At 46.9% G+C, this 60,948-nt stretch overlaps 3 protein-coding genes and 1 long non-coding RNA gene across 4 annotated transcripts; 2 read left to right on the top strand and 2 right to left on the bottom strand.

Moving 5' to 3' along the window:
* Positions 1–730: 730 nt before the first annotated feature.
* On the bottom strand, positions 731–3,661 carry LOC149348258 (uncharacterized). Its single transcript, XR_016292239.1, has 2 exons — positions 3,587–3,661; positions 731–902 (listed from the first exon to the last, which is right to left on the bottom strand). It is a non-coding gene; the product is annotated as an uncharacterized LOC149348258 (long non-coding RNA).
* Positions 3,662–7,539: 3,878 nt separating this feature from the next.
* Positions 7,540–15,533, top strand: LOC149348257 (uncharacterized). The gene is made up of 4 exons (XM_089585779.1): positions 7,540–8,051; positions 10,018–10,223; positions 11,458–11,705; positions 15,399–15,533. Exons 1-4 carry the CDS (start codon positions 7,753–7,755, stop codon positions 15,507–15,509), a joined length of 864 nt encoding a protein of 287 aa, XP_089441905.1. The 5' UTR covers positions 7,540–7,752; the 3' UTR covers positions 15,510–15,533.
* A 2,736-nt stretch (positions 15,534–18,269) lies between these two features.
* LOC149348256 (uncharacterized) lies at positions 18,270–25,012 on the bottom strand. Its single transcript, XM_089585778.1, has 4 exons — positions 24,710–25,012; positions 23,978–24,182; positions 21,223–21,473; positions 18,270–18,422 (listed from the first exon to the last, which is right to left on the bottom strand). The coding sequence occupies exons 1-4, from the start codon at positions 25,010–25,012 to the stop codon at positions 18,312–18,314; spliced, it is 870 nt and encodes a 289-aa protein (XP_089441904.1). The 3' UTR covers positions 18,270–18,311.
* A 3,564-nt stretch (positions 25,013–28,576) lies between these two features.
* On the top strand, positions 28,577–37,517 carry LOC149348255 (uncharacterized). Its single transcript, XM_089541712.1, has 4 exons — positions 28,577–28,870; positions 31,145–31,352; positions 34,843–35,090; positions 37,416–37,517. Exons 1-4 carry the CDS (start codon positions 28,577–28,579, stop codon positions 37,515–37,517), a joined length of 852 nt encoding a protein of 283 aa, XP_089397838.1.
* Positions 37,518–60,948: the final 23,431 nt, after the last annotated feature.

Raw genomic sequence — 60,948 nt, 5'->3', positions numbered from 1 at the left:
TCTGCTCTGTGTCGCTATTCCATTCTGAATGTTTAGGCAAATCCATATAACAATGTGCTAAAAAACGGCATAAAGAAACACATATAAGCGGGACATCTTTCTTTGTGGAGTTTTTTAGAGCAATTTCTTATTGATGTACCCTTATAAAAATTTCTATAGAAATCCATAGACTGTCTATAGACTTTAGTCTATGAAGTCTATAGACTGTCTATAGACAAATCATTTAGACTGGTCTATAGACAGTCTATAGATTTATGGCCATACACTTTTAGTAGACTTTTGTCTATAGACAGTCTATAGACAAATGTCTACTGAAAGTCTAAAGGTCTATAGGAAGTCTATAGACACAGGTCTATAGACAGTCTATAGACGATCTATAGACTTATGGTCATACATTTCCTATAGAGTTGTCTATAGACCGTCTATAGACACTTGTCTATAGACGGACTATAGACGACCTATAGACTTATGGCCATAGACTTCCTGTAGATTACTCTCTATAGACAGTCTACAGACAAAAGTCTACTGGTCCAGTAGACATATGTCTATAGACTGTCTATAGACATTCCACAGGTGTGTGGCCTGGCAGTGCTATAGACCATTGTCTATAGACAGTCTATAGACCTCTGTCTACTAAACTATTAGTAGACCATTATCTATAAACTGCCTATAGACAGTCTACAACCGTTGAAAAAGGTCACCAGAGAGAGTTCACAAATGACACAATCAATATACTTACAAATTTAGTTTTATTTCCAAGCTATCCAGGCTGGGAATAGGCAATACATGGACCATAAGAATGCACCACAGTAACATAAATGTTGAGAGTAACAGTCCGGCTAGTTTCCTCAGAAGCATTCTTGCGGCCAGTTGTATGCAGTCAATCATCCGGGCATGTTCACCTGTACAGCACAAAGGAAAAAAATAACAGAGGAACTGAAAAAAAAAAATTCATATTCCATCTCTACACATGTGCTTTACAATGCAAGGCATATCCTGGCTATGCCATTCTAGAAAGGCAATCTTGATCTTTTGGTTTGGTTTAATGGGGTTCAAAGACCTAAGGCGACACAGGCTACGAGACGCTGAAGTGAAAGGCTGCGGAATAATATCGGCCACCTGTGCAGAGTACAGAGGCGTTTAGCATTTTGCCTCTATTAAAATGGTACCGCCTAGCCGGAATCGAACCTGCATCTTTCAGGTCGCCAGACGAACATGATAGCCACTGAGCTATTATGCCGGCGCATTCATTTCAGTAAATACACGACAGATAATAAGTGTCTTCATAAAACATTGTAACAAAGACCCATAATCCCTGGAGCACTCTACTCTGAATCCAGTACTGATACTGATTTCTGTATGGCAATCCTTTTACATTATTTGTAACAGAAGACTTCGAACAATTGTGCCACATATCTGCATTGACTCGCAAGGAGCTGTTAAGAATGCCACCTCCATAAAATACAGATTCAGTGCACCTTACACAGGGATCCAAAAAGGAGAATATTGCAGCATTTATTCTTATAACCGCTATAGAAGAAGCGCTTCAAAATACCCTGCGTGAAGCCTGGTATACCCGGCCAAATTTTTAACTGGCTCGGGTGTTGCATCGCTAAATGCACCTTGTAAAAAAGGTGCCTTTCGGCTACACTGATGGCATATTCATGCTGTAATTTGACGAGTGAAATGTCATTTCGTGGTTCCTTTTTGTTCATACAATGTTTTAATGCAGTACTTGCGTGTTTAGATCAACGTTATCAGAAATATTCGTCTGCCACTATGAACAGCTGAAACAAGCGGCAGACGCAGCAATTATAATCTGGTCCATATGGCCTCATCCTCTGGGTAAACTACCACTCCTTTCATGGCGGACAAGTCGTTTACCCAGAGTAAGTGCAAATGCGCCACCAGAACCATTGCTGCGTATTCCGCTTGTTTCGGCTGTTCGTAGCGGCAGACGATGAATATTTCTGATAACTTTGATCTAAACACGCAAGTACTCCACTCAAACGTTATATTAACAAAAAGAAACTATGAAATGCCATCTCACGTGTCAAATTACAACATGAATATGCCAGCAGTGTAGCCAAAAGGCACCTTTTTTACAAGGTGCATTTATCGATACAACCCCAGAGCCAGTTAAAGATTTGGCCGGGTGTACGTAAGCCGATACTCAGACGGGCACAAGCTATACAAAACCAGCAGGCAGAAGCAACCAGTTCATCACAGATTTGCGCCTACAACTTGAAGCACAGAGATGGAACAGCATACTCATACATCTGCGCGCTCTTAGAAACAAGCGGGTTGCAGCGCTTCCATGCCGCGCTCATTATTCAGAAAACTCATACAGCACACAGAGGCTGCAGCTACGCCGTTTCAAAAGCAGTCGCGAGTTTGAGACAACAAATTACTGTCACGATAAAATACCGTCTGAAATTCACTTAGTTTTTCCTTCAAGTGCAGACCCAACAGCGCAGTAGAGGTGTGTTTCTTGCATTGAGGTAGCCTAACCCAACGCTGCTAGAAAAATCAACTAAAGCATTGAACGCGCTCAAAGTAGGAAGTATTTCAATGAAACAATTAACGCCTTCAACAGGCGCAGCTATAATAAAACGAGAGCTTAATTTAATTTCAGGCGCAAATATGCGGCGAATTACATCGGCGCTTTCGTAACGTAGCAGTCTGAAATCAGAAACACATACTATGCCTCTCGCGCAAATGGTATTCTAGAAATCTGTGCAAGCGTGAGCGGAATTCATGAACGAACCACTCGGAACGAAATGTAAGCCACCTCTTGTCGAGCCGACCTTTATCCAGCTTTCAAAATGAAGTGCCCGCAGGCCAGCGGCGGCGGCCAACGGCTCTGATGACAGACATGGAGGAATCCGTACGTGTGCAACGAAGGGGAGACGGGATGGAGCTCGTGGGTTCCTCGCGGTGTTTGAGCACTCGCGCCGGCAATGAATTTTATACCATCACACTATAAACATTCCTCCAGCGCCGCTTGTCTACAACTTTGACAAACATCTCGCGCTCCAGTCTGTAGCGTTACAAGACACCTTTGCTGAAACGTCGGCGTCCACGACGCGCACCGAGCGAGCGTCCATACGTAGCAAGAAATGCACACCTCAAAAAGAACAGCACTCCAAGGTCCACACAGGCGATAACACAAAGATTAGGAAATAAATGTAATCCACCACAGAACGAGAGTGTATGTAAGTACGTTTTCGGAGGTGCAAAGTAAATTAAGCTCACACGGCGCTAACTAACGCACAGTTCCATTTCGGCCGTCATTCACAGGCAAAACAACATTTCTGGCCGCGCATCTACCTTGAAACACGAAAAATCTAGTAGACAGCTCGCGAGGAGCGGCTTATCATCAAGGGCATCGCACAGACTGCCTTTCCGCGCGTTAGTAAAGACAGCGGCACAGAGATAAGCGGCATTAGTCGAGAACCCGATGGCTTCCGCCTTAGAAACGAAGATAGGACGTTTCTCACTGCGCACATAATCTGTTATGCACACACAGCTCTGCTTAGAGTGGTTTAGGAGACCAAATGAATAAAATATAAACGTATAGACTTACCGTAAGCGGACGATGAAGCTGGATTTTGAAGAAAACGTAATCCGCGAAAAAACCGCCGACGCCACCGACGCAGCCACGCACAGGGTTGTTTGCAGCCTGAATGATTTTCCGCCGTCTCGCGGTAAAACGGTAAAACGTGAAATAGAAACCCATTTCACGGTCGTATCTTTATCGCTCGCACTCTTGCCGTGTGCAGCTTGATCTGATATCCAAGACCACAGAAGGCAATTGGTTTATAAGCGTAAATTCTTCGCTTACCCTCTAAAAACCTTATTATTTTCGTGAAAACAGAACCGAAATCTAACTGCTTGACCGTATACGCGCCTCATCTCCCACCGAATAGTATGTGGTACAATTATCAAATAATAATTATAATTTTGCATAGCATAACGTCTTTTTAGCGTGTGTTCGTGTTTAGAAAACTGATATGCTCGACATCAGCGTGTGATCGGCTCCGAAGCAACAGGTGCAAGGGTAGGAACGAAAAAATACTGGCTTTGTGATTGTTGCGTCGGTGCACTTGTGATTGTTGGGTCGGTGAATACAAACTGCAAAGGTATAAATGGGAGATGTTAATCGCACAGAGGACCAGGCTCTTTGAGACTATTCTGAGGTGTTTCTAAGGGATGGGCGCTTCCTTGAATTCTCACACCCGTCTTTCTCTCTTTATTTTCAGCACGTTTTAAAGAGAAATGTATAAGCGTTGATGAAATGTTTCTGATTTCAGCGCGTTGGACAGTAACGATCGAAAGATGGAATGGAATTGTGTCGAGCGATTCCTTTAAGGGACAGCGTATTCGTTTGATGTAGTACAGTTTGCGGGCGCCCTTACTTCAAGAACGGCTGCCTTTCCTCGGCTTACTTGTTAGCATTAAATATTTAATTGTATTGACAATATACGTCACGATATAACGAAAAGGAGCTTGCCAAGGCTCCTGAAAGCTATATACAGAAGGGTGTTGTAATGTCCTCACGCAATACTTTTTAAATTTCCGTAATAGTGAAGGAGGTGGAGGACACCCGACATAGTTGCGGTCACCAGATGCAGGTCCTCACAGCATACAGTGCAAAAATAAATTGACATTGTTCTATACTTAGTCGAAAGTCAGTGTATCGAACATTGTTAGATATAATTAGGATTGTTATAGACTGGTCTATAGACAGCAGACAATCTATAGTGTACAGTGTATAGACGAAAGGAAATTGAGGTAGTTGTAGACTGTAGTCTATAGGGAGTCTATAGACCGTCTATAGACAAAAGGAAATTGAAGCAGCTATAGACCGTAGTCTATAGACCGTCTACAGACGAAAGCAAATTGAGGCAGCTATAGACCTCAGTCAATAGACAGTCTATAGACCATCTATAGACGAAAGAAAATTGAGCCAGCTATAGACTGGCCTATAGAATGTCTATACACAAAAAGAAATTGAGGCAACTATAGACCTTGGTCTATAGAGAGTCTATAGACCGTCTATAGACAAAAGGAAATTGTGGCAGCTATAGACCTTAGTCTATATTGAGTCTATAGACCGTCTATAGACGAAAGGAAATTGAAGCAGTTATAGACTTTAGTCTATAGAGAGTCTATAGACAAAAGGAAATTGAGGCAGCTATAGACCTTAGTCTATAGCGAGTCTATAGACCGTCTATAGACGAAAGGAAATTGAAGCAGTTATAGACTTTCGTCTATAGAGAGTCTATAGACAAAAGGAAATTGAGGCAGCTATAGACCTTGGGCTATAGCGAACCTATAGACCGTCTATAGACGAAAGGAAATGAAGGTAGTTATAGACTTCAGTCTATAGGGAGTCTATAGACCGTCTATAGACGAACGGAAATTGAGACAGCTATAGACCTTAGTCTATAGATAGTCTATAGACCGTCTATAGACAAAAGGAAATTGAGCCAGCTATAGACTTTAGTCTACAGAGTGTCTATAGACCGTCTATAGACGAAAGGAAATTGAGGTAGTTATAGACTTAAGTCTATAGAGAATCTATAGACCGTCTATAGACTAAATGAAATTGAGGCAGCTATAGACTTTAGTCTATAGAGAGTCTATAGACAGTCTATAGACAAAAGGAAATTGAGACAGCTATAGACTTTTGTCTATAGATTTTCTATAGACTGCCTATAGACAAAAGTAAAAGTCTATAGGATGTCTATAGAGTCTATAAAAAGTCTATAGACAGTCTATAGACCATTTTTATAAGGGTATTTACGAGACAATAACCGACAAGACCGACAACAACATTTGCTGAAGTGAATGTCCTGGCATTGCCACATGAATGATGTCTCGAAATATCTCTAGGAGAAAATTGTGCTAAAGAATACATGCTCAAACACTGCTCCTTTGTGACATCGAAAGAAGTCCGGCTCCGGAAGGCGCTTTTATCTTCCTTTGGAATGGAATAAAGGCTGCAGGAGACTGTGATTGTGCCAAGCATTATTGACATCGAAATATATTGGAAATCAGGGAAACGCATTCATCTTCCATCATTCGCAGCAGACGGCGCTTGCTTCATCGAGTAGCGGTTATTTGTGAAGGAATGGTGCAGTCTGTGCATCTGCAACTAGTTGCTTCTTCGAAGAGCTTCGGAGATGAGCAAATGCTTTGAGTTTGAGCAAGAGCCAAAACCTTACAGTAATTAAATGACAGGTGGTCCTATGTAACGGGTTTAGGTGTTTACTTAGTGAAGTAAAAACTTGCGACAGTCTATGGCTGAGCATGTTGCTTTTATCCGGATACAATGATTAGGTCCAGTAGACCCCTCGCGTGCTACGACTGCAGCGTCAGATAGCTGGCGATCGGTCTTCCCTCAGTCTATTCGGTGATTGTTGTGCCGTAAGTCTGTTTCGTTCAGAGTTTGATGAATTCTCTTTTTACATGTCTGTTTATGTTGGGTGAAGTGTGAGATTTTGTGGGTGGACCAAGAGCAAAATGTTTTGCAGGACAATGAAATGTCAAATATGGGCCTCCTCCCGAATTTCAAGTTTGAAAGTGTTGTCTACCGAGTGCCAAATTTTGGGAGTATTTCAGAATTTTAAATTTGGCGGTGCTCTCTGACTAGCCCCTGTGAGTTCACGCAACCCTGCTGAAGTTGTCTCCAAAGTGACCAATCAGGAAATTTCCTTACTGAAAAACCGGGCGGTTTTTCAACCCTAAACGCTTCAAACCGCCGCTGTAGCTACGTCGTTATGGCACCGGGCTGCAGATTCGAAAGACGTGGGCTCGATCCCGGCCGCGGTAGTCTCATTTCGATGGAGGCGGCGAAATGCTATAGGCCTGTCTAGTGTTCGATGTCAGTGCCTATTAAAGAACCCCAGGTGGTCGAAATCACCCGCAGTCCTCCACTACGGTGTTCCTCATAGCCTGAGTCCATTTGGGATGTTGACCCCCATAAAACACAAAAAAAAACATAAATGCTTCGCACTGAAAAACCTTCAAATGCCCCAAACTATGACTCCACATGTGCGGACGAAGGAGAGCTATAACAATTCCTCCATCATCATCCACCCCTCTGGGTCAAGGACAGCTGTGTCGTAACCAATATGGTTCCCCTCAAACATCATCATCACCGCGGTGGCAATGCTGCCATCAGCAATCCCAATACCAGATGACAGATCTCTTGCCCCGAACACTCACTGCTATGACGGCAGTCAGCCAAGGGCTGCGATATGGTAGGCCGAGAAATAACTACAATACGAACGCCGAAAAGTCTATTTTGAGTGAATACAAGGGGGGTACCGCGCACAAAAAGACAAGGACAAGAAGATAACACAACAAGCGCAAGCAAGTATTTTGAGTACAGATGTAGTATTGCGCTTAACCGCTTGTCCAATCTTACCGACTTGCGTAACATGGACCTGCCATGCTATTAAGCGCCACCAGTGAGACATTTCATCAGCGTGCCAGACAGTGCGTGGGGAGGAAGAAAAAGAAAGCACGATTCTCGAGCAGGGCACGCGCTCTCGGAGCAATTAGGACCAGAAGAAAGAGGTCATCCCGTTCATGCGGTTGCACCACAGCTAGCTCTCCAGACAGCAGGATTTCCAGGCGACAAAGAGTATCAACCGCTGGACGACACGCGACGGCGGCATCATCCGATGCGGAGGAGCAGCAGCCGCCGGACGCCGTGCATGAGCCGCGACCTGGGCCCCGCCCATGGCCGACGAAGACCCGCACGGGGATCTGGTGGCGCTCATCCTGGTCTTCGTCGCCGCCGTGCTGCTGGCGGCCGCGGTGTGGCTGCTGGTGCGCAAGTACCGCGCGGAGCAGATGGAGAGCTTCGAGTGCACGCCGCCCAAGCTGGCCAGTCCCATCCCGTCGCCGCCGTCGGATCTGTCGCTGTTGCTGGGCACCGAGCAGGTGCGGCCGCAGACCCAGCAGCTGCAGAGGCCCTCCATCCAGGAGCAGACCACCAGCGCCTCCAGGCTCACGAGCACGGCCGCCAATACCAGCCAGGTAAGGCGCAGATGGAGTTGATATACAGACTGTGGCTGTAGCATTTGCCTCTGTGGACCAAGGTGCCATGCATTTCTGTAACTTCGGCGATAGAATTTGCCTCTGTGGGCCAAGGTGCCGTACAGTACTGTTACACGGCATCCAAGTCAGATATGTGAGGCAGATATTCCGAAGCCGGTGTCTCGACATATTTGACCCGAGGCCGGGTTGAGCAGGTGCATAGGAATCAGTGGCCGATGTAGAGCAAGGAGCGAAGCCGGGTTACGAGGTGGTCCTATATACACCGTTTTTGTAGCGCGAAGGAAAATAGCGTGAAACTCTGCGTGCCAAGCGCAACTCGTCCTCTCTGGTATGCGCGGGTGGAATGGGCGCCAAGAGGATGCGCAAAATACCTATGTGAGCGTTGTCTTCTGCACGACGAAGTAGCTGCAAAACGTCTTCTATCGGAACGCAAGGCCGTCCGGCTAATCATGCGTTTTCGGTTGTAATAACCATTATAGCAAGCGGGAAAAAAATTAGATGCCGAGTCACGCGAACTGCATCAACAACCGCGGTATGCGTGTGCGTGCAATCGCTTTCAGTTGCAACGCCTTGCATTTTACTAAGACACGCGGCGTCTTTGGACTGGAAGCTCTAACCTTAGGCTTTACCCCAGCCGAAGGGGCTTCGCCCTATCAGCTGTGTTTCGTGCGTGCTCTTATACATTTTGTTGGAGGAGAACGAACAGTCAGAAACATAACACGTGTGCTTAAGTTGGGCTATGAGCGGATGATACTGTCGGTAGCAAAAGTTCACGGAATTAAAAAAAAAGAACTATTATTCGAGCGATTTGCGCAACATTTATTAAAAGAAGACAGAACATGCATGCTCCATTCTATGGTAATAATTGGTTGTCAACTTATTTGGTAGCGAGACAGCGCTGTTATTTTCGAGAACACTCATCTCGTAAACCTTGTCTGTCAGTAGTACGTGTGAATATGGCTCTGTTAACAGCAGACATTTTTATGAACACGCAAGTTCATCTACATAAAATATACTAGAAAATAATCGTTCTTGAACAGAACTTTCGCTCAGGTCGTATTTGGCTGAAGATGTCATCTCATGAGAACTCCATGCCGCAGTGATTCGGATAGTACACTGAGTTCATGAATAATCGGTGCACAAAACAAATGCAGTGCGACTCGCATTGCACCTAAAACAGACGTAAAGAAATCACTAACTTCATTAGCATCCAACTGCCAAACTGATATCATGGTCTATGTCTAGAACTGACTGAACCAGCATAAAAAGTGGACTGACAGGTGCCCTGAATCACTCGCTTGGTCGCCGTCATGTCCAACTCGCTCCTTCCAGCCAATGGCCCTCCCGATCAGGATCAGGACGCATATCATCTTTTAACATTCGAAGATATATCTTCTCATTACCGGGACTCGCACCGTCAGTACTCGGCTTCTATCGAGGGGCTAGGAAAGCGGGCGAAAGAATACTTCTTAATCTTTATACTTACTGTGGCCGGCCTTCTGGCCAAGCAAAAACGTGACAACGATGCTTGATCTCGTCCCGCTCCTGCAGTTCACGTGAGTTAAGTTACGTTTGCTGCAAACTGCTGGTCAACGTGGAGGCTTGCGTCGAAAGTGATACCCTTGATAACAGACGAGGCCCGACGTACAGCAATGTAAAGCTCCTAAAAAAAATTCATATAAGGCCTTTTAATAAACACGGCAAACATAGAAAGAGGGTGGCAGGGAGTCATGTTGGCCGATGAGCTTAAAAGGTTTGTAGGCGTGCGGTGATCGCAGATAGCACGGGACATGTTTTAATGCACAGATATGGGACAGGCCTCTGTACAGCAGTGGGCGTAATTAGGCTGACGATGATACATTAAGGAAAGAAGCCGAATGAGTAGTTCTCTCGGATTCACTGCTAACCTTAACTGCCTTGCTCTGATCCCGGTCTGTATCTGCTGGCGGACCAGTCGAAGTTAGAAGCCGAGGACATGTTGAAGCCGCCGCTGAAGCCGAAAGATCAACCCCCCGGCCAGCTGAGCGGGTCCACGGTTTTGCGAGAATCCAGAGGCGCAGCAAAGCACTCGGCCAAGTCGAAGGACACGGAGGCGGGAAGAAAGAGAAGCAGACGGTCATCCGAAGCCATCCGCGAGAAGACTGCTTCCGGTAAGGAAGCCGGATAACCTGAATCACATGATTGCACAGAGTTTCGTAGGAGTTTTTGTAAAGCTTTATGTAAAAACGTGCTTTTTGGAGCATTTCAATTCATTTCTTCAGGAGTTCGGATGTTGTTTTGATGGATGTCTTAGAATTTCACTCCCGTCTTGCAGAAGTTAAAGGAGCAATATCTCTAAAAGCGCAAGAGTGAAATGCTTGCAAAAGAAGAGAGTAAAACGGTAAAAAAACTGAACTGGGACTTCTGGGAAACCCCTTACGAAGTTATTCTTAGGTGAATAGAGTGACCATAAGGCGCACATTATACCTAACAGAGACCTTCGCTCGAAATCGGCACAGCAACCATGTTACTAAAATGGACCTGAGTCATAAAAAAAACGGGAGATGGCGAGTGGGCATTCCTTGTAATGATATTAAGACGAATTACCCCATCTGGTTGTAAAATGTTGTGTAAAGCACTCGCTAAAACAGACCTGATGCTCTGAAAGAGGCGGTGTATATTTTAACGCTAGGGTTTGCATGCAGCAGATTCCCGCCTGAAAACATCCGCAGTTCTCTGGATTAGCAATGGGAGGATATTTTAACCGCGACAACGGAGGTTTTATTCGCATTTCGAAAGAACTAAACCTTGGTCAAAATCTCTATGTTTGACTGGTTCTTCGCCGTACTCATGGTGATACCCTTCTGCCTTTGGTAACCACAAGAACTTCGCAAGTTTTCATGTGGGAATTTGCACACTTGCCACTTTCACTTGAACGTAAGAGATTAAGTATTTTGTATCTTCAGGAGGGAAAATGTACTCCGTTGCTTGTGAAGAATATTCTGCCTGCGTTATGACGTTCGCTGGGCTACTGTTTGCTCGCTGATACAGTCCTTCGTGTTCAGAGTAGTCATATGGGGGAGGTGGACCTGGTTCATGACGACAGTGCACGTCACACAGGCCTACTTGGGCGTGAGAACTATTGTGTTCGAAAGGGTGTAAGATGTAGCAGTGCCATGTGTTTCTCTTCTTTGAACTTAACCGCACCCTCTTGTAGTACTAGTACACAGGGTGGTCATTCGGACACATTAGCGACAAATGCATGGCCATGTATGTGTCTCTGACGTAATAGACGCGTCTGAATGAGCTTACGAGCCTGCCTTCAGTCCTTGCTAGCCTCGTGGATATATGTCACTGTGCCACATAAAACGCAAAGCTCCAAGTAAATGCTCTTCTCTTCTTCAGCTTCAACGAAGCGCAGGTCGAAGCATCGTCGTCCGGAGCCACTTGCGCCAGAAGTGTGCAAGACTGCGCCGGCCGACAGGCTCTCAGTGGCGACGTCTTCGTGTCCGCACCACATGGGTTCCCCGACGGCAGAAGCGGCTGTGGTCAGCGCCTCTACCACTGCGGCTTCATCTCCAGCCGTTCCCACCTCGGCTACAGGCGCGGGTGTCAGGAGGAACCCTACTACCGCCGTGGGGAATGTCACGCAGGTAACAATGGCAACTTCCTGGCATGCCAGCATGATGGCTCGGGTAACGAGGTGGTTGTACCACTGATGGCACGCTGGTACCTTTACAGCTTCCCACATGGCAGCACTATAGCACCACTTCTAGAGGGCATGTTTGGTCCCTGTCTCCGTGGAAAGAAATGTCGCTGGCGTAACAATGGAAAGTTTTAATCAATGTCCTGGCAATAATTTTCAACAGTGCCACCAGGAGCTGTTGCCACCGGGAGCATTTTTGTAACAATGCCCTTCCCACCACCGAAGGACTTAGGGACAACTTTTGGAGACGGCGGCTTAGTCCGCATGGTTCTGTCCAGAAAATAAAATTATTAACGTGCTTCATCAAAAGAAAATCACGCATAGGTATACTTATAGGACAGGGAGGTGATGGAATGCGACCACCTTCATCAATATGTTTCATCAAAATAAATCCGCCATATTTTTTTGCTGAACCACGTCGATGAAGGTGGTCGCATTCTACCCCCTCCTCGTCGTATAAGTATGCCTATGCCTCCCCGAACATCAGTGAGTAAAGCGACATGCAACTTGTTTATGAAGTCGTTATGTTGCAAGCTTCTGTTCCGCTATCGCATTCCGATAAAGACGAAATGCTGAAACAGTGCCTTGCCATTGTTTTAAGATTAGATTGTGAAAACCTGAGGTAGCTCAGACTGACTCGTGGTCGTGAATCATGGGATACATGAACGAAGAAAACAGAACCTGCGCCCGTCCTCGATTCTGTGCCTTCTGTGTCCGTGTCGCATGTAGCACCATTCTCTGTTACAATAGGTAATGCGTATACGACCGGTACGTTCAGATACGTCAGTCTTTGACGTCGGCAATCATGGCCCTTGCGCATGCGCAATCTCGGTGCAGATGAATGGCCTATACAGCTTAGTTTTTCACGCGCTGCTCTCAGTTTCACTTTGAAGCGTAAGAGAGACAGAATGAACTGTTCAGATACGTCAGTCTCTTTGACCTCAGAAATCATGGCCCTTGCGCATGCGCAATCTCGGTGCACATGAATGGCCTATACTGCTTAGTGTTTCACTCGCTGCTCTCAGTTTCACTTTGAAGCGTAAGAGAGACAGAATGAACTTTATTTCGATGCTGCATTCAGTGCCGATCTCCTGTGCCAGAGACTCAGAGGCAAGAGGGTGGAACAGCAGGTCCGAGCTGGCCAGGTCGTCCGCATTGGGAAGAATCCTGTTGTAACTTTGAAATTTCCTTTTATAGTGTCGCGCAGCAATATTCAGTCAGTCTCACATTGTCCGCATCTTTTCATCTGAAGGCTAAAATAGCCAAAGTCGGAATACGACTGAATGCTCTGCAATACGCTTAAATATGAAAGATCCAGGATTGTGCTGACTTCAAGCACAGTCCTAGATGACGTTCCACACAAAATTTATTCTTTCATATGCCGTCTCGGCATACAAAGATATGTGGTTTTCTTACTACTAATAGCGTTTCGTTCTCTGAGCCTTAGCTGTTCTTTACTCAGGGCGTAGTTTGTATATACGCCCAGAGTGAGACAGCTTCCATGTCTTTTCTTTCCCTCACAGCGTCGTCCTTCTCATCCTCCTATTGAAACAAGAGGCTCAGAATGAGTTAGAGTTGTCTGTTTTTTATTACATGTATGGTTCGCTCTTGAAATACCGTTGGTGCTGCGAAGCTCTGCCTGCATCTTGTCGGAAAATCTTGAAGCACTAATTTTACAACTTATGCTTGCTTCTTGAGGCTCCAAGCGCACTGCAGGATTCACGTGATGCATTTTCTGTCGAAAAAAACTCCGAGGATCTTTGCCCTACCCTCCATGTGAGATGTACTGTCCTAGCTGGTATGCGTACCAAGTTGTTGCGTGTCAGGTTCCGTGGAAGACGCCGAGGGCGGTCGGTCTTAAAACTTTCAGCTCATTGAGCGATGTTGGTCCACTGGTAAAACCAAGCAAATCCGTGTCTGCACACCGACTCACCCCAAGTCAAGGACGGGCAAAAACAGATCAAGCGAGTTTCTCGTTTCTAGTCCGAAAGCCTCCTACCCCTCAAAATCCGCCCGTTTGCATGTAGCCATTGAGAGAGTCACGAAAGGAAAGGCGGATAACTGGCTCCCTGGGCCAATGGACTTCAATCGCGATTTGCACTGCGTGGCGGTAGTCATAGAAAGAAGTGCGCTGCATGCATTGGCGTTGACAACGTTGTGGCAGAAACGTGGCACTGAAAGAACAGGGGGCCGGCGTCAATTGAATTCATTGGCACTGGCGTTGACGGCGTTGTAAACTCCGTTGATTTTTGAGAAAAGGAAAGGCGCCTCTGGCGATTCGAGTCAGCGGACACCTCAATAGCATTTTGTTGGATACGTGGCATGGCATCCACTCGCGCAAAACAGTGCTTTCGCACAACATTCCGTGCTTAGCAATGCTAAGGCGCCAGTCATTTTTTTCTGCTATCAAAACAATTCTACCTGTGTCAGCATCGGAGAGCAATCCTGCTTGGTTGGTTGGTTTATGGGGTTTAACGTCCCAAAGCAACTAAGGCTATGAGAGACGCCGTAGTGGAGGGCTCCGGAAATTTCGACCACCTGGGGTTCTTTAACGTGCACTGACATCGCACAGTACACAAGCCTCTAGAATTTCTCCTCCAAAGAAATTCAACCGCCGCGGCCGGGATCGAACCCGCGTCTTTCGGGTCAGCAGCCGAGCACCATAACCGCTGAGCTACCGCGGCGGCAATCCTGCTTACAGGTCAGCATCATTACACAATAGCTTTCAAATATACGTGTTTGTGCTAGCCGTAGCCGCGTATATATTGCTACGAATTTCATAACCTCCTCACTTCATATGTCTCGTGGCCACCCATGTCTGTTTTTCTTCTTTCCTTGTATCCACTCTGAAATTGTGTGGAATGTGAGTTCGACGCATTACTTGCCCTACCCATATCAATTTATTCTCTGCAGTTTCGGGTAACATATCCTATTTTCGCGGTTGTTACCTAAAGCTGCGCTCTCGGTCGATTGGTGTTGCACCTATCCATATTTTCAGTGCTTACTGTGCGGTTACTTGGGGTTTTGTTAACTCGGGAGCTAAAAAAGATGGGAGAAAACGAATGGTTGCATCAGAGAGAAGAGGAAAAAATGAACCTAGAAGCCACGTTTGATGGCTGTAGAGCAATCAATTATAGTCGAAAATGTCAAAATTGCGTCGAAATAACGCTGACGTCGATATAGCCACGGGAATGGTGTGACGTCACATCCACCAGAAGTCGTCGCGGCATAGTGAAAATTGTCACAGAATGGTCAGAAAAACGCCGGATTTGTGTCAAATTTGATGGAAAAATATGTAATTAAGCGTAATTAACACTTAAGACGCGCGAAAGATGTATACATTAGGTAGTTATAGAGCCACGAGAATGGTGTGACGTCACATCCACCGGAAGTCGTCAGGGCATGGTGTCCTCGGATTTCGCCTCTCAACACTTTAGTTGCCAAAGTGTCCTTGCAATTTTCTTTAGCCCCTTTGTCCGCCCTCAAGTTTCAGTTATGCAGTGCAAGCTGGCAACACTGTCGCTGTAAAGCTTAAGCCACCATTTTTCTGCATGTCTCTACTTATGCTCAATCTGACAATTTTCTGACTGTTGCAGTGCTGATATTTGAAGCTAGTAAACGTTATGTCACTTTACCGCAGGACCATCCGTGTAAGACCTCTGTTTGCGGGGAGTTGTCGCCAGTGTCTGCCGTCGCCAGCCCGCAGCTAGTTGCGACCTCATCTGAAGCCGGAGGCATCGACGATCTCTAGCCAACGCCGCCCGATCCGCTCGGCAGCGACTAGACGAAAGCGTGGGCCCGGTGCTTTACGGACGCCTGCCTGAACACCAATACCCGAACATTTCCTTCTCTATAGTCCCTACATATTTGATATTTTTGCTTTCTCTGATAGTTTTTTATACGTATTTCCACAGATCTGTAAGACGCGCGCAGAAGTATGAAATAAGCGGCCAAAGTACATACAACATCCCATAATTCCCTTCCATCATATTGTGTTTTCGAGCGCCCTTGATGTTTTTTTTATTCCAATCTTTGTTCCAATGAAAATGCCTCGAAAGAGCATAAAAACTTGAGGACGACAAGAGGTCAGCTCAAGAGATTATCTCCAACAATTGATTTCATTCCCTTTTGTCCTAAGTGTTTTTAAAACACCAAGCAAATTGTGCCACCGGGTCCAACTGTTTTAAGAACCCTGAATTTGTCCCTGACCCTCGTAACTGCACCCGCTGAGAGCATCAGGGTGTAGCCTTCCCTCGCACCAGGCTATTCTTTCTGCAGAAGTGTCGTAAGCGTCCGACTACACTGCTCAAGCATATCCTCTTGACTGTAGACCTTCCACCTAGCCTGTGCACTTATTGCCGTTTGTGGTGAGCGCTGGTGCATCTATTATACCAGTAACACTGGATTTTTACAAAGGACGTGCCGTGGATAACGCGCATGTCGCCATTATCCTATTGCGTGGACAAACTTTGCACTATTGTCATGCAGTTGTGACTATGTGATCCAGTGCTGAGCGACAATGGCAGGGCAGGACGTGCATTGTTTGGAAGAATTGGAACAGGAATTGAAGACTGAACTTGGTTCAACCACGTTGGACGCTGTACTGTGTGCTTCAGAGCTTTGTTCTTCGAAATAGTCTCCTAGGACTGCAACCGAATCAAACTATGAGAGCGCCTCAAATACCTCCTCTGCACATAGGGAACCCGACTATGGTGCATGCCCTAGCCGAGTCTCTGCCTCGTATCCCAGCTCAAAAATACATTATTGGCAAACTTGCTCATTGCACCACATCTTCCTGACCTAAGATGTCCGTCCGCCCACCTGACTCATCTATTTTGAAAACAATAAAGTGATCTCTCACTTTCTCTCTCTGGCCCTTACATGCCAGCTATTTTGCGTTCATCTAAAGTATCTGCTCACAGGTGCACTTGGTAATGCACCGTTACACTGAAACAATCTCTGGTAGCTTGAATGCTCTTTGCACTTCCGCTGTTTGGACGGAGGCAACCGATAGCAGCTCAGCGTGAACTATGTTGAGCATGGCACCAATGTATTTCGCCGTTACAATTCGGCGCCATATTCGTTTTTTGCATGCGCCCAGGCGCCCGCTAATCCGTTATCCCCAAGAGCAATGTGACCCCGTTCTAAACGTCTCAGTTGCCTTCCACGGTGTAGTTCGCAGTCTAAATTCTCTAAGAATAACATGAATTCTAGCTAGCACAACTTCTAGTGGTCAGTGAAGATCTTCAATCATCTCTACCTTCAGTCACGTTGATTTCTTTCGCGCTCACAGTACACGTAATTTCCACAATTTAGAGAACTTTAAACTTCTGATGGTTCGACCAAGGACTGATTTTGCAAATTGAGACGCCCAGACTAAGACCAGAGAAAAAGTGTGGGTGCATGATAGGAATCAAACCACCACCCTTCTGTTCCGCAGCCGAGCGTGCTAATGGCTACGCTACTTCCCGCCAACGCATTTGTAGTTGTCCAGAACGCTGGAGAGTGTTTGCAGAAAGGTGTCTAATCAGACGGATGCCTCCCAAACGCCCTCCAGTGTCTCCAGCATTTAAAAGTCACAAACAATTATGTACTTAATTAACATCTTAACAGCACATCAGTGACACAAGCAGCAACACCAAGGCTTTCAGCTCACCGCACTTTAGGTCAACAAAGTGCCCCCCTGAATTTTTCTTTACGCTATGGGACTACTGTAGAAGGCTAGGAAATAACGCAATGTTCGCTGTAGTTTGAAGTTCGTTTTATTTCAAGGAAAGCTCTGAAGCACACAAAGCACTCCACGTGGCCGATCGACCCATGATGCTAATTCAACTGAGGTTCCCATTCTTACAAGCAAAACATACGAGTCTCCTTCCTGGCCATGATTGCTCTCTACTGCATCATATAATTCAAGACAAGCGGCCTCTGCGAAGTTTCAGTCTACACTACCGGATCATGGGAGCACATGCGTCGTCTTGAAGCACAATGCGTCGTCCGTATAGCGGTATTTGTAGAAATCGAGTGCTGCAGGTAAAGTGCATCCACAAGTGCTCGCCACATGTACGAACGAGTGTACAGTCGTGATATAAAGCGTTAAAACTAGGGGATATGCTTCTAAATTAGGTGAGGACCAAAGTATCCCAAGCAGTCCGGAGATTTCGAACTTCAGGTCTGCCGCTGCTGCATCTACGCGAGGCAGGAGCAAACCCTGGGCCATGAAGAGTCTTGAGCATGGAAATGTCCGTATTTTGTGATTTACAGACACTTAAGACGATAGGGAACAATGTCAGTGGCTACCGCTTTCTATAGTGAAGTCCTTGTTGATAAAAGGATTGGTATGATAAAATATCAAGGGTGATCGAGAGCATGCTGCAAGCTGTTATACTTATGCTCGATAACTAACACCAAATAGCATAGAAAGCAAAAAAATAAATAAAATATGACACCACAACGCCAAAAGAAAAAGATCGCATGTCGGTGTCCAGGCGGGGTATATGAAGAGCAGGGCACAGGCTTGCGTCCAGTCGCTGATGAGCGAATCTGCCGGCATTGGCTAGAGATTGTCTTCGCCTTCGGCTTCAGGTGAGACTGCAACTTGCTGCGCGCTAGCGGTGGCTGACAACGGCGACAGTTCTTCGAGAGGAGATGTCTTACGTGGGTGGCCCTGCGGTGGAGTGGTATAAGGATAGTTACGGATATGAGCAATATTACAGGTGGCAAAAGTGTCAGCCTGGACGTAATATAGTGGCACACAGAAACTACATCTTAAATTTTATCGCGACAGGGTGGCGAGCTTATAAGACGAAACCTATAATTTAAGAACACAAGGGCTAGACATTACGCTAGGAAAGTGCAGCAAACGCTGAAAAAAAGATAGGTATAACATCGAGAGATCGAGAGCGCAGCTTCAGGTAGCAATCATGGGTTTCGGATATGTTACCTGAAATTGTAGACAATAAATGAACATGGGAATGGGATGTAATTCGCAACACTCATGCTTAACACAGTTTAAGAGTGCATGCAATGAAAGGAGGAGAATAATCATATGTGATATAAGACAGATAGTGTCAGGAGGTTAGCGAATTCGCTGGAATATATAAGTTGTTACAGCTCGCACAAAAACAAATATTTGAAGTCTTCTGGGTGAGGCATAATGCTGATGACACTGTTCTGTATCAGGGATGTTACCCGGCGCTGACAGAGTTGCAGTAGCAGTGCGTCGATGCTAGTAACAAGAACAAAAAAAACAACGAAAAATTCACTCGGCTCATTTCGAACCATCCTGGGCTTGGGATGCGTTGGTGGTGACACAGTGGTTCGCTAGGTGTCACCAAACAGTCAGAATGGCTCAGCGAGATGAAGGTTTGTTCAGGCGACCTTTCTAGTCACATGTCACTGAAGTTGACACAATAAAGGGGCAGGTATGCCAGCCAGGAGTACTCTTTTCATTTCTGTGGTAGGGCCAAAAGCCTGAGTTTTTGCGACGCAAAACACACCCCGTGACGCCTTCAAGTCTACTTGGAGCCTCAAAAGTCAAACAACATTGGATAACTTACACTTTCAAGATATTCCGTTAACTTGCAGGCTTAGCTAGACAACCGCAACGATATTGCAAGACCGAACCATGCATGTATTAGCGCACACCCTTGTTTTTTCTTTCTACCTTACGAACTCCCCTAATCCCCTAAGGTAATAAATAACGTCATTAAAAAAGGCTCGCATGTATTATCATAAAGGTGGTAACATTAACTAATTTTTAAATTGAAAATTTGCGCACTAACTGTCTCACTTCTTGATGGACACCTCAACCACACCGTAAGGAAAGAGAAAAAGGTGAGAGTGAAAGAAGATCTGCCGTAGTGGAGGGCTCCGGAGCAATTTCGACCAGTTTTTGAGACCTTTATAATGATTTGACGTCGCAAAGCACCCGGGCGCCTTTTGCGTTTCAAGTCCACCGGAATGCAGCCGCCGGGATCGGGTTCGAACTCAGGCTCTCCAAGTCAGTAGCCGAGCGCACTAACCCCCGAGTTACCGCGGTGGGTGTAACTTGTTTTCAGCCTCCTGTTTCAACCGGAGGATGGGGAGGAGTACGGTGGGATGATAGGAGAGGCGTTCTAACTATTGAGTGCAGTGGCCCTAGGAATCAAAGAAAAAAAAAATGGAACACTGTTATCAGGGTGAAAACCTAAGTTAATTTTTGTGTGTCGAGGCGCTACAGAAAAGTAGAATATATGCCTATAACGACCTCTATAATCGCGCTTCAAATGCTCACTTTCCTGGGTCTGCCATATTTCAGCTTATTCCGGAGCATTCAGTTGAATTTTCCTCTCCTCTCTGTCATGCCCTCGGGCATTGAGGGTAACACAATAAAGTATAACTTTGGCTATCTTAGACTTCAAATTGATACGGATACTGGGAAACTTAATGGCTCTTGGGCAAGAGAAACGGCGTGCTTCAGATCAGCAGAGGGTCCATCCCAACGTGGACGGCCTGGCTTGCCTCATAGCAGATAACGCACCATCTGGACAAGGGGACTCTGGAGTAGGATACCCTCGATTCTGAGTACTGTGGTGCGGTGAAGATTATTTTGTCTGTCTCTTAGCCTTCAAGCAAAATTTGGAGCAGTGCATAAAAAGCGTAGATAAAGAGTCCATTCATGTGCACCCTTATTGCGCATACGCTTGGGCCATGTGCCAAAGTGATTTTGCATCCGAACGTACGCGCACATATAACGGAGGATCGTATTCGAATAGAGGGTAGTGCTACAGGCGACATGGACACAGAAGGTACAGGACAGAGGCTGGGCGCTGGTATTCGGACTTCTTCGTTCATGGACTCTGTGGCGACGCGCATTGTTCGGATATAATAAACTTGGCTGAAAACCTTCACCCTCAGCCAGTTTGACTACCTGAAGTTTTCGCAATCTGCCCTTGAAGCTTATGCATAGCACTGTTTCTTCATTTCATCTCTAGCGGGATGTGGTCGCTGGGGAATAAGCGTCAAAAATATGACGTCATAATCAAGCGGCATGTTGCTTTCGCCACAAGGACTTCTGGAGGCTAGGGAGACTTATACCACCAGAGGTGGTGGAATACGACGACCCTTCCAGAGCGAGAAATGTTCCATCACAACAATACATATTTTCCACTATTATTTTCGAGCGAGACCAAGTCCGCGCAACCGCTACCTCATAACGTTTCACTTAAATCCTCCCTTGTTGTGAAGGGCAGTGTTACAAAAATTGAACAACATTGCCAAGACATTGATTATAGCTTGCAATTGTCACGCCAGCGATGTTTTTTTCAACTGAGGCACGGACCAAACACGGACTATCCGAATTGTCTGATAGGGCTACCATGTAAGAAATGATAAAAGTATCAGCGCGCCGTCAGGGGCAAAACTGCGTCTTTAATCGAGCCAGCGTGCTGGCATGCCAGGAAATTGCCGGAGCATACCATCGTTACCTGCGTGACATTCCCCGCGGCGGTAGTAGGGTTCCTCCTGATATCCACGCCTGTAGGAGAGGTGGGAGCGGCAGGAGATGAAGCCGCAGTGGTGGAGACGCTGCCCACAGCCGCTCTTGCCGTCGTTGGAGAACCCTTGTGGGGTGGAGATGAAGGCGTCGCCACAGAGAGCCTGTCGGCCGGAGCAGTCTTCAACACTTCTGGCGGAAATGGCTCTGGACGACGGTGCTTCGACCTGCGCTTCGTTGCAGCTGAAGAAAAGAACAACCTTTATTCGAAGGAGAAAACTCTTCATGGTGTTCAAGAAAGTTTTGCCTTCGATGTACGAAAATGACGTTCACCTACAAATAAATCTACAGGGGAGGGGGGGGGGGTTCTAGGCTGGCCGTGCCCTGACTGAAAGCCTTTTATTATGCGATAGATGCAGTCTCGGTTGCAACTCTGTCACTGCTGACGCTGGATGTACGTCCAACGTTCCAGTAGTGCCAGTACATTCGCAAATTTCGCGCAGCACGCTATTTGGAAAAAACGTAATTTAGTTCTCGCTTTTGCACCCGGCATGGGGCACATATATGAACCATAAAGTTGAATGCGGGAATAATACACTGCACAATTAAATTCAAGCAGTATGCCCCATAAAGAAAAAAAAGTTTTTGAACTGAATTTTCTTCCATGTTTGTCACGAATTCCAGACTGCAGGTGTCCATGCTCTGACGTGGGTCCGCGTCACGGCGGCGTGGAGGTTAGGTGTTCAAAACTGTGTACGCATCTATGTGGGGCTACGCGGTCTGCTCACCGTAGTGAACGGCTCTCTATGCGCTTCGACCACCTGAGCTTTTTAGAGCGTTAGCTGTTTTTAGCTTGTTCTGCTTTTTTGCGCCGTGGCCGTTGTCGGCGTCCGCAGCTGCACCTGTCACTTGTCGCCCGCCATATGCCTCGGTTGGAAGGCGACAAAGTAAAGGGAGGAAAATCGTCCTTTGCACTTTTAGGGTGGCAATGGTGAGGGACGGCTATTCCCCGATGCAATTTATGGCAACTGAGGGTAAAAGGCAGTGGTAGAGAGGGTGAGAGGTGACGGGTGGCCTAGTAGCTTGGACGTCCGCCTTGGCTGCGGGTGGGTGGTTCGAAGCGCAACGAAACCCACTGCAGTGTGTCCCTGCAGGCCTGGCCATGTCCGGATTCGACTACTTCTGTCTGACTTTGTGAGATGAAATCGAGTATTTGTCTGAAAAAATTCTTGGCTGTCACATCCCAGCTAAAAACGCTAAGACATTCACGATATAGTAAGAGACAACTAAAAAAATGTGGCTGAGGCTTAGCTAAGGTTAAGCATAGTCAGATGCGAAGCATATTGATGGCTAGGCTTGGTAATACATGGCTTTCCTTGATTGACGTCCATCCCGCTCTTCATCGGTCTCTGTGGCACGCTGAAGCTTTCGCTTCTCGTTCAAATCAGCCCTGCTTCTAGGCGGCATCCCAACACCTGGCCGCCTCGTAAGTGCCCGGAGAGCGAGGCAAGCTCAGCTTTATATCGCTGCTGTAGCGTCACGCGGTCAGCTGCACCGGCCTCTGATGTGTAGCCTCCACCGCCGCGGCCGACCGCGCGAGCCGGCAGCCCATCTCTCCTCTGCTGTGACGTCATGTTGTCACGTGGTGTCACGTGGTCACGCTAAAGGTCAATGGTAGCTCCACCGCCGCGCTCGACGGGCTGTAGTGTAGCTCTAGTAATATGCTTCGCATAAAACAGCAGTTGCTAACACTGGGCCATGGTCTGCGGCGTCTTGTATTACTCCGCTGGCTATTCCCAACAGTAAACGAAATGAGCTATTTAATATTTGACTGTATAAAAGAATCCACACATCAAAAGTCTAGAGCTCAATTTTTGTTTGCTATAAGCTGCTTGTTTAGGCAACAAGAAACGTTTAAGCGGCGGACTACTTTTTCGTCGTGGAGGAATTCTATGCGCAGAGGCTGAAAGTGGGTGGAGCTTCACTGCAGACTTAAGTTGTATCCGACTATAGCACGCGTAAACGTACTGTGAATTTTTTAAAGTGCGGGAAAACTAGTGCACATCTTCTATTTTGGCATTTAGCCCAGCTCAAATGCGAGTTCGCTGGCAAGATCTACAACTGCCACTACGAATACAGTTCGGAGTTGCCGGTTAAAGGGTTCATGCGATAGCATTGCATTCCACATTCCAAAAAATGGCGTGCGTGTTACGAAAGTTGCTTAATTAGTCGAACTTATGACGTCATCGCAGCACCTGCCCCCCCCTGGGCAGGTGGCTACCAGCCCACCCCAGAAGAACTGACCCATCACCAAGGAAGAGAAGGCAGAAATAGCAAGAAAAAAAGGAAGAGAAGTAAGCAATATGAAGGAAAATTCGGTTAGAACACGTTTTTGGTTTCAGAAGCGAAGATTGTCGACCTTCTCTCAATTGCGGGGATACAGAAATATCATCTCTAACCACGGCGTTAATGCTCAGCTTGGTCAACAAACATTTTCAACAACCAAAGTAGCAATGGTGGAGATTGGTAATGCTACCAGATTCCATTTTTAAGGCCTGTTAAGATAACCCTAAAGATTTTTATTCTTGTGCCGTGTGCCATGTTCTTCCCCTGAAAATTATTCGTGCAAGTAGCTCCCGCAGTACTTCCTCTTTTTTCTCGTAAGCAGTGCAACCAAACCGCCTACGGATTGCAGTTCTTGCATTTCCCCACGGAGCTAGAATTGATGTGATACCCGGCTTCCTTACCAGGAAGAGACTTCTCGCGGATGGTGGCAGATGATCTTCTGCTTTTCTTCCTTCCTGCCTCCGTGTCCTTCGCTTTGGCCGGCCGCTTCGCTCTTCCCTTGGAATCTCGCATGACTGTGGAAACGCTCTGTGTCACGTGGGATCGAACTTCTGGCTCCAGCGACGGCTTCATCTTGTCTTCGTCTTCTGCCTTGAACAGATCCCCCTGCAGATACGAACTGCGACCTGAACAAGGGACTGAGTAGAGAATCCGAGAGTACTAACCACTCGGCAGAATCAGACTTGGACGCCCTGAAACTGTATTGAACGGCATCTTAGCCCACAGAGTCCCAAATGCTATAATTATAATTAAAAACTTGGAAGACGCCAAATTGCTGTTAGCTATGAAAATCTGATAGCTTAAGAACCTCATTGTGAGCTGCCATTCACTACCAAACATACTAGTCAAGTCTAGAGGATTTCCCCTCTTTCCGCTTTGTCATCTGACACGGCTAGCAGGTGGCAGGTCGCAAGGGGAGTTCCGTGTGCAAAACATTGGCAGGTGACAGTTTTTTTTTTGTGGCAGCCACCTTGAGGTCTCTTCCACCTCCTTCCTAGATCAGCACAGGATGATTTGCTGCTCTACACACAGCGCACTCCTCTCCTTGAACGTGGGAAGGTGTACCACCAGTGGCGGGTGCGAGGACATGCGGCTCTTATGCTATAGCTTAAAAAACTGCGTCCGCGCCTTACCTGGCTGGTATCGGCGGCCGTGCTCGTGAGCCTGGAGGCGCTGGCGGTCTGCTCCTGGATGGAGGCCGTCCTCGTAGGCTGCTGAGGCTGCGGCCGCACCTGCTCGGTGCCCAGCAACAGCGACAGATCCGACGACGGCGACGGGATGCGACTGGCCAGCCTGGGTGGCGTGCACTCGAAGCTCTTCACCTGCTCTGTGCAGTACTTGCGCATCAGCAGCCACACCGCGGCCGCCAGCAGCACGGCAGCAACGAAGACCAGGATGAGCGCCACCAGGTCCCCGTGCGGGTCCTCGTCGTCCATGGGCGGTGCCCAGGTCGCGGCTCATGCACGGCGTCCGGCGGCTGCTGCTCCTACGCATCGGATGATGCCGCCGTCGCGTGCCGTCCAGCGGTTTCTATCCCTAGTCGCCTGGAAATCCTGGTTTCGGAGGAGCGTGAAGAGCGGTGCTGCCGCACGAACGCGATGCGCTTCTTCTTCTGGTTTACGGGCGCGTGCCCTACTCATGATGATGATGATGGTGTCCTCAGGCTCATGGGCACTACGTTGTTTTTCCTCTTTTTCACTCACTGTCTGACACGCTGAAAAAGTTTCGGAGTGTTGCTGGCTGGCAAGGCGTCCATGGCTTGCCGGTTCATGGCATTGTGTGTCCGTTCTACGCAGCTTGCTGCAGCATGACCATGCTGTTGTGATCAGTGCGACAGCTGCATTAGAAAAAGACTGGAGCGTGTCCGGTATATTTCTTTCTCGGCCTAGCGTATCGTATCCGAACACTTACTGGTGGTCATTTCAACGAGTATTCATGACACCTGAGGACCTGTCAGCTGATATTGGGATTCAAGTCCTCCCGTAGACATACGCTGGAGCTAACATATCTACCGGGTTCATGGTGATGTTTCAAGTTGGTGTAAAGGGACGAAGACTTGCTCGGTTCAAGCTATGCGGGGCACGATGGCGCAGTGGCTTGTGCATTCGCCTGCGATGCGGAAGGTGGCTGATTCGAAGCCAACCGCTGAGCATTTACCGCTAAAAATGGGTACAAACTTCTCCCGGCTCAGCCCCCGGCTTCCTCAGGGGTGTTCTCTTGGAAGAGGCTTCGCAATCCTCGCTGCGTCTTGTTTGGGGGACTGTGCGCTTCGTTTGCGATGCGTGTGAGGAACTGCCCTTCCCACCTGTATAATGCTATTCTTTCACTGAAACAAAAACGATCCTTATCTATTGATTGTTTGTGTGCGAAATACAGTTTGCAGCTGCTGATGTTGCAAAGGGATCTCTATTGTGCGTCAGAGACTAAAGCATCGCTTTCATGCACTTTTTTCTTCGACGCTTAATGAATATGGTTCCTCGCGTGATGGTGTCGCAAAAGTAGCTATCGCGAGTGTCGCACTGTCAGACTTTGACCCGTGCCCCAAGCGTTGTGATGGAAGTTTGAGGAGGGCGGGGTTAATTATGCTCCTGGCAGCGACTCCTTAGCCCTGGCCCCCCATTGCGAAGCTAGCAATGCGGTTGGCATTAATAGATGAGAAGAGAATTCACATAACGAATTCTCAGGGTGCAGTCTCAATGCACGAAATTCCTGTCAGCAAGCGTAGCAGTCATTTCTGGAATTTATAAGCAAGAACATTGACCGGCTGACCTCGATGTTATCGATCTATCGTTTGAGAGACTGCGTAAGTTATTAATGTGTCGATTCATTAAAAATCGTTTTCAGGGGTTCTTTTTCGTAACTTTTGTTTGCCCGTTTGCCCATTTGGTCCTCTGTCATAGGTCACACAGCTTTCACGGGTCTGTGGAAAGCCACCGGAGCCTTCGATGGCTGGCGACTGGACGTCACCATAAACCAATGGTCAGGTCCGGTCGCCAAGCACACAATGGCTGGGTCGCTTGCCATAGACGCTTGAAAGCAACGGGTTTATCTGAGTGACTAATGACAGAGGTTAAAATGAACAATGGAAATTGAGAGCTTGTAGAATACGGCCCTGGGTCACGCAAACATGTTTCACAACCTGTTTGTGGCGCAGAACTAAGCAAAATTTTCGAAAAAGCACTCGTCTTTGGTATGCATTCGCCTCGATCGAAACGTGGCCGTGGCCTTCCAAAGGCAAGTGCTTGTTCGAAGATTTTGCTTAGTTTTGCGCCTAACGGAAACTGAAACTAATAACTGAAAAAGGCCAAACGTATGGCTCAGCAAGAGTGAAAGAGGAAGAGACATAGTTACTCTATCGTCTCTTTTCCCCACCCCGCACATCAAGAACGAAACAGCACTTCAGACATCATTACTAGCCGGAGGCCGCGTGAGCATACGTCCACTGCAGGATATAAATCCCACTACTGCATCTCCTAAATACTCACTGAGCACACGATAAATCAGAATAACATTCATTGCTTTCCAAAATTTCAATGAGCTTCGGATACCGTATTTAAGTCGACAGAGTTCTGGCGAAAATCACGGAAGGACGTTCTATTGGAGCTGTAGCGGCGTCTACAGTAGCCTGTTCATGCCATGGTTACATGCGTGCCAAGGACATCAACTGTAATTGACCAGCGGGAGATGGATGCTTTGGCAGCGTAGCGAAGCATACCAGGAGGGGGTGTGAGCCAATGGACACCCCCTCCTGGCTTATCCAGCGCGTGGTGGAGGCCTCGGCCTTCCAAATGATCCCCACCAACCTCTTCTAAGCCAGTGCAGCCGGTCCTTGGACTGGACTCCTGTTTTTGAGCTCAATGAAGAGTTCACCGCTACTACAGCGCTTATTGTTGTTGTTGTCCTCTAATTAATGGCGCGTACCCACTGCGGGGGATTGGCCAAGACACAGGCGGCAACTGACAGGTGCTCAAAATGTTAAACAAGAAAATAATGATGGGAGAACAAATAAAATAACAATGGTAATAATGGTAATTAGGAAATAAATGAAAGAAATTCAGATGTGTAATTGAAATAAGCTAAACAAATACTTTGAGATCGGTGACAGAAATAGAGAACGGGGCTAAATATTCCATGTTTCGGAAAGCTTTAGTTGCAGAGAAATATTCATCATGAGTAACAGCAGAGCTTAAGACGGCAGCCGCTTAGTGTCTGTAAGGAAGTTTTGCAAGGCGGAGAGCACATTCCAGTTACTGTGCCCAAGGGAGGAAGCCCCAAGAGACAGAGCAACCCCAGCTGACAGACTTAGACCTAGCTGTCGTAACGGATGCTTTAGCAGGCGGCTCCGTAAAGAGGAGAAACGGCGGCAGGTCAACAGGAAATGATCTATCTTTTCGGGTTCTCCGCAGAACGGGCACAATGGGTAGACCGCCAGACCAGATCTATAAAGGTAGAAGTTTAAGTGAGGCACGCGACAACGTAGACGCGTGAAGGAAACCTCAAGCTTGCGTGATCGCCATCCTTTACTGCACCACGGGTAAAGGAGATGCCGGAATTCGGGAGAGGAGGTCAGAGCTGATGCTGCAAATTCTTTCAAGAGCAGATACCTGCGAAACCTGGCCGCCGTAATATATGCGCTGGGTGGAAGCACAGATACGACTGGGCCTTGAAGAGATGCCTTCGCCAGGATACCAGCAACCTCATTCAAATGGATTCCTCTGTGCCCAGGCACCCAGACCAACCGTAACGAACACAGCGTGGTAATTAGTGCGCGAGAAAGAAGACAAAGAATGATGTGTCCACGAGCATGAAACGCGCTCGTGGACCAGAAGAAGAAGGTCATCGCGTTAGTGCGGCAGCCCTGCACACTGCTCTCCTCCCGACTGCAGGATTTGCCGGCGACGAGAAGTAGTGACCGCTGGGCAACACGCGCCGACATCGTCCCATGCGGAGGGGTAGAAGCCGCCGGACGCCGTGCATGAGCCACGCCCTGGGCGCCGCCCATGGCCGAAGAGGACCTGCACGGGGACCTGGTGGTGCTCATCCTGATCTTCGTCGCCGCCGTGCTGTTGGCGATCGTGGTATGGCTGCTGATGCGCAAGTACCAGTCGGACCAGGTGAAGAGCTTCGAGTGCACGCCGCCCAGGCTGGCCAGTCCCATCTCGACGCCGCTGTGGGATTCGTCGCTGCTGCTGGCCATGGACCATCTTCGGCAGCAGCCGACGAGGACGGCCTCCATCCAGGAGCACAGCGCCAGCGCCACCAGGTTCACGAGCACGGCCGCCGATACCAGCCAGGTAGGAGGCTGAATTTGGCGATACATTGTTGAAGGCAGTATTTGTGACTGTGGGACACAATGCAGCAGTATACTTTTGAACGGCTCCCAACTCTGAGCATAGGTAGAAGTTCGCGAAGCCCGTGTCTTCAATATAGACTCGGGGCAAGTGGAAGTAGGAACGTACGGAGATAGATTCCCTCCCCAAGTGTAGGGTAGCCTACTGCGCATCACCTGGTTAACCTCCCTGCCTTTCCGTCCATTTCTCTCTCTCTCTCTCAGCTAAAGACCAAGCCTACTTAGCCGGCCGTTTGATGGATGCCGTGTAGTGGCGGAAGCGGCTCAGAGACATGTCCTTTGGGTCGACAGGGGGAGGTGAGAGGCCTGACTGAAGAGTGCTTGGGAGAGCTGTCCTTCGGAGGCACAAATTTTTGCCACGTGAGGCAAAAAGGGTCAGAGGCACAAAGGTTTAGGCACTAATACGATGTTCCTGTGATGCCCAAAGTAGACGAGAGAGACAGTGTGGCGAGGACACTGGCCAGCCGAGGCCCAGGAGCCGATGTTGAAGAAACCGAAAAGGCTATCTGTTAGTGAAGAGGTGGCTAAATACCAGGAGCCTCTATACACCATGCAGAGAAAACCAATACTCAAGTGTATATTGGTACTGATACTTCACTACTCCACAGTGTCCACAAGAAAGTCCGTGCAGTATGGTGCATTAAATAGTAGTCTTGCTAACATGCGGCATTGATATCACCCTCTTACTGGAACCTGAGCAATACGGTATTTGGCTGCGCCTTTGAAATCCAATCCGGCTATGAGCCTGGGAAGAACGTTATTAAAAGAGCTGCATTACTTTTCGCCCCAGCAGCGTGGGGTGAACATGAGAAAATTGTTGCAGCGTAAGGTGGTGACCCCACGGCTTACATGAGGAACAAGCAGATTTTAGTTACCGCTTGCTACGGTGAAGATGCCGTCGCTCACTTATGAGGCTGTACTGATGCACAGCACCAAGGCATTCTAAATAAAGTTCGACCTGAGTTCCCGCATGAATTAAAAAAATTGAGACGAAATCAAATTTATTTCAACACCACAACGTACATTGCAACGCTGCGGGTGCAGGCAAAAAGCCTCCTGGAGCTTTGACTAGACCTACACCCCACAAACAAAAACATTGAAGAAACAGCAGTGATGATCGCTATATTAGGAGTGAATACAGAACAATAGGAATATTCAGAAGAACACGAAGGAAACAAAAAATATCAATCGTCTTGTGCAGTCTTGCTTTCACAATGGGGAGATATATTCCGAGTTAAGAGTTGTTGGCAAACGGTATTTTAAAATTTGTCGCCCATAATTTGTTCGGGTGCGAGGAAGTACCCACCGATCAGTGCTACGCGTGTTGTATACATTGGTTCGTAAAATTAATGAGGCAACATATTGAGGTATGCGTCATTTTTGCACATGCCATGGCAATAGCGTGAAATGTGGAATTGTGCGGTGACGGGCAGAAGCTTCAATTCATCAAAGATTTGTTTTGTGTGGGCGTTAAAGTCATCATTTTTAATAACACGTATTGCCTTTTTCTCTAACCTAAAAACGTTAAAGGTGCACTGAAGAGGAATCTGAACTCATCTTTTTGCCGCGGGAACTCAATCTGCACGTTCCGAGCATTCTTAGAAACTTCGATTTATTGCCCTGTGTGGCTGATTTTCCTAATTAAATCGAATTAACGTCCGGCTCCCGCCTTTTTTTTTAATCTCCCTCGTACGGTGGGCGGAGTCGACCAACGCGCGGAGTGCCTTTCAGCCAGTCCCGCGGCGGCTTGCCGCTCTGCCATCGGCGGAGTAATACGCAGTAGTCCGTAGTAGCAAATAGTCCGCGCGTATTTTTATTTCTGCGGGCTTATTTTGCGGCTGTATTATCTGCGAATGAAACTATTTATTCACGGAAACATAAAACACAAATTAAAGCGAAATCAAAGCCTCCACGGAGCTGGCTGCAAGGCACTCCACGCGTTGGTCGACTCCGCCCACCGTACGAAGGAGAATTAAAAAAAAAGGCGGGAGCCGGACGTTAATTCGATTTAATTAGGAACATCAGCCACACAGGACCATAAATCTAAGTTTCTAAGAATGCTCAGAACGTGCAGATTTGAGTTCCCGCGGCAAAAAGACGAGTTCAGATTTCTCTTCAGTGCACCTTTAATATTAGTACGCGTGTTAGTGGCCAATGATTCTTTCCGACTGACGATTAGCCTTCGGTTGCTCGCTGTAATCGCGGCGTGCATCTCCAGGCGAATCTGTCGAAGTCAGGAGCCGAGGACAGCGCGAAACCGCCGCTGCTGGAGTCGAAAGATCAGCCCCACACGGCGCCCAGCGGGTCCACTCCCTTGCGAGAATCCAAAGGTGCAGCAAAGCGGCCGGCCAAGTCGAAGGACGCGGAGGCGAGCAGAAAGAAGAGCGGAAGATCTTCCACCGCCGTCCGCGAGAAAGCTGCCTCTGGTAGGGAAGCCTTTTCTAATTTTAAGGCGGAAGCCTTTAAAATTCAGGGGGCTCTTTGTTGACCTAAAGCGTGCAGAGGTGTCACTGATGTGTGGTTACGATGTTAAGTTTCGCCTCTGAGTGTGGAAGATGGGAGTGAACGAAGACACCGTATTCACTAGACGCGCCTTTGTTCATTCCAAAGCATCGAGCTGGCATGGCGGAGTGGTTACCGTGCTCGTCTCGCACTCCGGGGACCCTGGTTCGATTCCCGACCTCGACCAAACTCCTTCTCGGTTTTGTTTATTTATCTGGTCTGACTGGAAAGCTTAATTAGGCTAATCGATTAATTAAGCAATGAACTAAACTCAGTTCCACTTAGTAGGAGCTTCACTATACGATCCCTTTAAATGGTTGCATGGTTACTAGCCCAAGTACAATTGGCCCCGTTTGAAATTCGCAGATTCTGACGTCACGGCCATTTCGACCAATTGAAAAGCGTGACATTTCTGTCGACAACTTCTGCTTACAACGATGAGGCATTAAAGTCTTCCTCCTTAAAACCTCATCGTTGTAAGCAGAAGTTGCCGACAGAAATGTCACGCTTTTCAATTGGTCGAAATGGCCGTGACGTCACAGTGTGCGAATTTCGAACGGGGCCAATTGTACTTTTGGCTGGTAACCATGCAACCAATTAAAGGGCTGGTATAGTGATGCTCCATGTAAGTGCTACTGAGTTTAGTTAATTAACCAATTAGCGTAATTAACCTTTCTAGTCAAACCAGATTAACAAAATCGAGTAGGAAATTAGTCGAGTTGGGAAATCGAACCAGGGTCTCCGGAGTGCTAGACGAGCACGCTAATCACTCCGCCATGTCAGCTCGATGGTTTGGAATGAACAAAGGTGCGTCCAGTGAATACGGTGTCTTCGTTCACTCCCATCTTCGTCCCTTCCCTTACCGCGAGGTTCAGGTATCCACCGAGATATGCGAGAGAGATACATTTCCTTTTCTCAAAAACCAATTTACCCTCAAGCAAGGCGTAGAACCGAATGGGCGATGGCGTTCTGTGGACTCCCTGGCAGCGTTGCAAGACGCTGTCGCATTCCACTCTTACAGGCGAAGCTTAACGTCTTAACCCCACATAGTGACACAAGCAGCAACACCGCGCTTAAGACTTCCGCCTCACCGCACTTTAGGTCAACGAAGTTCCCCCCTGAATTATTGAGAGTGGCTTCGTGCGGGAGCGCAAGAGGTCGAGCACAGTTCACTCTTCATGCAGTTTGAGCACGGAGGCAAAATTTAAAAAAAAAAGGCTAAGCAAGCGGGAAGTTGCAGATTGCGGGAGGGATATTGTGTGCTAGAATGAAGTGACCCCGCAGAAGATGACAGGAAAAAGTTTCTCAGGCGCACCATCTTTTTTCGAGGTGAAGCCCTCACAGCTATGCGCCGGGTTTTCGACACGTTGTCCACCTAAAGATTATCATGGCACTTCAAACTGGAATACGCCCATATGAGATAAAAAGGGAGCAAGTTGTCCGCCAGCGCAGTTCCTTTTATGAGAGGTAGGGTTGTAGACGTCAACCTACTCCTGTTTACTTTTTATTGTTTAGAGTGTTGACATGAGGCGCTGCTACCTCCAGCAACCTGAAAGCACCGACATTCTTGAGAGCTTTTATCATAAGAGATGTAAAAGCGCCCATTTGGACATTTTTCTGACCTTCTTCAGGAAATCTAGAACAATCGGTCTCGAGACATTGAAACGTTCGCTGCCTGTTTACAAGAGTTATTAGAGCGACAGCTGAAAACCTTTCTTGACAGCGAGTAAAGCCACTCGAAATGCTTACTGCGTGAAAACTATACCTAGGTGACTTTTCCAAAGTAAACAAGATCCGCGTCAATGGAATTAGCTAGGGACGGAAAAACATTCGCAGGAACACAGGACGAACAAAGCACACGACAGCATAACGAACAAGGAATGGGACCTCATATGGGCACTAGGCATTGCACTGAAGGTTACTCAGCCAACGTTTGAGTCAGTCAATGGCTTGACCGTATCTTCAGTTGACTCCTGCATGGAAGCTACAACGTCTTGTTTTTTGTTGATCTGTTTTTGTGGTCGGCGTTTCATTTTGGCGTTCTAATGTTTGTCTCCGGCCAGACAAGCTTTCTTCCAGCTCTAGATTTCAGGCTGTGCAATGTGTTGTTCTGTGGTTCGGGTGTTCGGGCTATGACGACCGCATGCGTGGCACAGGTGCGCTTATGAGCGAGAAATCAGGGGGAAAGGGTGGCATCAGGCGCATTTATCATTCGCACTTCTTGCCAAGTGGATAGATAGATACAGACAGCAACGACAAGCAGTTTGGAGCTAGTGCAGATTGTGTGCACGTCACTCTGTTCTTCCTACCGCTTCATTCCTTAGTTAAGTAGGAGCTCACATTATTAACCTTCTTGTGCCAAAATCAGGACATCTTAGAAACCGTTTGTGACGCCAGAGAGAGCTCATAAATATTCCTTGCAATGCATGTTGGGCACTAAAATAATAAACAGATTAAATTAAAGCCATCTTAAAAAAAGTGACTTATGGGCGATATTTAGGGAACCATTTTCGCCTGCCTATGATCAAACCGAAGCAGCGCCTTTTTTGAATGTGGTTATGAGACCACAGAGTCCCGTTAAATTTCTGCATCGGTACAGAGCAATTTCATGACATCCGGCCGAGTGAAGGCAGCACGCTGTCTAGCGGTGTTCGATGCAATCCAAATTCAGTGGCATACTCATACCAAGTCTAAACACTACTGCGGTAGCTCAGTGAGTAGGCCGTTCTGCGACTCGGCGAAACTTGGCGGTTTGAATGCCGCCGGATGCAGTGTCATTTGGCTAGCCCGAAAGCAAGAAAACAATGCGTGCACCGGTTTTTTAATACTTCAAATAATATGCAGTGCCGTCAAGGACGGTATAAAGGCTTAAAAGCCGGACGCAGAGATGTCTGGCGGTTGCCACATTTGGTGGGTTTTGTTTCGTGTCGTGCTTTCGTGAACCTAGGCCATGTCAGAGTGTCTACACCGAGGCCAAAACTTTACGTAACTCTGTATTGGGGAAAAATTAATTTATATGCGTGCAGGGCACATTATCTGAGATTTAGTGATACAGTTCGTAATGAACATACTGAGCGTTAAGTTTTGTAAATATGCTGCAGGCTGTGTGCAAGTGCAGACAGGAAATTCATTTCACTATTATTGCGTCCTGTAATAAATAATCATAAACAGTATGAACTTGGCGGACAGACTCTGGAACTGTAGGAACGTTGGGAATGTATTCGGCAGTAGCACTGGCTGACTTGTAGCGGTGTGCGCATCGTTCACGCAACAAAAGTTTCAGCCAGTAGGAGGGTCATCCTTGAAATCATCGGTAACTTCATGGACATACATAAGACACTTTGGAACGGAAATGCGGAAACTTCCTGGTCACTCAAAGGTTATATTTACAACAATGGTTGTCACGTTCTTCAGCTTCAACGAAGCGCAGGTCGAAGCACCGTCGTCAGGAGCCATTCTCGCCCGAAGTGTTCAAGACTGCGCCGGCCGACAAGCTGTCGTTGGCGACGTCTCCATCTCCGCCCCAAAAGGAGTCAGCAACGACAAGGGGGACTCTTGGCACTGCTTTCAACACTGCGGCTCCACCTACTGCCGTCTCTTCCCCGGCTGCAGTCGCTGGTGTCAGGAGGAACCCTACTACCGCTGCGGGAAATGCTGCGCAGGTAAGGATATACCATGCTGCACGAATCTCCTGGCATACACGCATGCTGGTATGAATAAGGATGTGCTGGTACCATTGACGGCATGTTTGTGACTATATCCTCCCACGAGGGGAGCACTTTAGGACAACTTTTAGGACGTGTGGTTGCGCAATATGGATCAAATCGCTTTCTCCCCTGCTGAAAAAAGTTCTATGATGCAATAAACTCATACAGTTTATCGCACAAATATTATAGACTTATCATGCAAATCATCGAAAATTATCATTCAAATGTCATACATTTTTGCAAAATCATACAGTCAGCATAGAGATGTCATAGAATATCATACGAATTGTATGATATATCATACAGATTGTATGATATTCTATGATGAATGATCTATGAAGTTATTGCATCATAGAACTTTTTTTCAGCAGGGTCCCTACCATAAGCTAGCCGTCCCTGGTAGCTCAGTCAGTAGAGTGGCTGCTCCGGTAAAGCGGTGGTCCCGGGTTCGAACCCCGGACCAGGACGAATTTTTCTTTGACTACGAAGTTTCTGTGGAAGCTGTATAGCTTGTCTCTGCAGCCGTAAGGCTGCGCTTGGGTCGATGTCAATGAGCAATTACTCACTTATTACAAACCTACTCCACCTTGGCGATTTTCTTGTGCATTTGACCAGCACTGAACGACGTGCAGGTAATTCCGGAATGCAGTCAGCAATATCTTTGTGATTTGGTACCATTAACGTTGGCTGGTACCTACAAGGTGGTAGCGAAAAGTCCTCTCCAGCAGTGAAGGCCTTAAGGACTTGTAGGCGTTCTTTGCGTAGAAATGATTCTGTTTGGTCCATGCATTTCTAGACTTGCTTCTAAAAAAATGAGGCACAGTCTAGTTTGCATTAAAAAGTCTGCGTGGGCATTAAAAAGGACATGAAGGCGAAAACTTTCCTGTGTCGGCGTCGACGTGTGTGTGAAGCCACCACTAGTCAACCGTGGCAGCTGGCACGTGGTGTTTCAGGGGCTTCCCTCTATCCACCTGCCCCTGCCTCTCTCCACCAGGCCCTGCCTTTCTCCACCTGCCCCTGATTCGCGATGAGAAGGCAAGTAGGGTAAAAGCGAAAGGAACAACTAATACTGCTAACGCAGATTATCCCATCACATCGTACGGTCAGCTGGCCATTTTTTTTGCCAAGAATACTGACGCACTACGAATGAGACTTGCGCAACAGCGCAGAACATCACTGATCGAATTTCGAAACTTCATCTCTCGTCCACCCACGTTTTTTCCTTTCTATATCCACTCTGAAACCCTTAGACGACCGCCTGCCCGTTCTGCGCATCATATGTACAGGCGCGGTCAAAAGTAAACGGAGCACGCAACTGCCTTCGAATATTTTTCACGCGTCGCCTAATTGAAATTTGCAGCAGTGGTACACGCATGCTGGTAGCGGAGGTTGGTGGGCTTTCTTGTAGGCAAACAACGCTTCTTCCTTACCAATGGAGAAGGCGTGATTGGACTTCGAACGGAATAGCGTGCTCCGTTTACTTATGTCCGCGCCTGTACATGTCCGCATCTTCGTTAAAATTTCAGATAAACATCCTCAACTTGCGGGTACTAACAAGCGCTTTTCCACTTTTTGCTGCTGGCGTCACAGCTCTATTTCTTTTCCAGTGCTTCATGATCTGTTTTTAGTCTCATTTCTAGCCCTTCTGTTGATCTCCAAGTTTCGATTCTCTAGCGCGTACTGGCAAGGTTATCCCTGTAAAAGTAAACAATTTGCACTACGTGCCTGCATTTTACGACCAGAATGACATTTTTGCCGCCAGTTACTGTTCAATCAGTGAACTAACCTGACCAGCCGGTCAAGTTAGGGTATTTGGTTCGATTCTGGAGTGTTGCCCTTGTCACGTGTTGTTTTGTATTTTAATGTAAAGTATTTGTTACTCGTCTATTATTTGTGTTGTTCGGCAGAAATTTTGTTGCCTACCTGCAGGTCTTCTTTTCTTTTTTCGTTGTTTGCTGTTGACAAAGGACTGTGCAATTGTATCCCCACTCCTGCCTTGGCCACGAAAAGGCGGCTGGCATTATTGAATAAATAAATAAATAAATAAATAAATAAATAAATAAATAAATAAATAAATAAATAAATAAATAAATAAATAAATAAATAAATAAATAAATAAATAAATAAATAAATAAATAAATAAATAAATAAATAAATAAATAAATAAATAAATAAATAAATAAATAAATAAATAAATAAATAAATAAATAAATAAATAAATAAATAAATAAATCATCATATACTGATATCCAAAACTAACTTCACACAACCTCACCGCAGGACCGCCCGCGCAAGACCTCCCCTGGCGGGGAGCTGTCGCCGGTGTCTCCTGCTCACCAGGCTGCGACTTCACCTGAAGTCGAAGTCGAAGTCAATTTGTAGCCAAGGGCGACTGAGTCCCTGAGCTGCGGCGAGACGATAGCCTGTGTCCAGCGTGAAACTGCGTGGACTCCGCCTGGACATAGCGACTTGGCTTTTTTTGCAGTGTTTTCATATTTTGTATTCTTACTTTCCTATAGTTAGTTTTCCAAATACCGTCTACATATATATTGCACGCATGCAGAAGTAAATATGCAGCCGATGACCCTAGAATATCCCATCTCGGCCATAGATCGCTCTTAATCATTTTTACCGTTCTAGTCTATCTAATGACCAAAATGCCTCTGAAGAGAAGGAACGCTTCACGCGCGCAAAAGATCCGCCGCGTAATAATCCCCTGCCGCTGACTCCATTTTTAGTAGTCTTTTGGCTGTGAAACAGATGAGGGAAGATGTACAGCCTTGTTGAAGAGCGCTCGAACCGCAGAGATTCCTCCCGGCTTTTCCAACTTTAGGGGGGCCGTAAGTGTCCGAATACAGTGCTAAAAAGCAAATGCTATTACCTGAAGACTGGTGAACAATGCGGCACTGGTGGAGGCATTATTCGCAGCATTGCATTCTTGCAGCCCCCCCAAGACTATGAAGGATGCGTTATACTCCCATACTACCATACTGTGAACTGTGATTTGTTCGCTATAGCCAGAAAATATATAACTGCAGTATTCAGTGCTGTGCATTCCCGTTTGTTTGTTTGTTTGTTTGTTTATTGATACTGTTAACCCTTTGAAGGGTCATTACAGGAGTGGTAGGGAAAAAAAAGACAGCAAAAATACCAACAAATCTGTCATCAAGCGCATTGTACACGTAACAAGTCATTAAAGAGGACGAAAGAAGTATACACAGTGCCCTATTACATTGTAGAAGAGAGCAACAAAAAACATAATCACGCACACTCAAGAGCATCTACACAGTAAAACACTATATAAAGACACGAAACACAATACACGGACTTAACTCAGTCATGTTAGCACACCGCGCTCCCGGAATAAATAAAAGAGTCTAAATTAACCAAAAATGCACTGAGCGAAGAAGATTGAACTACGGAATCGGGAAGCATGTTCCATTCTTTGATTGCTCTGGGGAAGAAACTATATTTAAATGCATCGTTACGAGTTACTGGAGGCGGAATATACATGCTATGGCGATGTCTAGATGATTCATTAGAACGAATGTCGAAATAATCGGTCCTATTGATTTTAATTGCGTTACTGATAATAAGGAATAGAAACTTGAGCTTGTCGAATTTGGTCCTTAATTCTAACTTGGGAAGGTCTGCAAGGTGACACAGCTCTGAGGGGGAGTGAACTCGGCGATATTTATTAAATATGAATCGAGAGGCTAACCTCTGAATCCTTTCTAGTTTGTTAGTTTTTTTGCGTGTGAGGATCCCAGACAATTTTAGCGTATTCAATTATAGGTCTGACCAGTGTTCTATAAGCCAAGTTTTTAATTTCAGGAGTTGTACTATGTAAGTTGCGCCTCAGACTCCACAGCACTTTATTAGCCTTATTGCATGTTTCCTCTACGTGCCTATTCCATCTAAAGTCGCTAGTAAATATTAGTCCCAAATACTTGTGTTCATCTACCCTTCCGAGCACACTATCACGAATATGGTAAGGAAATTCTAAGGTAGTTTTTTTCCTAGTGGTAGACATACAAACAGATTTCGAGGGATTAATGGTCATTTGCCAGTCATCGCACCATTTAGTAATATTGTCTAGGCTATGTTGTATGTTCATTTGATCACTGGGAGAATTTATTCTATTGTAAATGACACAGTCGTCGGCGAATAATCTTATAGGGACAGAAACAAGGCTTGGCAAGTCATTAATAAAAATAAGAAATAAAAGCGGTCCAAGGACACTGCCCTGTGGTACACCAGATAAGACCGGTAATAAGCTGGATGTATGTCCGTCTATTTCAACGTACTGGTGGCGGCACTCTAAATACGAAGTAAACCATGCCGTTAGCTTGGGATTTTTAAACATAATATTGATTTTAAGTAGAAGTTTAGGGTGGGAAACTTTATCAAAAGCTTTGGCGAAATCTAGGTAAATTAAGTCCATCTGTCCGCGGGAATTAATCGTTTGTGAAATATCATGAACTAGCTCAACTAACTGTGTAATCGTAGACAAACCTTTACGGAAACCATGCTGCAGTGGTGATAACAAGTTATACGTTTCTAAATAGTTCGATAAGTGTTTGGTCATGATATGTTCTAGTAGCTTAGAACACGTACTTGTGAGAGAAATTGGTCTGTAATTGCTAAAGTCTGAAGTGTTGCCGGTTTTATGGATTGGAACTATTCTGGCTAGTTTCCATGCGGAAGGGAAGTAACCATTGCTAACAGAGGAAATAAATATTTTCGTAAGGAACTTAGACACCCACTCAGCATATCTGACTAAAAATTCATTAGGTATACCATCTGGTCCGGGGCTTTTTTTTGTGTTAATATTGAGTAACAGGTTCAGAACACCTTCTTCGGTTATCACAATATCTGAAATGGGAGGACGGGTAGAGAAGTCATAATGGCCTGGCAACGTGCCATCATCCTTCGTAAAAACAGAGGAAAATTGAAGGTTGAATTGTTCAGTGCTTTCTTGAGTGTTAACCTCAGCATTTGAACAGTGTTGCTTGGTTGGTGGATTAACATACCTCCAAAATTTCGCCGGTGCCTCGCAAAGAAACTTCCTCAGTGTAACATTAAATAAACGGTTTTTTGACTCTCTAATTTGCTGTTTCAAGTCATGTCTCATGCGGCGAATACAAGCTGTGTCACCCACATTGCAATTTTGGGAACATGCTTTTCGTTTCCGCTGAATTTTCCTTTTCGAATGGATAATTTCTCTGTTAATCCATGGATTCCTGCGCCTGCTCTTCTTTTTATTCTTTGGTATAAAGTGCTCGATACAATGGGTCACGGCATTGAAAAAGAAACTCCACAAAGCATCAGTGCTCAGTTCTGAGTGGTAGAGGTACATGAATTCATCGAAAGAAGATTCAAGATAATCTAGCACACTGACATCATCCGCGATCTGAAAATTCAAAACCTCTCTTATTGGTTCAGATGATGAGACAGATGGTGACATATTGAATGAAGCTATTGCCATTTTATGATCTGATAATCCGTCCTCAACATGACAATCTCTCAAGTGCCTTATTAAGCCATGAGACACAAAAATTAAATCAAGAATAGATGATGTTGTATCACACAGTCTTGTGAATTCGGTTACTCCCGTTGGGTGAAGATATTTGATTTCTATGCTTCAATGGTTGCACAAAGGCTGTCAACGTCAGTACGAACTGACATAGCTGCGTGATTCAGCTGCGTAGTTTGTTGGAAGTGCTTCAGAGTATCAGTTTCGAAATAAACACTCCGAACAATGCGCATCGTGTGCTGTTCATGTTTTGCACCAGCTTGCGTTCAGTTGCCTCGTAGTGCGAAGAAAATGTAGCAGTGAAATGGCGAAAAAAATTGCAGAGGCCTAGCTTGGTTAAGCCCGGTAAGTTGCGAAAGCAATAGCCCTGGCTGCGCGCTTTCTCTCCGTCTGGCGTGACGTCATCACAGCGAGCGCCTCCACGCGGCAGCGGCGCGCAGCTGCTGCGCGGTGTGGCGTGGATCCGCTGGGACAGCAGCGACGAGCCGAGCTGGGGCCCTTCCCTCCGTCTGGCGTGACGTCACAACAGAGGTCAAGCTAAAGGTCAAACGTGGATCCGCCGGGACGACGCTGAAGGCTCAAAACCTAGCGCAGTATTGCTTTCGCAATAAAAAATTTTCCAGTGTATTTTGCAACGATAACCAAGAAACAAAAGTGCCTCGGACTTTCAGAGCGAATGCTCATCTCCGAGCGTCCCTTCATTTTCGCACCAGGATTGAAACTGAATCAGAATTCATCGCGGCAGCGCCAACATCTTGGTTGTGCACACACGCAACGATACGGAAGATATCTCCACTCGCATGCCAGCAGGGAAAGATAGGTACATACGTACATTTGCCAAGCACAAACGCTTTCACCCTCACTGGATACGAATTGCTCATTTCATTCAACCTGACAGGTTACCTCGATGTCAGGTTTGCGCTCGCTACTTTGACAAGACAGTTTTGGCCTACACTGTTAGGGACAGAGGGAATACACAGGCCGAGAGGATAGTTCAGAGTTAAGTCTATGTTGCAGGGCAACGCCCGAGAGCCGCAATGTGGAAGACAGATTCGGTGGCTGTAGTTATGCCAAAATAACTGCAAAACTCTCCTTGCACACCCTGCTGCCTGCACATACAGGGTGTTCGAAGTTAGACTTTAGGTTTTTGAAACGAACACAAAGAGCAATACACAAAAGTTGTTTCTGTACATGATGATGACGAAATAACTTTATTTGCACCCGTCAAGGAATCAGAGGACGATGAAAACTTGAGTCTTGACCGCCGTCATCTTCCTCCCCTTTCAGCAGGCTGTGATCCCTTGGGATACAGCGGTGTCGAGGGCCAGACAAATGACTTTTTTTTGTTCTTCTTCTTTCTGGCTGGCCATTAAAGCCTCTCAGGACTCCATATTCCTGTCTGGTTTGTTGTGGCTAGGGCACGTACACACCATGTGGATCATGTCTGCTATTTCCTTACACTGTTTACACCTCTGGTCTTGGATCGCCGGATGCCATCTGCTTAGTGCGAGTGGGTTCGGAAAAACTCCCGCCTGTAACTTTCTCCATATGACCTCTTCCTTTTTGCTGAGGCCCTTGCATGCTCCAGGTAGTGTGTCTTCCTAATCGGTAATGGCTAAGAATATCGTGGTACGTGTTCAGCTCCTCGTCCCTCTGACGGGGCTCTCTGCTCAACGAGACCGCATTGGGGTCCCGGTGTATGAGTCCTCGGGCCAATGCGTGCGCTGTCTCGTTTCCCCGGAGGCCCTCGTGGGCCGGAGTCCAAACTAGGTTAATTAGTTCTGCCGGTGTCGGGCCGGCAGTCAGAATTTTGGCTGCTTCGACAGATACCCTGCCTGCGTTGTAGTTGCGGACAGCCGATTTGAGATCTGTTATAATCACTTTGACATCCCGTTGAGTTAGGGCTAGCGCAATGGCTACCTCCTCAGCCGCTGTTGCATCTCTCTGTAGGATGCTGCAGCACGAGATTCGGTCTCCGCCCTCCCTGGTCGCTAGGGCTGCGTGCGTTATGCGGCCAGGCGGACGAAAACTGAGGAGGATTGCCGTCAAATCTGTAGTTAACTAAATGCAATAATTAACTTTTTATCCACTGCGTTTAGCATGCATGTTCAAATTTTACGCTTAGAGATAGTGGCTTATGTCTATTCTGTTTTTTACAATTTCAGTTGCGCGGCTGCGTCCTGAGACATGTACGCTTAAAATTTCAGCCCAGTGAGTGTAATTACTGATGAAAGAGCACTCACCATGAAGCTACTCTCTGGTGTGATGTAGCTGTTGCTTATAGTGCTCCATCCGAGAAGATTGTGGACCGACAGGTGACGGTGGTCACTTTTCGTTCATGGCCAGCGAAACCGAACAATGACTGTGCGGGCGACGTGAGGCGAGCACTGCTTCTTTAAGCGGTTATTATTGTAGTGGCTGACAAGACGTGGTGCCGCTGTAGGCTTCGCATGCAGTCAAGCGCAGCGATACCGCACTGCTGAGCCAGATCGAAAAGTAATCACCGTCTCCTCTTACTCCACTTTCTCGTCAGATGGAGCAGCGTAATGCGCACAGCTGCGTCACGCCAGGGAGGAGCTTCATGCCGAGCGCTGTGGTCTCGCATACGTAATTAGCCAGATTGGGCTGAAAGTTTAGACACGCATATATCAGAACACAGACAAGTCAGAAAAATTGTACAAAATATTGTCACGTAGTGGTGACAATATTTGAAGCAGGAACAAATAAACACAACAAACAAACGCTACAAAGATTCGCGGCAATATAATATTCATCAAGTGGTACTATCTCCAAGTTCTCAGTGTAAGCCTGCATGCTAACTGCAGTGAATACAAAGTTATATGGCATTTAGTTAATTACATGATATTACGATTACAATTATCCTCGCAGTTTGCGTCCAACTGAACGCATACCCTTGTACAAAAGCTACTTTTGCACATTCTGAAAGCACAATTTTGAATGGCCTGTATATTTGCCTCGTATACGCTTCGCAGGAGCATGCTTTCGAGCTCCTTTGTAGATCACTAGATCATAAGGCTTGTAATGCTCACAATACTGCCTCGGGCTCGCGTTTAATGGGCGCTCAAAGAGGTAACGTGGCATACTGAACAAGTGTGGTTAGCATATACAGGGTGCACATCAGTGAACGAAATCATAAATAAAAAACACTGCCTGTTCCCTTGCTAGCCTCACCTATCCAGTAGGAATAAGCAAAGTCGGCGAACGCGAGCGAAAGGAAGAGGTGTAGATACCGAGAGAGCGATTAAGGGCAGTTTATTAAAAAAAGTACGATGGAAAGGAATCTGACTTCATAGAACTATCCACCGAAGGGGAATGTTCAGATCCGAAAGGGAATCTTTCCCCGTTGGTATTCAGTTCAGTTTCACTCCTTAAAGGTGCACTGAGGAGGATTCTGAACTTGTCTTTTTGCCGCCGGAACTCGATCTACACGTTCCTAGCATTCTTAGAAACTGCGACTTACTGTCCTGTGTGGCCGATTTCCCTAATTAAATCGAATTAACGTCCGGCTCCCGCCTTTATTTTTTGAATTCTCCCCGTACGGTGGGCGGAGTCGACCAACGCGGGAAGTGCCTTTCAGCCAGCTCCATGGAGGCTTTGCTTTCGCTTTATTTTGTTTTTTTTAGGTTTACACGAATAAATAGTTTCATTAGCAGATAATATAGCCGCAAAATAAGCCCGCAGAAATAAAAATACGCGCGGTCTATTTGCTGCTACGGACTACTACGTATTACTCCGCCGATGGCAGAGCGGCAAGCCGCCATCGGACTGGGTGAAAGGCACTCCACGCGTTGGTCGACTCCGCCCACTGTACGGGGGAGAATTAAAAAAGAAAGGGCGGGAGCCGGACGTTAATTCGATTTATTTAGGGAAATCGGCCACATAGGGCAAATAATCGCAGTTTCTAAGAAAGCTGGGAACGTGTAAATCGAGTTCACGCGGCAAAAAGACAAGTTCAGATTCTTCTTCAGTGCACCTTTAAAGCACTCGCTTCCCAGCGACGTTTACATAAGGATGTAAATTTTGTTTAAATAGGCACACAAATAGAGGCTCTTAAATGTACGCTATAGTGGAATCTAAACTCGTCTTTTTACCGCAGGAAATCGATCTACACGTTGCCAGCATTCTTAGCAACGTCGAATTATTGTCTTGTGCGACCGATTTCTCTAATTTAAATCGGATTAAACGTCCCATCTCCCGCCTTTTCTTGAACTCATCGCTGATGGTAGGAGGAGTCAACTAACGCGCGGAATGCCTTTCAGGCAGTCGCAAGGCGGGTTCGGTTTCACTTTTATGTTGTTTTTTAGGTTTCCGTGAATAAATAGGTCTAGTTAGAGGCTACATAGCCGCAAGTTAGGCCCACGGAAATAAAAATATGCGTGGACTCTTTGTTTTCGCCGATCGCTACGTATCACTCCGCCGATGGTAGAGCGGCAAGCCGCCACGGGACTGGCTGAAAGGTTGGTTGACTCTCCCCACCGTCTGCGGGGAATTAAAAAGAAAGCGGGAGCCGCGACGTTTAATAGGATTTAAATTAGAGAAAGCGGCCACACAGGACAATAATTCGAAGTTTCTTAGAATGCTCGGAACGGGTAGATCGAGTTCCAGCGCTAAAAAAGACAAGTTCAGATTCCTCTTTGGTGCACCTTCAAGAGCTGGTGGTTGCGGGCACTGACAAAGTGGTGGTGAAGCAATGCCAACGACGCAAAGAATTAGGTCATCCCCGTCAATGACTTGAAGTGGCCAACCCGTGATTTCAGAGGCAAAATGTGCGCTCCTATGAGTATGACGCGTGTACAAACTTCGGACAAATGTTTAGGGGGGATTTTTAATAACGGAGTAATTATTAATTGGCATCCACACAAACGTCACCAAATGGCTACAAATGCAAGCTGTACAGCTTTAGCAGAAACTTTGCAGTTAAAGAAAAATTCGTCCTAGTCCGTGTTTTGAAGCCTGGACCACTGCTTCACCGGAGCAGTCGCTCTACCAATGGAGCTAACCGGGGCTGCAGGCTTATGGTAGGGCTAGAGCGAATTGATCATTAACTAGAAGTGCGAACAGTGTTGGTCAAATGTGTAGGAGAATCCCACAAGGTGGAGTAGATTTGTAATAAGGGAGTAATTACTCATTGACATCCACCCGAGCGCAGCCAAAGGGCTACAAAGGAGAGCTGTACAGCTTTCCTTTGTAGCCGTTTGGATGCCAATGTACAAATTTCGTGGCATAGTTTTCAGCAGCTCCGAATGCATTGAATAAATACGCTTAATGTGGGCTCACCTTATAGTTTGAGACTGACAAGTGATTTTACGCATGGATAATTTTGCATGTCATAAAGCAAGACGGGTGTGGCGCTTACGCAAGTGGAGTGTTATAAACAGGTGGCGATGACACAAAAAGAACATTTAATAAGATTTAGGGACACTGAAAATTGTTGCAATCATTTAGCACGCTGTCAAGGTCTGCCTGAAGAGTGATTCGATCACTACGGTTAACAGTGGTAGGTGAATGACACAGTCAACGGCGACCATCGAAACTTGCAGGAAACATGCTGGGGTAAGTCCTTAATAAATGTATGTTAAGAATACAAGGCGATCGAGGACAGACCCTTGAGGAACTCCTGATGCTGGGGGGAAGGAAGCAGTTAGACAGGTGACCGTTGAAAAGGAAAAATTATGGAAAATGAAAATACAAATGGAAATGAAAGGCAGGCAGGCAGGCAGGTCGGTAGGGAGGCAGGTGGTTAGGTAGGCCGACTAGATCATAGTTGATAGTTTCTACTCTGCGCCTTCATTCTACACAAATATTTTAACTTCTTTTTTAAACCAGGAAATAGGAGTACGCAAATAATTAGCATCTTTTCTGGATGTGTGTGGCCTTATAGGTTGCTTTGGCGTGGACTTCGCCATTTAAATATCGGCCAGACGCGCCTCGTAGCGACGCCTGCAGTTATGGTAGGGTACCGTTTAGAAAACGGAATGCGCATAACTAACACTACGTAAATCATTTGCCGTATTATTGGGTACGTGCTTCTTTTTAGATTGTATTGAGATGATTTGTAGCCAAAATTGTCGTCTGGAAGGTTGTCATTTGAGCTGGGAAGGGAAACCTGAAGTTTGGATACTTTACTGCTCAGGGACACGCCTCTGGGCTTGCGTACCAGGAGTTTATTATGCTCAAGTTCACTGTTGCCAGACTCCAGGAGGCTCACGCTACATGCGGCGAAATGGCAGAGTTCACAATAGAAAAGAAAAAAGAAGACTGATGTGCCCACGCGCAATGCGCTCGAGCCTATTCGAACAAGCCTAGTCAGGGCAGCCCTCCCGCTTGCTTCCCCGAGAAGAATGTCGGCTGGCTTGCAGACACGTCCAATTTCAGTCCTGGTTACTGGATGTTCGCCATACAGTACTGGGGCCTAGAGGTACAACGTCCAGTGGAACAAGTCACTCTTATAGCGCCGCTGCCAACGAGCGCCATCCGCCGCAACCATGACCGCGGATACATATAGCGACGTGCTCTCCATGGCCATCATCCTGGTGGGCGTCATAGTCCTGTTCGGGGTGCTGTGGCTTCTAATGCGCAAGTGCGGACTCGTACCCCCGACCGCCGTCGAGCCGAGCGGCGAGGAGGTCGCCGGTGGAGTCAGCCAGGCCCAGAAGGCGGCTGGAGCGCGTCCTGACGGCGTGGTGGGCAACACTGCCTTGGACCAGCCGGCAGTGAAGACGCCGTCTGAGCCCTCACCCGACGAGGGCCAGCCCCGACAGGTCGGCGGCCTGTCGCCCGGGCAGCGGATCGCCAAGGCTGCCCGGCGGGCATCGGGCGCCGTAAGCCGCGCCGTCAAGACGGAAACCGGCGCTATCCTGCAAGCCCTATCCTCCGGGGCCGACGTGATGCAGGTAGGCCCACGGCATATTGGAGTCCGAAAAATTGACGTCTTGTCACAAGGGATCAACGTCTCAGTAGACGCGAGTGCATATCCAATGAGAGTACAGACAGACTAGTCTCCAAAGTAATGATTTCGGGTTCCAGCTGACCGGTCCCCTCGAAGTCTTGTTCCTCCCTACGATTCATCAGGCGCACAAAACAATGCTTTGCTGCAAATGGCTGTGCACACCGTTTCCCCGTGAAAGCCAATGATTTGAGAGTTTTACCTTGACGTCGCCTCGTAGCGACTTTTAGTAATGCATGCCCAGCGTGATCGAATCGAAAATGACGAGGATGCTTCTTGGTTTACGCCCCCATAAACTGCTGGCATTCACCTGTTTATTACGCGTTTTGGCCACAATGCATTCTACGTGACATCCCGCCACAAAAAGAAAAGCCTCATCAACAAGCGCATCAACGCCAAGAATCTCCTATTTGTGTACGAGGTCGAATTTAGTGCGTATTACTGGCATCCTTGTTACTACGAAATACTGCTTTAGCTCTTTGTCTGGGGCTTGTTCAACTAGCTGCTACATTACACGAAGAATGAGGTACAGGATACGCCTGAAAAGGCAACTTGGTGGTTTTTTGAGCATTTGGGTTATTATCACGTCACATTCCTTGAAAGTACCCTGTTTCTCCAGCGCAAAAATTGGTATTTCAAAGTTCCGAGTAGAAGAATTCTAAAACAGCAAAAACCAGAAAACCTAAATCGAAAGTCGGTTTAGACTAACTGTGACGTCATGACAGGCCAAACCATGACGTAACAGACAGTGTCACAAAATAAGACGTGTGCTTGTTGATTGACTATACTGGCGACTGTGACAGCTTGGATGATTATTAGTGCGAAATTACCAAACACAAGCTCCAAATTTTGTCTTTCTGAAAACGGAGACCGAGCATCAACCAGCTTAAAAACTGTGACTTCACTCACGCAAAATTTGCCGTTGCAATCGTTTTGATTATTCCCTTGAAATGTGCAAATTTTAAATTGATTTTCAGTACAAGAAAACGCCGCCCCGACAAGAATTTTGACAAAAAGGTCGCAAGGCTGCGTATAAAGTTTCGCGAGAGCTTCAGTAAAACCCGCGCAGGTAGAAAAAACGTTGTAATTGCCCTTTAGGTTGCCCTTTAGGTTGCTCTTTAGAGTGGCTGGCCAATCCAGAAGGAGTGAAACAAATTCACAAAATTCACTTGCGCACATAACCAAAAATAGCTTCATTAGCCTTTTGCACTTGATGAATCTTACTGATGCTTCCTAACACAACTGAAGCCATGTTACACAAGGGTTTAGGTGCTTTAACCAGGCTGAAGATGGAGTGCTGTTGCAGCCTTTATTGCCTTAATTCACTTTATAGTAATATGACGGAAGATGCAGTGCTGATGCAGCCTCAATATCCTTAATTCAGTTTAGAGTAATATGCCGCAGAATCAACCATTGGTGGCGCTAAGCGACCAGCCATCTCGTGTTGTCAAGTAGTAGTTACGCATTCGAAGAAAAGGGATCATCCGTACATCTAGTAATTAGGCACATCATCATCTTCCGCACAGATTCCTTCAGAGAACGTTTCGCTCAAGTCCGAAGGACACCCGTCGTCCTTGAAGGACGGCAAGGCTAAACCCACGAAGGACGCAGCTGCATCGGACAAGGGGGGCCACACGGAAGACACCAAACCTAAGAAAAGGGGATCATCGGTGACTAAAGGCAACCTGCCTGGACAGACATCCACGAAGGAGGAGGACGTCGGTGACGTCACGACGGAGAAACCAGTACAGAGCAAGGACGACGAAAAGACCGGCCAGGTGGAGCCACAGTCGGAAACCAGAGGCGGCGCTGCTCAACAGGGTCGGCCTCCGCCGAAGCTTACTGGTTCCCAGGTCGGACCACCGATGGACGGCACTACTGGGACTGCCACCGTCCGCGCCGATGCCAAAGAACAGTTGCAGTCGCAACAGGAGGACAACAACAACGTGGGGTCCGTTTCTGGCTTGGCGGTGGTCGAGCTGAGCCGGACTGTGGATGCTGATGCTTTGACGTCCCCCGAGCACCGATCCACGAAGGGTGAAAGCCGGCGGAAAAAGTCCCACAAACGTAGTAGCAGCGCCGTCGGCAGCGCTAGCCAGTCTCTTGCCCAGTCTGAACTCAAGAGCGACCCCGGTGAGTACATCCAGCTGCATAGGCTGTTCTGTCGCAGTGGATACGACTTCTCTCTGTTAGGAGTACTGCCGGGAACAAGGGTAGTGTTACAACTCGAGCTTCGACTAACTGCATCGCAGTGTGAGTTATACAGTGTATGGTTACTTAACAGCCCGCTGTGTTCGTCAGCGTCGGCGTAGCGTCCGCTTCCAGAGCAGTGTCAATCCCGTAGCACTGCGCCGTGACCTCATCACGAGTATGCAGCCGTCTGAGCGAGCTGCCATCCCCCAGATCCCGTGACTACTCGGGTTTTTTTATTGGTTGAACCACAAGCGCCTCCATGGAAGTTTGACGAACAGACTATGCTAACAAGGATCGTGGAGCGGAACGCACGCCAAATTGGCGCCAGGCAGTGCGCGCCGCAAAAGCTTGCAGCAACAGCCACACTGGTCCTTTGACCAGCGCAGTATCCTTTGGCTCTTGCTCTAGCGCTCACCAACTGACGCGTTCTGCTAGAAAAGAAGTCGAGAAGCTGCGGCAAAAAACCCACATACCGTAACATAGCACGCTGTACCATCTATGGGGGGTGAGCATCTCACCGAGACAGGTGTCAGGCCGATTGGCGCGGCCTTTGAGTTTTGCGCCCTTTCGTCAAATGACTCCTTCTCTTTCCAGTAATGAACAGGAATAATCGTTGACAATTTTGGTGTTTTCGTTAACACGAGTGCGCAATATCGAAACGAGGAAGCTGACATGCCTGCCGGTGAAAACAGTCCCTCTTCCACTTGAATTTAAGATAGACTTTGCTATACAGTTTAGTTTTAAGTTCTAATGGTGGACACCGGTTTTGCTCGAGATTGCACATTGTACAGACCTAAAGTTAAACTGAAAGCAGGGTGCCTTCCATCACCTAAGCTCAGAGTGAAACTTGGCCTAGCATAGACGTGTAAAAATGATGAGCGTGCTCTATAGAAGACTGCAGTGCGCAACTTAAAACAAGTTCTTGTCGAAGCGTTGGCTTACGGACTGAGGCTTCCCCTCGACCTTTGTTCAATTTTTTTTTGTGTTGTCAAGAACCCCGCCTTCCTGCCTTCCTTCTATCGTAGATGTGGTGAATAGGGTGGCAGGAGCCTGTCAGGCAGAGTACATCTGCCCTTTGCCCATGCACGAAAAACTTTGGTATCTCCCGCCCTGGTGGCTCAGTGGTTACTGCGTTCGGCTGCTGACCCGAAAGACGCGGGTTCGATCCCGGCCGCGGTGGGCGAATTTCGATGGAGGCGAAAATCTAGAGGCCCGTGCTCTGTGCGATGTCAGTGCACGTTAAAGAACCCCAGGTGGCCGAAATACGGTGTCCCTCATAGCCTTAGTCGCTTTTGGGACGTTAAACCCTAATAAACCAATAAACCTAAACCAAACTTTGGTACCTTAATAAGTAATATCACCATGAATGAGGAAAAAAAGATTAAAAACAAGCATTTCATCATACGTGTCACCAACTAGGCCAACTATACTTACTGTGGACAAGCACTTTTAGAAAGTTTTCTTGAAGTCGTCAATGTTCCAAAGAAGGGAGGCTAATATATTTCAGCGCTGTATGATGAAATAAAAACATCCCCGCCTGTTTGCCGAGAACATGACCTTTTACAGAGATGCTCTCATGCTCACCAACTCATGTAGGCTCTGCTAGCAAAGGTGCATGAGGGGCTATCACATACTTGGGAATCAACTTGTAGGTGATCACTTTGTGCCTAAGCCACTCAAATAAAGTGGTTTACATTAGTTTAATTTTGCAAGCAGGCCGAAAAATTATGCCAGCATACTTGGTTCCTGAGTCCTTCTACCCTTCACCGTCTAAGTGTAGAGAAAGTGATCCGGAAACGTTTTGCCATTGTTCCGCCGACTCAAAACCGATCACCCTGTTATACATAGGTCTATCAGTAGAGCGGGGGCATATAGGGGCATGTATCAAACGACGTTGTATCGTTCGCTGCTCTAACGATGTCTATCGGCATTTACGACAAGAATGAGTGCCACGGATATAAACGAGCGAACTGACTGGACTCTGAACGAAACTTGTCGCCTCCTCTCCTCTCTCGAAAGCAGCCGCAGCCGGAATACGGCACTGCAGTGAAGTCTAATTGAAGCTTGATGAGTGTACACTGTTTCTCCCGAGAGGATATAAAACAAAGGAATGAAGAGGCGTGGTATGGGAACTAGTAGGAACGAGTGATAGCGGAGATTCCATCTTGCGCTGCTTTGGTCAAGGGAGTCATAATCCACTTTCCCATGCGGTCTTCAGGCGCACAGTTCAGCAGCTTACTTGTGCAAGCGGGAAAAAAAAAAAAATTGGTGCCCAATTTCGTGTCATTTCCGTGATGAGCTTCTTTGGAACATATAATGCTCGAGCAACACGGCATGCACTCCAATAGGCCTTTTAAGTGATTCTGTCTTAGGCATAAAAAGAGCACTTCGTCAACCAAATCGTTGTCTCTCCAGTATTCAATCAGAAGGCAAATATTTGCGTCATTTTCATTCAGGAAACGGCACCTTCTCAGTAAAACGATGTTCACGCAGCTGCCGCCAAGTTGAGCCCTTGACCTCTCATAGTCGTTGTGCAACTTCAGGACACTAAACCCCCCATACCATACCGCACTGTACCATGATAAAACGTTAAAATGCAGACGCAGAACAAATAAAAAAGGAGCCGAAATGTCTTGTTTTTGTTCTTATTTTAATTTTATGGTAAGCGCCTCTGTTTTCGTGTACTGATAGGATAGTCACCGACGAGACGATTTTTTGTTTAACTCTAGGGTTCCCCATATCGTAATATATGTCCTGCTATACATTACCATACTATGCCATTTAGAGGCAGTTAGCTTCTCACCGAGGAAGGAGAGAAGTCACGCAGATTCGAGCGTTCATTGACTCCTTAAAACATGGTTTGGTTTGGTTTATGGGGTTTAACGTCCCAAAACGACTGAGGCTATGAGAGACGCCGTAGTGGAGGGCTCCGGAAATTTCGACCACCTGGGGTTCTTTAACGTGCACTGACATCACACAGTACACGGGCCTCGAATTTCTCCTCCAAAGAAATTCAACCGCCGCGGCCGGACTCCTTAAAACAGCGCAAAAGACAAGGACAATGATAGAAAAAACACAGAGCGCTGACTTGCAACTAAATTTATGATGAAATATACATGCATATATACACATGGGAAGATGCGCGAGAGGCGGCAAACTAGTAAAATGCGCAAAAGAAGTTGAAAAAAAACCTAATTACGTGTCGCGCGCTTTGCCAAGTAAGCCCGTTCTTTTGCAGATAGCGCAAGAGAATAAATTTGGTTGTAAGTCAGCGCTGTGTGTGTCTGTTCTATCTGTGTCCTTGTCTTTTGCGCTGTTTTAAGGAATCATGGTTCACCAACCAGCCTCCACGTCTACCCTTGTAAGCTTAGTTGACTGTTGCGCTTCATCGAGCAGCGACTCATTTTCTTTCCATTTACTCGAACCGCGGCGCAGATTCACGGTCGACGAAACGGAAGCGGAAGTCATCCAGCCGCAGCCCAAACAGGACCCAATCTTAGGAGCTCTCCAAAACCTCCGTGGTGCAGCGGCCTGTCATCCACCACGGGAGAAAATGAGCTCACTGACGACGGGCTCCTCGACGGATGGTTGCAAAGACAGTCCCTCACCGAGTGCTAGCCGTTGAGAAAGTCCGCCAACAACTCTGTGGGCGTTGCGCTTGGCCTTCGAATTCCTGGAACAACAAGTGGCGTCTTGGTCACAAACTTCATCACTACTGTCGCCGGTCAATACTTATTAGGGGTGGTTCACTTGGACACGCTGATCGTCGTGTCACCCGTAGTTCCAAACGAGGACCTTTTTGAAGAGCACCGGCGTGCCAAAGAGCTGTTCAGAACTCTCCCTGTCGACAAAAGCTGCTGCTGTGTGTCCCAAAGGTCCCAAAGCCGATCACCGACGCCAAAGGTGGCTAACATGGGCATATTCCTTCCGCTAATTTTGGCTTTGACCAGGACAAAGGAAGTGCGAACCACCCCCTTCTTTCGACACCAGCACCTCTGCTATCTTTAGTTGGACAAATTGCGACAGTGTCTCATTGTGGCGAGAGTCTGTGACATAGCAATGACGGAAGAACATGCCTGTGAGCTTCAATTGAGGTCCGCACGGCGTCATTGCGATAGCTTCGTTAGATTTTGATGATGTTTTGACAGATAAGCGTGGTCGTCAGGTCAAGCAGTGCCAGATACGCGCCCTGCAAGATTTAGACAAGTGAAGGGACGCTACAATTTGTCTCATTACTTTTCTTGTGTGACAAATCATTCCAGATTCAATACTCCTGCACATCTGTGCATACAGTTAGCTTTCATATAAATGTATATTTGTTGTGTAAAAATTGAGTTTTTGTTTCGAAAATAGCCATGGGGTTGTATCTGTTTTGTTCCTTGGGACGGACACCGATGTTTTTGGATCATGCACCTAGAATGCGCTGAAACGTGATTGTAACGTAACATCGTAGTAGCTGTCACATGGTACATACTTAACATGAATAAGCCTATATGGGAGTAAAAAGGGAGTAATATGTCTTCTAGCGCACTCCTTTATGAAAGGGACTGCTCTAACTTTTTACTCCTTTCTATTTGTAGTGTAATATATAGCGCGGCGGAGAAAGTGCAGTGCATATTTATAGCTAGTATAGTTCAGTAGGAATTCTTAGCTGCAGCATTCTAAACACTGTCAAGGAAGTTGGATTGTTCTTTGCACCCAACGAAAAATTTGTTGGTTTTAAGTGGGAAGCATTGCAGAAAAGTTTCGTATCTGCTCATGCCTGTTTCTTCTTTCTCGCCTCTATGCTGTGAGAATAAAAATTAAGTTACGCTGCTAGTACCTGTCTTACCACTCGCGATGTGTGAGATGTACTGAACATTATGGAAGCGCATTGTGTACACTTTATACGATAAGTAAAATGACTGCACTTTGTACATTGTGGAAGTCGTAGACATGTCCCAATGGGCCTGGCTTAAAGGGACACTGAGGGGAGCACTATTATTTTTTTATAGCAAAATCGATAGTTCGGCATGTCATGGCTTTGTTGCCACTTGGGCGGCAGCGAAAGATGCATTTATTTCTAAGAAATTTGGATTCGAAGTTGAAAAAGTTTTTCCCGCCGCTCTGATTCAAACTTGGGATTCTCCTATGACGACACAGGACGAAGTGACGTGAAACATGACGTGAACATGCCGTAGCGCAGACTCCGTGATTTTTGGCTGCCAGCAGTGCGGCCTAGCAGCAGCCAAAACGAAACCTACCGCCGGCCGCGCGTTGAAGGCATGTATCGGCTATTGCGGCCGTCGCTACAGTCGCTTCGCTTACGTTTGAACTGGCGTTTTGCCACCGTTACGATGGATCTCGTTCTCGAAGTCGTCAACGAAGTTCTCGCAAATAGACACCTTTAGCATACCGTGTACCTTGTTACCGCTAGCGGAATACCGGGAGCCCCCCTAACGCTGGTGAGCAGGCGCTGATTGGTCCCGATGCTTCAGTCGCGCGCGTAGCTGCCGGGCACGTGGCGCCATCTGGCGACGTCAAGGAGATTTGCGCATGCATTGGCTGCGCCTCAGTGATTTGTGGCTTCTTGGGTCCTAGAGTTGCTAGAACCATTGGTTCTAGCAACACTGCTTTGTCCTATGACGTCACCACGCTTGTACTTGCGAGTTTGGTCTGTGGCGGCGATACCTGTATTTTGGTTCTTGCTCTTTTCTACGTTACAGGAGCTTTGTTGTCAGTATGATTGCCGTTTCTGTAATCAGGAGCTGGTATTCTGCCGATACAAGCCAACTTCAATTTCTCCTCAGTGTCCCTTTAAGCTGGATGCGTTCCCTTGCGCAAAAGATGTTGGACGCCGCCGACGTGGCGTTAAATTTCTTCATACCTTTCATACCACCCTGCGGTTTTGGTTTGCCGCCATATTTCAGTATAAATCAATAATTTATAGCATTGCGTTTGTAGTATTCGCTAGTGTTCTACAATTGTTGTTGCAATTGCAAGCTGAGTTTCAGCCGAGTTGACGTAACGGAAAAAAGACTGGTCAAGTGTCGTCTCGCATTCACGTTCGGAGCTTTAAACATTCTGCACGGACCAAAGTAATAATTTTTAGAATACGGGCGCTGACGTCAGACCTGCCTGGCGCTTGTGTTCTGTGTTGTTGTTGTCGTTGGCCTGTTTACAGCGGAAGCTCACTGACCAAGCCGACGAGCAGTGCGTGACGAAGTTGGCTCACTTAGGGCTGCCGTTACAGCGCCAGCTCATTCACCAAGCCTGCAAAGCGGACTTCGTCAACGGGATCCCGGACCTTAGAAGACCGCCCGAGTAACACGAAAGATCAGTAAAGTTTATTTTTAATAATAGTACTACTACTGTTACAATGGAACTCAAAACAGAATGGCGTACTCTGTCTAGAAATGTCTGCACCTGTGCAACTACCAGCAATATAAAAGGCAAAGCTTCGCTTTGCCAAGTATGGTAAAGTCACTAAGAAATTAAATAACTAGGTAAGCACACTTTTTTATTTCCTAACTACCGTACCTACCAGTATGTAATGCGACCACTATTGTAACCCGAGGGTTGACACTGCTGGCGCGTAAAGGAAAAAAACGTAAGATTAGCAACATATCGCCATGGCGGGAAAAAAATTGAGGAGAGAGCGTCCGGCGAGAGCCGTGAAGCCAGTCATAAAAAGTAAAAATATAGTAAAAAGGAGACAGTAGGTCCCCCCCGTGATCGCGCCGCGTGATAGCGTGCGGTGATATCTAGCTCCGTTGCGAGCGCGCATGCGTGGACCAGTGCGGCAAACTGACTGTAGACCAACCTCCTTGCTGTAGACGCCCCGCGCCACGAGCCACGCAGACTAAAACATACCAGAACTAAAACAGAAAGGACTGACTGGGAGAGCGAAAAACGAGGGAGGGAGCTATGAACAAAATTTCATCAACATATGGCTCTCATGTGTCCTTTCTGTTTCAGGAGAGCCGCACAGAGATTATCGTTGCGGCGAGTGCTACTGTCGAAAGCTGTAGCAGACGATGCGAAATACCGCCTTCAGGTGCCTCTGAGTTTGCACCACTTTGCTTCGATGCTCGGCCGCGCCAGACACACTGACGCGCGGAGTTCCGCCACGCGCTTGCGTGTTCACCTTAAGTGTGGACGACCCTGTAGCTTCCCGATCCTCGCTGCGCTGGCGGTGGTCTCTTTTACAGACAGCCCCTGTGGACGTCATTAGCCACTCGGAGTTTCGACAAACGCCAACGAGCTCGCTTCATGGACGTGCATTCTCACTTGGCATCCGAAGCTTCATGTGAAAGCCTAGTATGAACTACCAGTCCGCGGATGTCATATTGAATACCACAGTGGACCAGTCTAGCCAACTGCATAAACTGTGATCTGGAAAAATCAAGTTCGCGGTTGGAAAGCCCAGCCGAGGGTTCCGTAGGGACGCGGTTGCAGCGCAACAAGTTCCGTTAGAGCCAGAGAAGAAAGCAAACCAAAGTAACTTCAAATCTCAGACGGCTCCTGTGTGGTAGCCGCCATAGCTGTCAGTGTTACTGCGCTTTACCACTGTTTTCCAAGCCACGCGTGGCCTCCGCCCTTAGCCGCAAAAGGCGATGCTAGAGCACGACCCATTTACTAGGGTCCAAAAGGCACAAAACTTCGAACGCAGAGAAGCGATATAGGTTTTTTTTTTTTTTTGGAGAGCACAAGTTTCAGTCGGAGGCGTTCAATGGTTGATAATTTATTGAGATTTTGTATATTTTTTTAGGACTGTTCGGTATCTCCACCCGAACCAAGTGGCGTCAAGGTGCTCTTCCCCAAATTGTTGCCGCGGCAGCGAAACTATTTATTGTTCTCAGGAACAAACAGTGCTTTGCGGTAACGTCGACCTCGTCGGTGTTGTGGTAATCGAGGTTGACCTCTAGACCGTAATTTTAATGTGCACTTAAGAGCTGGCGCCGACCGAGATCAAACGGTCCTGTAAAAAATCGTTTGTAATTAAATATTAATGCTACGCTCGGGTGCATTGAGCTCATGTTCATGGTTTCTAATCATCTGGGTCTCTTGAAAGCAAGAAAAATAGACACCAGACACTTTTTCCCCACTGTTTGTTTTAGTCTGTCTCCGAAATAAAGTTGCTCCCTGCCTACAAAAGACAAAAGTACAGATTGACAAGCCAGCACCCTGTCCTTCTCGAACCACAAGGAGCTTATGTGAACAGCACAGCAAATGTAAGCGCGTATTCAGCACTGACGTGGTTTCAAATCCAGAGCGTGACACTTGAAACTTTTTCTTCCGCATTTGACTACCTTTCGGACGGAAATTGTTGTTGTTGCTGTTGTTGTTGAAGCCTATGACAGAATGGCACATACCCAGTCTGGGGGATCGGCCAAGAATCGGGAGGTAAAGGTTGGTATTCACCTGTACGTAGTAAAGGCAAAAGGAAAGCACACGGGAGAGGAACACCGGGGGAGACTACCACAAGAAGGGCACGGAGAGGATGAAAAAAGAAAAATTAAAAAACAAAACAAAATAATAATAGTAATAATTATAAATAATAATAATAATCATATATATATATATATATATATATATATATATATATATATATATATATATATATATATATATATATATATATGTAAAGGAGTTTGGCTTGGAGAGAGATTGAGAGAGAGAAAAGAGAAAATAATTCGAAAAATAATGAAGCATAAAAAGAAAATACAGGAAGCTTTATAAGGTAGTCGATGAGATTCCAGCAAGAAATTTTGAACAGCGTCACAAACAGACCTGTGGCTGAACCCAAGCGTGGTGGCACCAAATGATAGCAAGTGTGGGCTGCTCAAACTAAGGCCAAGTTGCTGTAAGGGCAACTCCAGCAGTCTTCTTCTCAAAGAGGTGAAACGACGAGAATGGAGCCAAAAATGATCGGTAGATTGAGGCTCACGGCAAAATGCACAGAGGGGAGATAACGCCAAACCAGAACTGCGCAGATAGAAATTTAGAGGGGGGATGCGACAGCGCAACCTCGTCAGAGATACTTCTAGCTGCCGAGATGGACAAATTTTCCTGCTCCAGGAATATTTCAGATGCTGATATTCCGCCGATGTTAAAAGTGTTGTGTCTGGCACGCTTAATAACGCTCGTCGCCGGAACCTGGATGCTGTGATATACGCTGTAACCGGGATGATGGGCAACACAGGGCCGCCTAGGGAAGCCTTTGCAAGGTTATCCGCGATTTCATTTACAGTCACGCTGCTGTGGCCGGGTACCCATATCAAGTGAACAAGGCTCAAATGCGAAGGAAGTAGCGATAAAAAAGTGCTTAAAGTGGGACAGTCAACATGCGATGCGAGGGACGAACACAAATATAAAGAATCGGTAATGACTGCCACTGCAGAAATAGAAGGATCAAGCTTGCGCAGAGCAAGAACTACTGCCAGAAACTCAGCTTGAAATATAGGTGTGAAATCCGGAAGGTGCAGCGACAAGGACCAGTCTAAACTCGGACAGAAAATTCCCACCCCTGCCTTTTCGTTGCACTGAGAGGCATCAGTTGCTATTGCAATTTTTGTAGGTAGGGGCCTTAAATGATCCTCTAATAGTTCATTTAAAATACGGGGTCGTAGAAGTTTCGCGTTTTGAGGAAAAATGTTGTCGAAAACAATGTGGACAGAGGACCCACTGCTTAATGCTGGAAGGATGTTGTAAATCTGCACGTTTAAAGGCTCAAGCAGCCTTTGCACGAACACAACCTGTGGGGTATGAAAACGAGGCCAGTGGACACCGAAAAAGGAGGTCGGCTGGCAACAGAAAATGCTTTGCGAACGGTGAAAATGGGATTCAAAGATTTTGAGGAAAGTCTACACAGTTAGAAAGTGACATCGGGATAGCAGAGGAGGAATGCGGGCCTCAAGGTAGAGCACATTGGTAGCCACGAATTTGGGGACGCCAAGGCACATCCGAAGCACCTCCCTCTCCAAAAGGATGAGAGGAAGAAGTTTGTATGAAGACGAGCCTGAAAACAACACAGAGCCAAATTCAAAAATTGGCCTAACATACAATACGTAAATCATTAGTAGCGTATCCCTGCGCATGCCATACCTGTGACTGCATAACCTCCGTAACATGCCTGCGGCACGAGTCCCTTTCACAGCGACATAGTCAATGTGAGGCCGCCAGGTGAGTTTGTCGTCATAAATGACGCCCAGGTATTTTAGGGATTGAATTTGAGGTATTGTTTGAAATTTGCATGAAAGAGAGAGCACAGCAGGATCCTGTAGAGGAAAGAATATGGACGGCACACTTGTTAACATTTAATGTGAGGTGTAAACTGCTCAACCAGTGCTCAAGAGAACTCAAATATGATTGCAATTGATCATAGAGGGAATGTATATCAGGCGCAGTCGCAAAAAATGCTATGTCGTCGCTTTGTCGATGCGATGTTCGACTGCTGAGATCCAGGAGATCCCGGTCGACGGACGAGGAGGACGACATGGCTGTGGCCAAGCTGCAACTCGGATCCCCGTCAATATTTTGACGGGTGCTAATAAATGTTATTTCTCCCTCTCTCGACTGAGATTGCCGAGAATGGAAATGAAAACCATTTCAGACAAAATATGTATAACGTAACAGCTGTTAAAGAAAAAGAAGCAGGTTCGCGTGCCAACGCGCAATGCACGCGCTCGAGCCTAGCCCATTCGATTCTCGAGAACGTAGTGCACGTAGTTAGGACGTACTCTTGCTTGTATCCTTGAAAGGACTTGGTGAGCGCCGCCGATGACCCATTCACCATTAGCAGTGAGTACAGCGTACTCGCTGCAATAGCGAGGCTAAGACTAATAGCTCCTAGCATTCTGTGGATCTCCGCCGATACCTGCGCTTGAGTGATGTCCTCCAGCGACGAACTCCTCTACATTGCCATCACCTTATCCGGCGTCACAGCCATGTTCGTGCTGTATTGGCTTCTTCTGCGCAAGTTACGAGCCGCAGCCGCAGAGCCTTGTGGCGTGGACGTACCGGGAAGAGATGCCCAGCCTAAGCGGAACGCTGCAGCGGCTCCTCCTGCCGTAGCGGGGCTCAGCGCGACGGATCAAACGGGAGAGAAGCCGCATGTCGTGCAGCCCACCGCTGTT

Source organism: Amblyomma mixtum, chromosome 4, assembly GCF_055824585.1.
Source record: "Amblyomma mixtum isolate Tamu chromosome 4, ASM5582458v1, whole genome shotgun sequence".
In the NCBI taxonomy this organism is placed as follows: Eukaryota; Metazoa; Arthropoda; class Arachnida; order Ixodida; family Ixodidae; genus Amblyomma; species Amblyomma mixtum.
Note: the sequence above shows the minus strand (reverse complement) of the source record. Positions and strands in the feature narration are given on the sequence as shown.

Coding starts and splice junctions, on each gene's coding strand:
- LOC149348257 (XM_089585779.1), top strand. CDS start 7,753: ATGGCCGACGAAGACCCGCACGGGGATCTGGTGGCGCTCATCCTGGTC. Junction 8,052..10,017: donor ACGGCCGCCAATACCAGCCA/GGTAAGGCGCAG, acceptor TCTGTATCTGCT/GGCGGACCAGTCGAAGTTAG. Junction 10,224..11,457: donor CCGCGAGAAGACTGCTTCCG/GTAAGGAAGCCG, acceptor TCTCTTCTTCAG/CTTCAACGAAGCGCAGGTCG.
- LOC149348256 (XM_089585778.1), bottom strand. CDS start 25,012: ATGGACGACGAGGACCCGCACGGGGACCTGGTGGCGCTCATCCTGGTC. Junction 21,474..23,977: donor CCGCGAGAAGTCTCTTCCTG/GTAAGGAAGCCG, acceptor TCTTTTCTTCAG/CTGCAACGAAGCGCAGGTCG. Junction 18,423..21,222: donor CCGCGGGGAATGTCACGCAG/GTAACGATGGTA, acceptor ACTCCACCGCAG/GGCCACCCACGTAAGACATC.
- LOC149348255 (XM_089541712.1), top strand. CDS start 28,577: ATGGCCGAAGAGGACCTGCACGGGGACCTGGTGGTGCTCATCCTGATC. Junction 28,871..31,144: donor CGGCCGCCGATACCAGCCAG/GTAGGAGGCTGA, acceptor GTGCATCTCCAG/GCGAATCTGTCGAAGTCAGG. Junction 35,091..37,415: donor CTGCGGGAAATGCTGCGCAG/GTAAGGATATAC, acceptor ACCTCACCGCAG/GACCGCCCGCGCAAGACCTC.